Here is a 70135-nt window from a genome sequence, read left to right as displayed (position 1 = left end):
TCTGACCTCTAGCTCGGCATCGTCGTCGCTACCCAGTCGTCGCCAGCGGTTACCCCTGTCGCTGTCGATGTTACCCCAGTCGTCGCTGTCGCTGCTGGCGTTACCCCTGTCGCTTCTGACAGTCCCTGTAGGTCGCTGCCGACGATACCCCTGTCGTTGCTGGCGCTACCCCTGTCGCTTCTGACAAGCCGTGTAGGTCGCTGCCGACGTACTGTACTGGTGCCGACGGGCCGTGTCGGTACCGACAGACCATGTCGGCCGCTGATGAGGTGTCGTTCGTCCGCCTCCCTCCCCCGCTCGCCCCCCACCAGCGCCGGCCGGCGGGGCCATCACCAGCTCTTCATCGGACGGCGTTAATAAAGCGGACATCGGACACGCCCCGGGCCGGACGGCGTCCGGCCGTAAAGAGCGCATTTCAATTCGCCAATATCGGCCGGTACGAGCGTGCCACCATTCACGGTCAGCTGGTGCTGGCGACGATTGAGACGTACCGGCTTTATGAGGTCCTTACGACAGGGGCGGTGCCAGGGAGGGGTCAGGGTGAGGTCAACAGCGGAAAGGCGTCGGGCTCGGAGGTGTGGTTAATGGTAATAACCACCATGTTTGACTGAATGATCTTGTGCATGTTCAGACACCACAATAAACCTTCCTGCTGCACCTACTCTTCTCTGTCATACCAGTACCTATCTGTATGAAAGTTCGCACTAAACTCCACTCGTTCCTTCTTAGCCGCACTCTGACCCCGTTCGAGCCGCACCCCTCCACAGCGCGGTCCTCTCGGAGTCCCTCGGTCGGCTCGGCGCGCCGCTGTCGGGCCGACAGATAAATCTGACATATCGCGCTTACGTGTCGGCCTGGCGCCGGGAGATTGCCGCCGACGGCGATCCGCAGCCGGACGCGTCGACTACGACGTCCGACGGCAATTAACAGCTCATAGTCGAGAACGACGCGGCGGCAGGGATGGGCGGTGGGGAGGAGAGGGGTGGAAAGGGATTTGGAGAGGGTAGAGAGGTGGGGAGGAGGGGAGGAGAGGGGTGAAGAGGGATGGGGAGAGGGTAGAGAGGTTGGAAGGAGGGGAGGAGAGAGGTGAAGAGGGTAGATGGGCGGAGAGGCGAGTGTTAGCTGAGAGGCGAAGGGGATGGTGAAAAGGATAGAAATAGAGTGCGGAGCAAATAGGTATGAAGAAGATGATAGAAAGGTTAAAGATGAAGGAGTGGAAACTTTATAAACTGCACATATCAGCACATTATGAAGTACACAGGTCAGCTAGTGATAGCGTTATGGTGTGGGCTTTAAGCAATTTGTTTCACTTGGTTCTTCTTGGGGACACATTTCTGGTACCTGAGCTCTTCGCAACGAACCTGACTGGCTCGTCTCAACAACAGAACATTTCGTTTCTGGTCACGCTGCTCTTCATCATCGGTAGTGACAACTTCAACGCAGCGCTCTTATTGAATCGGTCACCCTCCCATTATTTTGCGATCCACGTACGTACGTTTCCGGCAAGAGAGAGGGATTCAGTTTGCGTTCGCGCACACTAAAACGTCTGTGTGTCTGTGTGTTGGGGGGGGGGGGTAGCAAGGAGTGTGAAACGACCCCAATAATATTCCTGCAACACAAAACACAGGGTGTTTCCTCCGTAGATAAAAATGTAGATGTACCTTTTTTAGTCTGGTAGGTTCAGACTGCTCAAACAAGATAGAAGACAATCGCAAATAAAACTGTTGAAGATTCTCGTGTGTCAACTGTCAAGTACAGTGCATGTCTATTTTAAAGGTAACTCGACTTGCAGAAGATATCGGATTCACGCTACCGTGTCAGTCCATCTTTCTCCGAAGCTCCCACCTTATCACGCAACAAAACGGATATCCGCCCTTCACGACTTAGCATGCTTTGAATATCAATGAACCCTTATCGGCTCGATATTTCAGCAAAACATTGAGCTATAAGTTTCGAAGGCATAATCGGCTCCAGATATATGGATCCGTCGCCGGGGTTTTACCAGGTCAAACAAATGCTGCGCTGGTTCCTAGACGGTTATCATTCTAGACATTTCCTTTTTATTCTGCTGGCTTCTTGGTCTCGAAGCTGAACTAATGCGACGTTTGAAAACATCGCACATTTTCCATGCATCATAAAAACCGGGAGGTCTCTGCGACACATTTCATATTCAGACTGGGGGAGAAGTGGCAGGGACTCCACACCCGGCGAGTTTTTTTCGTCATTAGCGAACGTGATGCTCATGCCAAGATTATGGCTCACGCTGAGGCACGCGGGAACAACCCCGCCGGTGATCGGCAATTGCTCTAACTGAATATCAGCACGTCGCCGCCTTGAAGTAATTGCAAAGTTACGACCTGGCAATGAACTGCCAGCCATACTTTCACCAAGAAATTTGAACAGTTAATTTCCGATTTAAATATGGCACTGGGATATCATCAGTTTGTCATAACGTCTCCGCAATGTGATATTTTTTTATAATACACTATTTCTTGCTTACGAAACCGGGCTGTGTGCAATGTTATGTCGAGAAGAGATGCAGGCCGCAGCACTTTTTCTCTCAAGTTTTTTTTTAGTTTAGGCCAGAGCCGTATTCAAAGATCCCCACATGCTCACCCCATTGTTGTAGTGACGTCACCGTCCGGCTGCATCGGTGACGTCTCGTTCCTCGGGCGGTGACGTCACGTGTCACGGGCAGTGACCGGTCGGGTTCGTCGGTACTGGTGTCAGTACCTCCGGCCCACCTCGGGCGATCGGTAGGTCGGTAATGATGTCGCTCCTGTCCCAGAAGTCATGTCCCTCGGGCGACCTGTCATGCTCATTATCTCTCCGATTGGATGGCGGAAGAATGGTGTAGGCAGAGTGTGTGTGTGTGTGTGGGGGGGGGGGTAATTATAGGACAAATCACGATCAGTGAGACTAGGAGCTAGTTAAGAGCAGGCACAGACTGCACTGCGCGCAGGTAACCGATTCATTTATGTGGTTTGATTCCTTGTCGGACTCGTCCGCTGTCGCTCTCTCTATTCCTCCTATAGTTAGCTGTGAATGTGCTGTTCAAAAACTTAAATCATGCCAACTTGCGAGGACACCATGGACCTGCTACATTACATGTCAGATTTGCCATAAGGTCTGATAAGCGTTTAGATAATAATTCGACCGATTTACATACATGAGCCCAGAATAACAACTGAAACTGGGTTCCAAGAAGTTCTTAAACTGGATTTCAAGAAGTATGCATATTTATGCAAAGCAAGCCATTCCCTTCATACGTTTCATCCGTTCTATTTCCCGCTATCATAAAGACAGACTTCAAAGCACCTTTATAACATCAGCAAGCCGACGCAATGAGATTGCCTCTCGGTGTCCCAAGTCGTGCACCTTTCTCTGAACCACCATTACGACACAAGTCTGTCTTGAGCCGCCCATCCTTATGATTCTCTTCAAAGCTCCGTGGCTCGCCATATAAGATCCGTGTGCCTCCCTCCCCGGCCCCCTCTCCGGGGCAGACGGCCGCCTTAATTTGGTCATCAAAGCACGCCGACAGGCAAACACTGAGATGAAACGGCTATCAAGTCGTGCCGGAGCGGGGCACGGCACCGAGCTCCGCCGAGCCCCGCTCCCAGCTCGGTAAAGTGCCCACCGCGCTCGTAAACTCCGCACGGTAAACAGATTTGCCTTGGCAGCAGCCAACACCGCGCAGCAAAAAGACGACAACTAAAATTTGGGCTAATTTGCAAGGTTACGACCGGTGTGCTTTGTGTTTCGGCGGCAGCGTGAAAGTATTGGCAGGCACACTGACGTTTTTGTTGTTGGTGTGATATTGATGATGTGGCGGCAACTCCGGATGGGAAATTCATTTATCCAGCGATGGCAGCCTTCATAGGGAAGCTGCGTAGGAAGATTAATATGAAAACTGTGCTCTAACTTCCTTCTCTGATATGTCTCTGTTAAAACAACACTCAGTATATCCCCATTACGAAAACAGGGCCGGCCGTATCTCATATTATCTTGATACAGACGAGGCTAAACGACATTCTGTGAGATATACGGACTGTTAGTGTCGACACAAGATAGCACTCCCGCCATTTGTTATAATTCCTCTGATTATTTATATCCGTGTAATAGATATACCGTCTGAAATGCGTGGCCGAGTCGTGATGTCTTTTGATTAAGTCCATATTCGACGATTCAGCGATTAATCAGACATTGATGAACCCATCACCAAAATCGCTAAATCACAAGTGAAAGCTTTATAGCCAGTAGCTTTGCGGCATCAGATCAGAATGTATTCACATCTAGATACCTCAGCCGATATCGATGGGGCTCCTTTCCTGTTGACGTTTTCCTTTTGGTAACGTCGTACATACATAACTAGTATGCTTAGCTCCTTGCAAAAAAGTATGATAAGACACTCTGTATGCGTAGCTCAGCTTGAGAGAGACTTAGGATTGCGTGCACCTCACCGGCATCCTTTGTCCACCGTGATCTATATTTATGACACCAGCACATTATCAACACACTCATTCGTTACGGCAATACCTAAATCACAGGCAAAATACTGTCGCGCCATTTCCAGCTTACCTACTAAAAATGAGCACAACGCAAAACTGGACGCTTCCCCGTTTGTGATAAATAGCAACATGAATTTCCATTATCGGTATAGAAGACACACACAAACACAGACCAGCGCGTGTCGTTGCATTGCAATGCGTTGGTGCTGTTTTTGATATCCCTTTTTATGGCGTGTTCTGTGCAAGTTGTTTTTCGCCTTTTTTTTGTTAATGCTGCAGTAACGCATGTGCTAAGTCCACCGGGACATAGCACATATATAAGGATATACAGACACCAGACAGGGCATGTGAAAGCATTACACCTGACATCAGCAAATTATTGATCCCACTCATGCCAAAAAAACGAATTTTATGGAAAACAATTCCATAAAATGGGCCAAATATGTTAGTAAGACATCGTTCTTGCTCTCCTTTTTCTGAGGGCAGAATGACTCGTTCATCATTCCTTCTAAATGATACACCATCCATCCGTTAGGACCATTCTCATGTTTCTCGTGTTTTTGTCTATGTAAAAATGTTTTCACCACGAGACCAAAACCTCTGACAGACTGCCATCACAGTAGAAATCGTCCTCAGACGGCCCACAGCCCTCGCTGCATTTCGCCTTCACTCATTTTTCTAAGCGGCTCAAGTTAGCTCGCCTGTAATGGCGTTAGCCAATCTGAGAAGCTGTTTTCCCTCGCTGCGAACACTGTCTAAGAGATGTCGCGAATCCCCGGGATGTGAGGTGACTGTGTCGCGTACATTACCGTCCCGTCGCCCTGGGACGCCGTAGCATAATGGAGAGGCAGTGAAGCCCGCATTTGGGCTTTATTTAAACGCCCAGGTGAGTGTACCCAAAGCGAGTGGACGTCTAAATGTGTCCCCGGACTGCTCATATCGAGAGAGCATCTGGACATGTGAGATTTACCCAAACAAGCTCGGCAATTTTGGGCCGGTATGTAAGTGATACATACCGTGTGTTATTGGGTGTCGTCTTTGACGACCAAAATAGGCACTAGCTTTACGCTATATTACATTGCTTGAATAATAGCTAAAAGCACATACAAGAATAATAACTACTCAACTTCTCACCTACTAATTACTGAGTGCTAAATGTCTAAAGCACTACAAAGAGCACACCTTCAGGTCACTGAACTGAGACAGACGGGCTGACCAATTACATTCGCTCCTGCTCTGACAGCTTCAGTGAGTGACCGGCGCGGTTCGGCGGTCGGTAAATAATTAACCCGCCCCGTATCGTGACGGAAGCACCCATCACCGCGAGCTCTCCCCCCCCCCCCCTCCCTCCCCGGCACGTCATGTATGTAAGTGGCACATATCCGCACCGGCCGGTCATTCGCAGAAGCTCGCCTGCCGATGGACCCACATCTAATTATGATGATGCATTTCGGGTGTGAAGCCCACCAGTGGCAGTGGGGTAGCTCCACGGCAGCACTCCGGTCTGGCTATTTTGGGATGTACGGGAAACGTCTGTAAGGTTTGGTCATTTCTTGGTAAGAAGCCCGCTCTCCGAAGGCATAGGTAACTACTGCTGAGTGGAGTCAGATTGGTTATTAAAATGGCCAACACACGGTGTCATTTTTTAAGGGCTGAACTAGCTTCAGTCGTTCAGAGGACACATTGGCATCGGTCAAAGCATAGACGTGATCATTATGCTTATATTGATAGCTTTTGTAGCTTTAAGTAGTTTTTCGGTTTCTTGATAGTTACTTTGATGCTCAAAGTCGAACAAAGGAGTTTTTATCGAATCATTCTTCCTGTTTGTTTTACGAACCAAATCAATTACGTTGTCTAGACATTGAAAACGTGGCAGGAACACAAAGCGCGAATCCAAACACAGCTCTCACGGACCACCACCAAATGGGTCATCATTTTCGTGGGCCGGCTTGTCTAGAGAGTATATATTAAACCACGAGCAGGAATAAAAATCATTTAAACGTCGAGCCGCAGGCGAGACGTTTAAATGATTTTTTTCCTGCGAGTGGTTTAATTGTTTTATCCCGTGGCGGTTGCGCGTTCTTCAATAAATATACAAGCTCACAAAGCCATCTGCAAAATATTTATCAGCTTCCATGATTACTTCCTTGGATTACTTTCTCGTTACTTTTTGATAGTAGGGGTCTGATTACTTTATTGTACTAATTAATTTCTACTTCTTCTTGGTCTAACTACTTTCTGGGTCGATATGAACCATGATAGGGAGTTTCCTAATTTTGACATGTTTCAAGGGTTCCTGGACTATGATGATGAACCAGATGAAAATGTGGAAGAAAGAATTGACAAGTTTATTCAAAATCAGGTGCCGGCGGCAACGACTAAGAAAACCAAGTCAGATAGCCGGAAGTTAGACGCTTTTCTACAAAGAAAGAATGAGACTAGACCGATAGAGACTATTCCGGCAAGGGAGCTGAACATAATTCTATGCGAATTTATCATGGAACTTAACAAGGACAATGGCGATCCATTTGAAATTTCTACTAACAACGGCGTTCGGTATTCGCTGGAGAGACATCTGAAGGCCGTGAAGCACCCGCAACCAGATCTGAGTGGGAAAGAATATGATAAGTTTCGGGCTTGTCTGTCGGCAAAGGTGACCATTGCGAAGGGAGCAGGAAAGGGAAATCGGCCGAATCGTGCAATGCCCCTCAGCGAAGATGATGAGAAGAAACTTTGGACTAGTGGAGCAATGGGGAAACACTCGCCTAAGTGTCTCTTGCGGGCACTCTGGTGGAAGTTTACCACTGGCTTCGGTCTTCGTGGTGTTCAAGAACACCGTGACATGCAATGGGGCGATGTGAAGCTCGGTGAATCGTCTGAAGGGACCTTCATCGAGTTTCAGGAGCGAGCTACTAAGACGAGAAAAGGTGCATGCCCGGGACGCCCATTCACCCCCAAGATATACCTACTGTACTTGTGAGGGTCAGTGTTCCGAAAGCTGTGCGGTGGCTCTTTTCAAGCTATATGAAGAAAAGAGACACAACAAAGAACACCCAGCGTTCTACCTAGCCATCAACTACCAGAGCAAAGAAGACTGGTATAAAAACCAGCCGCTCGGCAACGGCAGCCTCAGCAAGATGATGAAAGAGACAGCGATTGACGCGGGCTTAGAAGGAAACAGGTTTACCAACCACAGCGGCCGCAAGACCGGCGTTAAACGACTTCTTGACGCTCAAGTGGCGCCGCATTTCATTGCGCAGCTTACGGGACATAAGAGTGTTAGTTCTCTATCGAGCTACGCCGAAGCCGATGAAAAAATGCAGAAGAGATTGTCGGCTGTGGTCGCAGGAGAGAGCCATCCTGCTTGGCCAGTCAAGAGGACAGAGGTTGTGTCTCGCGCGGATGGGGGGCAAGATGTTCACGCGCAGAGCATGTCGACTGGTGCGAGCGGATTCAGTGGGAACTTCAATGGCTGTACATTCTATGTGTACAGTCGTAACTGATAAGTTACGAGGGCGCTAGACAACAAGGAGTGGAGTGATTTGAATAGTGATTTTGAAAACTGTCACCATTTAAACGTTATGCTTGTTCAGCCTGCAACTCGAATGTTTTGAATGTGATGCGATGTGATTGAAATACATATCGTCATATGATGGATCACCGATGTTTGTTTTGGTTATTCAAATGAATTAACACATTTAATTTCAATACCCCATCCCTATATGAAATGTGACGTCACAACAAGGGGTTTAACAATTTGTTAAACCCCTCCCGCATGTTTAACAACTCAGTTATCCATCGAGTGATAAACTTTTCAAGATAACACGTGAACCAATGTGTAACACATCCTTTCGCCATGGGATAACAGCAATTAAATAATGGCGGCTGGTGATTGGGAATACAAGACAGTCATTGAGTTGTTGCTGGCTGTTGGCAGTGGAAGAGGGATTTATTTAAATGCAGATGATACAACTATATAGTAAGCTTTTTACCCTGTTCTCTTCATTACCATACCCTTTTTCACATTTTTACAATTCATCGTTTTAACCACCACCATGAAGGGAATGGTTTTCTCTCGACGAATTAAAGCTCACACAATTTTAAAACGGCATTTTAAGCCGAATGTCAACTGTTACCTATATCTTTAGTCGTCCGATGGGTCATCAACCGTCTATTGATCCCCACCATCCAAGTGAGTACATGTGACGACCCTTTAATCATGAGCACCAGATCACGGCCCGTCCGCCGGCGGCAGCTCCAGCGAGCCTCTCTACCCGGTATCAGTTGGGCAGCACCTTTTGCCGCCTGCATCAGAAGCGCCCCGTCTGATGTCGGGAGCCGGCCGGGCGCGCATCTAATCTGCAGTCTGGGACGGACAGTTCTCCGAACCGAGCGCCGACCACCGCTGCAATCTCACTTCAGGCGCGGCGGCCGCCCGAAGCCGCCTGTAATCTACTCGTGCCGCGCCGTCCGACGGCAGCCCACTTGGCTGGACGGTGCGCCGGATGGACCCCGCAATGGTACCCCCTACCCACCCGCGGCGGAGGTCACATCTTCAGACACGTGCTGGGCGGCTGGACCACAGGTCTTCCGACTGGGCGGTTCACGGGACTGCACGTGTCATGTCAGACCACCCAGCACCTGGCACCTGCTGGATGAGAGGATTGGTGTTCAACAGGTTCAGCGTCTTTAATCGCCGAGCTTTCCTAATAGATACATCATAACCAGTTCATTTTAATCTCTGATGAACAAACAGCAGCTTGAGCCAAATAAAACTGTTTTGATCGATCCGCATATCTTACGCTATGAAATGGTAAATCAAAGCTGTAAATTTATTCATTGATTGTTTTACAAACCGCAGTAAAGCCTGTCACCACGACCCACGTAGTAACCGAGACGAATCTTCTGATGCAGATTGGCGTGATCAATATCGTAGCGTGGCATTTGTTGGCCATGGAAGCCACATTGACTTCCATTGGCAATTCTCAATAAGCAATTCAGGGGCCATTTTCGCAGTGCTCAGCTCTCTAAGATTGATGCCCTGTCACTTTAAGACTCCCCGGAGCAGGCTTCGGTCGGAAGAGAACAAATTTCGTATCAAAAGCTGAATGCCAAACCTCGGCGCGCCACCGAAATTGCCGTCTCCATTGAGAGACGCAGCGCTTCATTCAGTCGCCGCGGCGCCCCACCTGAATGCGGCGCTGAAATATCCGCGAAAATCATCGCCAACAAGCGTGCCACTCGAGTGCATCACCTTCGGCCGAGAGTGGGGTGGGTGGCGGGTGAATGAGAGACCACTCCCGCCCCGGCCCGGCTCCGGCTCGTCGGACTGACATTGTGTGGACCTACATTGGGCCGTGGCTTTCATCTGAGGAGCGGGCGAATCGGACCGCCCGCCCCCTGCACTCGAGCAGCCAGGGGCTGGGGGGACTACGACGTGCCCATCCTCCGCCTCTCCTAGCCACGGGTGGGGGTCTGCGCCGGGCCCATCCTCTACCTCTCCTAGCCAGGGGGCTGGGGGGTCTGCGCCGGGCCCATCAGGGCCCATTCGCTGGGCACATTTTCCGGCCTCTCCGAGTGCCCGCGCGGCGGAGCTCTCAGAGGCGAAGCGCGCAGTCTTTGTTCGAGCTCGGGCACCAATCTCTGCTGAAGACACGGTCAGAATGGGCCGGATTCGCGTATGTAAATACTCTGGGCTGCGGTATTGTCATACAGAGCTGGCTGTCCCGCCGCCTCGCTCCGCAGTTCGCTCGCGATGACAGCAACGGAAAGGACTCGACTGATGCTGGCTGCAGGATTTACCATCAGTACCGGTCTCTGTTTTGACGGGCAAACGAACACTGTGTAAATACTCCGCGAGTAATGCGTTCCGTTTTTCTTTTTCGTATTAACGTCGCTGTTTGCTCAGGGGAAATACGTCCAATGACGACGCGGCTGAAGGAAAGCCAACAGTCGCAGAAGGGGCAGCGCCAGCTCTCGGCCAGCTCCTTATGAAATGATACAAGGTATTGTATTTCCCTGCTTTATTGCTCCATGAATGGACGAGCACTAAATCCTTATTACCTCTTTTATAACATGGCCTTCTGAGAAGCACTCCTGCCAAGCGTGAGATACGGTTTGTATCATATATTACGTTTTGTAATATGTGTGGCGACATAGACGCAGACGAGACGGATACAGTCCCGGCACAGCGATAAGTGGAGCCGAGACGATCAGGAAATTGAGCTCATGGTTTTCAGGACCGCTCTTTTTTACTCAAAACATACACAACACGCTAAACGAAATGGCCATGCTATTTATTAGAGTAAAGATGGCTATGAGAATTTGATACCGATATCGAAATCGATTCCCATGTAAAGAAAAATTCCAGTGCTCCTGCAGATTATCTTGCACTTCTCAAAATCCTTAGAGCACATGTGACTTATATACTCATGTCACTTAACGTTAAAATAACGCAGCTGGGCGCACTTCGCGCCTATGTAGGGATTGGACGATCGCTGCTAATTAACGTTGTTTTGCATTTAACATAGTTTCAGCTCTTATCAATACACTCTCGTCACATGTTAGGCAGGCGCCCCTCTTCGTCTTTTCGCTTCACTTATTAAATTTTACTCCTAAAATTATTTCCAAAAGCACCAGTATTCTGACTATATCTACATACATACATGCATTTCCTTTTAAATGGATCATAAAATGTGTTTAGCCCGCAATTGAATCGGGCCGTCCGCCCCCAAAAATCCAGTTTTGAAAATCCAGTTTTCTATAGGAGACTGCAGCTGCACGGGGCGCACGCCACCATTTGTTTAGTCGGTCAATTTGTGTGCATAGCTGAACGGTTCGCTACGGCCGGCGTTTCCGATACCATTTATTTTGGAGGATCATCTCGGGCGGCCAGACAGACATGGGAGCTGCCATATGGCGGCACGGGAAACTCCAGATGGTCGCTTCGAGACGAATGCGGCGAGCAAACAAGGCGCGCGCCGCAACAAAAGCAGTCAGAACGCAAAAAGTGAAAGCTGGCTCCTCAGGAAGAAAGCCATTAGGTCGATGTCTTGGAATATTTCCAGCCAAACCGACCATTTACACATGACGCATGAAAAACTGCATTTCATGGACTTTGTAAGTGATGACAGTTTGGCGTGAGTTTTCTGGCCACTTTGATAGTATTTTTTTGAGGATTTTTTTTTTTTTCACGCTTCCCGTAAGCGCCCACATACAGCTGCTATGCTCGTTGAACACAAAGCCGACATTACTCTGTTCGAATAGCGTCAGTCTTCGCCCTGCATACATACGGCTGCCATTCTTATGCTGTAACCACCTTGTACACAGCGCTCCGGGGATTTCCGTTCAGAAGGATCGCCGTAATACCATCAGCAAAGCCTGTTGCAGAGCGGCCAAACAATGTCAAAGCTGGCTCTGAGCTGCCGGCTTTGAGGCCCGGCTGATGTTGTGTCGAAAAGCAGCTCGGCTTTTGGTTACCTCGCTCGGCAGAGATGGATCACACGCGCCGAGCTGCTCTTGAAGAAGTCTGACACAGGCATTTCACGGAAAAGACATTCTTGGGGTGTGGATGGACACGAGAACACTAAACACACTTCACGAGCTTAAACACACTCATGCACCAATAGTTTTCGCTTACATAACGTCCACCACCCGTAGGTTCTACCGAGTACCGACTACTGACAGCGAACAGCTTCGGTAGCAGTTGTGATCTTGGATGTGATGAATACAGTATGTTACAGACAGCTCACAGCAAGATAAATGCATCTGCAGGATAAGTAAAAACGAGGACGCCACATGGGTTGAATATGGAGGATATGGGCCCTTTCAAGATGATTTTAACATTAATTATAAAGCAGTGCATTGAAAGAAATAAACATACGGCAAATGGCTGCTTATCCCTTTGGCAATTGCGCCCCATATAAAATTTATGTAGTTGCATACATTTCATTTGTTATGCATCCAAGCAATAGTTAAAGGAAAAAGCTGTTGTGCTCAGAATGTTATGAAAGTGATAAAACATTCTAATACGCAGTAAAAAGACACATATTTCCTTATTTTCATATAAAGATAAAACAGGACGCGATTGTTGGACATGAATTGGCATTTCTCTCGTAGCTTTGAGTTTTATTTTCTAATAAGTGCTGGGCGCTATGATTTAGAGCGGCCATTGGAAAGCAGTGACCTGAACGAAGCACTAAAGTGGACGGTAGTTAACGGCTCCAGAGTGCCGAAAGAAGGCCGACGTGAAGGTCAAGCACAAACTACGAGCAATCGGACCAGTATTCATGACCGTGTCATGTGTCGTTGCCAGGTGAATTAACGTACTACGTAGTGACGTAAAAACCGCCAGTGAAATGAATCCACACGTCTTTGACACCAATAATGCACATGTGAAGGGGCATTTCACGGCTTATGAACCGCAATAAAGTCATCCAGGAGCGCTGCTCGATTGGGGAGTATAATGTCTTGATGGTAGCTGCAAGTGCCGCTTATAGCCGGGGTGCTGCACTAGACCGATGAAGTGAAGCTGCGATTACCCCCTTACCCTGCTGCCATTAGAACCGTAGGAGCTGTGTCTGCCGTCGCTGCAGCCCCCACTCTATCCTCGCTGTTGACCGCCCCGCCGTCGCCTGTGTGCGATCATCCCTCTGTCTGGCGTCGGGCGGCGACCGATGGCCGCTATATTGACCGAGCTCAGTCTGTTGACCGCTCTCTCGGCCGGTCCACAGGAGGTCCTCTCACCGTGCGATCCGCCGTCTGTCTGTTTACCGCTCCTGCCGGGGCTACTGGGGCGGGGGGGGGGGGGGGGGGTGGGAGGGGAGCGCTCGGCACTCTGCTCACGTTCCGGGCTGTCGATGGCTGCCGCACGCCGGCACCGATCAGGCAGAGGTGATGGTCTGCAGAGGCGCCGCCGCGCCGGCCGCAGATCGTAGGATGATTGCAGCCGCGCCGAATGGACGCGGCCGTAACTGGGGCAGCGGCGGCAGCTACGGCTGTGGCAGGAAATACTGGAGTAAACTACAGCCGCAACTGCTGCTGCTGAAGCAGGATATACCGTAGATATGTACCCAAGCCGTCATACCAGCTGCCGCAGTTAAAACAGGATATTTAGTATCTGGATACTGGATAGTAGATAAAGGTGAAGTTAGATAAATATAGTAGTCTGATAGTAGAGATAAACCTCCTCCGTAGGTGGAGCTGCAGCAGCAACAAATACGACTGTATCAGGATTACGACTGTGGTAATTAAAGTGCAACCGCAAGTTGGTCACACCCATGGGCGGCGCCACCGGGGGGGACGGGGGGGACAGGTCCCCCGCTATCGAAAGTTAGGGGGGTACAGTACCCCCCTATCGGCGAGGTCCGTTCAATAGTTGATAATAATGCATTGTAGAGTTATCCGTCGCATTTAATGCATCGTTGGTTAATCAAGACAGGTTCTGAATAAAGATTGCTGTTGGGATGTATCGCAGGGGGTCCTGGCCATCTGCAAAAGGTGTGGAGCTGTGATGCCTGTAGTCATAAGGTGATCGGCAGGGCCTCGGGGATCGTGCCCCCCCTTTTTGGGGCGCCAGACAGGGTTTATTACCTCCCCCACCCCACTGCCAGACCACATTGCCGACAAAACCAAGTTTACTGAAATTCCATAGATTTCCGTTACTATATGGATATTTTCCATTCCTAATTAGTCAAATTCAAGCATGGCAGCTCTACCACAGGAACCATTTGAAATATATGCCATTTAACCCAGCACTTGTGGGCAGAAGTGTTCGGATAGATCACAGGCAGGACCAAAAAAGCACGCCGTAGCCCAAGATCTTATAATTGGGTAGCATCGGCACCCTCTCGTCAAGGGGTTCGATAGCACTCGTTTTTTTTCTGCAAAACTAAGTTCGGTCGGCGGCCGAACGGCTGGGGGTCTAATCAAGCCCCCTTCCCTCCCCTTCTTACGTCAGCGGCTGTGAAAATGCCATTACCAGCTGTTGAAACATGGCAGTTGCTTTTGCATGAGTGCACGAAAGGGTTTTAGGTACGTGATACGTGAAAGGTTCTACATGAAATTGAGATACACCAGCTTATCAAATTGTGCTCACTGTGGTGCGCTCGGTTTTACCTTGACTAGTCTTTGAATTCTGGGGTGAAACAGACCAGTCAAGAAACCTGTTCCATAAGGAGAGCCACTGATGCTAAAGAGATGAGGGATGAGGTTTCAAGAGACCTTCATTACCTCCCAAAGGGGTGCCACGCCATTTGCCAATCCCTGCTGTAGTTGTTACGATTGGAGGGTGAATATGAGAACGATGCAGGTCGTGACAGCTCGATCATGACGAACACAATGGTGCCGACATCACAGCTCTATGTACCGCAATTTTTGACGAAGTTAATCAACAAGGACCGGAATCCTACCCTGGGGCACTTCACCTGCAGAGGTCGCCGGACCTGAGACCCTTTCACTCAATTTTTTCAACGGTGCATGCGGCATGCGCTCGTTTTTCCCTTGAAGCTCTTGGTAAGTAAAATCCATCAGAAAGTGTGATCAAATAACGGCTGGTGACCTTCCATGACCTAGCATGACCTTTTGAGTGACCACCGATGACATGACCACTGACGGCTAGCCATTAGCTGCACCCTGCCCGTTGCATATGGATCAGGTGGTGATGTCATGATTCTGAAATTATATTGCAGTTTTGGCGCACTTGTCAGAGCAGAAAACATTCCCACTTTTCCTCCATGACTATATGATGATGAAGCCATGAAGCTGACCAGACGCAAGATCGAAAATTTGAAAGTACGAAACGTAAGTAGTTGGCACTGCTACTCATACCTAAGCAATTCGCAGCTTGTAGGAAACCAGCTTTGAGTTGGCAAGACTGCAAATTTTGATTTAGAGGCAAGGATGCTTGAAAAGGTGATCGATCTTATAGTTGTCCTATGATAAGTTTGGAAACGGGATGCACCATTCGATGTGTTTTGGGCTTTGCCAAGTTTCGCGGCGTTACGTGCCTCGTTTTTTTTTTGCATACACGATCAGTATCTACTTTTGGGATTCTCAGTCAGGCAAGCCCCCGTCCCCGTCCCCCCCTATCGAAAACCCGTGGCGCCGCCCCTGGTCACACCTCAGTTAGATGAGCCACCACAACTAGAGCAGCTGGTGCAACCAAGAAAGTGTAACTCAGTAGCTCATACGAAGCCGCTGCCATTGTAGGGCCTGTGTAACACAATCACCCCGCTGTCGATACCGTAATGAGCTGTAGTAGCCGTAGCAATCATAACAGCCGTACTGCCAGCTGCAATCACCACCGCAGAGGGCCGTAGTCGCAGTATAAAGTCGTGGGTATTGAGTAAGGTAACTATCATTTATTGGTATCTGAGCGCTTTAATTTAACAGCCTTGTCCGCCCCGGTGACTCGATAGTCTATCCAATAAACCTTACGGATTGACCTACCCATTCAGTCTACTGTTTGTGTATTTGGCAGCGAGGTGTTGGCCCGGTCCGTGGCAGTGACATTGATCTCGGCGCGGGGGTGTCTCGTGTGTCCAATGCCACGCGAGTGGAGTTCAGTGCTTGTGAGAGCCATTCGGAGGCAGTGGGAATGCCGCGTGCGTCCCGCCGGGGTTCGCTATCACGCCTTTGGCAGAAGACCAGCGGCGCCGAGCGCGGTTCGGGAAGGGGCAGGGGTCGAATATGTGTAGAGATAGTGCGCTGTTTTATTTGGTTGGTAAATATATACAACCAACTGGAACCTAGGTAGCCTTTACCCTTATCTTTGTCGAAATTCTGACGATGATTTATAGTATACTACATGCATTCATTTTTCCATTGATACCGTAATTATCTTAGTGAAAAAGTGCAGAAATACTGCCGATTCGTGGGCTACAAAGTATGTTCCTATCCCTCAGTTTAACTCAGTAGAACCGCCCATCCCACCCTCTAGACCATCGCGTCTCCGCTGTCTCGAACAAAGCGCCGCCACCGTCTCAAACAATGCGTCTGCGGTGTCCCGGACAATGCCGCTATACGGTCCGACTGCAGTGTTCGATTCGACCAGCGCTGGTGCCCGGCCGCCGCCGGGCGGTCCGTTAAATCCCGCCGCTATTGAGTCAGCCGTTCGGCAACAGATGTGGCGGACAAAATCGCGCCGGTCTCTTCGAATTTATATCCGACGGCTGCCGGCTAAATTATCGGTGCGCCATTGAAAGTGTCTCACCAGCCACCGGGTGTTGTTTTAGAACGAGCTAAGCCTGTCCGATCTGCTCTCGAGGCGGGCTTCGAGCGGCCTTTCAGTTGAAGAGGCGCAGCCACGCCACCGCCCAGGGAAATGCCGTTTTGACAGTGAACTCGGCTTTTTCGACGAGCGCCGCTTCGTCGACCTTTGTCTGAGAGGAGCCCCGGAGTGGGCTGAATCGTTCCCGCGTTTAGGCGCGTGAAAATGCGCTGCGAGAATGGAATGTTCTGCCGGCAGCTGGAGTGCTGGCCTAAAGGCCGTCCGCACACGACCTGCATATTGAAGCGCAGCAACTTCGCAGGTAGTTATCCCCATGCATTAAGCTGCGGGGAAAATGGCGCTCAATGCGGACAGAGTCTTGAAATAATGGTCCTGCTAAGACATGAGCATTTACGGTCGGTATACGTGTTCCACCGAAAGGTTAGGTCTTCATTTCGTAACACATCTCCATACTACTTTCACACTAACTTTGTTGGCAACTGCCTAAGTTTGGAGATTCGGAATGCGATTTTAAGGGAGCCAGGCTGCACCCCGTGCATTTTCCGGATAGTTGCTGGCTAATAGTAGTCCATCGAGGCTAATGGTCTCATAACGCGATAACGGCCTTATAGTGTTAGCGTCATAATGGGAGCATCAGGTCTGCCCTATCAAAACGCCAGCGTGAAAAAAGACCAGGCTGGTTGTCTGGGAATCACTGGCATGAAATGAAGTGGCTAGAAGCCAAGAGATACCGTGTCTGCTTTTCTGAGTCGTGGTTTTATTGATAGCGCCTGTTGTGGCGTTTCATACCTATAAGCTGAAAACGAAGATAAGTAAAGCCTGAAGCCAGCCCGCTGATAAGCAAAAGCTCAAATATTGGTTAAGTAGATTGATATATGTAGATGAGTGGAAAGACGATGGATTCACAGCTTACCACGTTTGAAAGCGACAGCTAGGTCTGAAGTTTTGTATCCTCATAAGTAATCTCACATCGCTCTTTTAGCCGTAACATCATATACTTAAGCTAATTTCCCTTCCGATTCTGGAAAATCGTCTCGATCAAGATTTATTTGTCACTTTGGACGACTTTGGGCCATTTCTGCGTCTCAACTTCAAGTTAGCGTTTTTGGCAGCAGCCATTTTTATGCGGTAAGCCTGACGACACTCTTGGAGTTTTTGAAGTGCTATAAGCGTCTTATAACTTTCCATCAGGATGTCTCTATGAACAAACTTTGTGAACAGCCTAAAATTGAGACGGTAGAGCAGTTACACTAAATCAGATAGGTTGTGCTTATAACTGATCATTATGACCAAAACCAGTATCAACTAGAAATGTCACGGATCTATCCCAGCAGTGCACAATGACTTTCTCACTTATACCCACTCAGCACCGCAGCAATATATTGAATTCCTAGTGGTTATACGACAAATCTGCCCTAGCAGCGACATTATTGAGTCCGACCAATACGACTGCCTGGCACGCAGCGCGTCCACTCACTCAGTGAGCTTTCCGCTCTCACTCTATACTGTGAGAGGGAGGGTGAGAGCGGCCCGCACCGAGCCGGCGCCACCCTTTGTACGACCAAATTGAGCCCGACGCAAGGCGCAGCCCCAGACGGAAGCGGGCGCGACGCTGAAAGACCGCAAATCCAATACCGGCCATTTGCATCGGCCAAGCGGACGCTTGGGGAGAGGCTTAGAGCGGTCGGAGGAGAGCGGGATGAGAGGCGGGGAAGGGTGCGGGAGTGACAGGGACATGCGGGGACAGATAGTTAGGGAGAGAAGCGGGGTTAGTGGTGATCCGTGAAACAATAACTATAATACAGTCTAAAGAAAAGGGAATGAGATGATCTGGATGAACAGATGGGCACGCGAGGAAGATGAGTATTTAAATTTTGTTGTTGAATACTGGAATTGAGACAGCTCATCTTTTTCGGACCAATGTTAAATTAGTTCAACCAATGTTACCTAAACACGCATCAGCATCACCTACTGAAATAAGTGTTTCCCCGACGTAAGTGGTTTCTCAAGTGTAAGGCGGCTCTGCACGTGATGTTATTTAACTGGCCCGTTAACATGCTGAAATGATTTGTCAGGCTTTGCGTGACCTTTAGTTGGAAGATTGACGACAGCCAAACCCCAACTAATTAAAGCCTCGTGGGAGGCGCCCAGATGGTGCTGGGCCGTGCACGAGGCCGGCCAACTTGGCCCCTGAATCTGTCTCGGCCATCTATTGGTATATATTGCCGCGGGGAGTCGACGGGCGCGGCGGGTCGCCTGGACAGGGCCGCCGCGGGCCGGAGCCGGCCCCCAGCTCTCCGGAGAGGCCGGCCGGCCGCCCGATGGGCCCGGCGAAATATGGCCGAAGTTGGCCGCTGACGAGTGGCCCATTCACCAGGCGAAGTGGCCCATTCCCGACGACTTTTGAGGAAAGCCTGAGGAAGATGAGAGGAACAATAGAGAGGCCTGTGATTTCTGTTCTTCTGACGCACTTCTGGAGAGAAATACGGCCATCTATTTTGCACATAAATTGGAGGAATTGCGGTGTTAATTACGGGAAAGTGCTCTGAAAATGGCCTTGAATGACTCGGATATCTCAAAAGGAGAAGAGGCATGCCTTTTTCAACAGTCACATCCTACCACAGATATACTTTCATTCAGCATTTATCTGAATCAACGTAACGTGAGCCCTGCTTACTTGTTTCAGTTGTCTTTTCCCCTTCAGAAATAAGTAACCGAAATATGGATATAGTAATGTAGATAAGAATAGGATACCCGGGAAAGAATGCTACGTCACGACGCTACAACCATACCCGTCCCAAACAGTTTTCAGTGCTACACTCATACAATTAACGAAACATTCGACAGAGCCGTCCTCCAATTCATCCGTATCACTAACCAAGTCCCACTTTCCGACCCCACTATCACACAACTACGAGCCGCTATTCTCATGGCCATAACTGCGATGAGGGCTCATTAAAGGGACCCTCCCACCTTCAAAAAAGTTAATGAATTGGCATAAAAGTGATGTAGCGTGAATCACAAAGAGCGAAAATGAACATCTACCAAATTTTACCGGAAAATATTCACCCGTTTTCGAGATATAAGACTTTTATTTTTGTTTACTTTTTGGGAAATCCGCTGTTTCTATGACGTCACATAAAGGTTTTCTTTACGTCGGCATTTGGAAGCAATAGTTTGGTATCAAAGTGCGACAAATATTGCGCGAATGATGCGTTTATCTTATCAAGGTCAATATATGATGGCCAATAAAGGATTCCAGGACAATTCTTATGGCATTTCTTCGTATCGCAATTCTTCGTCTGCAAATCTTCGTCAGGGCATTTATTCGTACCTATCGCATTACTTTGTCTCGCACCAGGGTATATGAAAATCGGCTCGCATTTCTTCTTCAACGCAAATATATGCAAGAGTAAGCATTGAGGGACAAATAAATGCACCGACGAAGATTTGTAGACGAAGAAATGCGGACGAAAAATTGTGCTACGAAGAAATGTCATGCGAGGATTCGTTCGGGTACCATGACATTTATGTGATTTCAAAGTCAAGGTTCACAGCTGATCTGCTAAATCAAGCCAAGAATCCAAACTATCAAAAAACTATAAATATTTGTCTGTCACAGAGGTCTCAAGCAATATAAGGTTGACATATGTTGAATCAAAAATCTACTGTCACAACTCACATCTCCTGCCTTAGTTTATCATTGTTGTTTTAACTTGCTTTCAAGAGAAACAGAAGCCAGTATCTGATATCACTTCAGATGATTGTTTCAAGATCTGAGTTCAAATGGAAATAAAAGCAAGATCAAGATGAAACAGGGATTATTGCTGTTAAAGTATTTTGGCCATGATACAACAAGCACATAAATCATTAGCCAAATCAAATACTGGTTGGTTTGTCAAGATGTTTGTTGTCTGTCGTCTGTCGAGCTGCTATGAACACTGAAAGAGTGAGCTGCCCTCACTCTTACTTTAAAGAGAGTAGTTTAAGTTGAATGGTAGTGAGCTGTAATTAGACAAAGCAGCTATTCAGTGCTCACATCAAGCCAGGCTAGGAAATGGCATCAACTGTGGTGGGAGGAAGCAGGTTCGGCAGCCCTATGTTGTAAACTTCTGTTATGTCTTGTGTTTGATCAACTGATGTTTTCTGCTCTGTTTTGTGCAGTGATAGTAGCAGGTAACTGCATGCTTGTCAAATTATGTGAATAAACGAATTCATAACATTGCATTTTTCTCTCCATGCAAGGAACAAGTAAGATGTTGTAGAAAATGTAATAGAGGGCTGCATTGCTGATTTTGCACTTTATCAGAGCTTTATTTAGAATTGCTTTCCTGAAAGCTACACACAGGCCACAGTGCTGAAATTCACAATGTCATAGCTTTTGGCAGAAAAAAGAAAAGACTTACCGAGGTTAAATTGGCTGAAAGTATGGCAGAGCAGGTCTTGATGCGTATGCCCATCCGTGTGCTTGCCGAAGCCGAACTGACTGCAACACATTTAACTCTGACCCACCATGGTGGCTGGCATATCCAGAACTTTCACCACTCTAAACAAGACAACTTTCAGCCCTCAGCATTGTATTAAAACACTGTACAAAACACTCAAAATTTGTTTCAGTGCCATCCACGGACAACATCAGTCGCCATTCACCAGGCCAGTAAAAACAGAATAGATAATAGCTTCAAACCCATGTAGTCAGAGTTACTAGGTCTGCACCTCAAAACAAAATCCAGGTGACATTCACCACGCCAGTAAAAAACAGGTACTTAGGTAACGTAACAGCTTCAAATCTGGTAACATGTTGGTCGGACTTTACACTACCATATTTACATGGAATAATATGATACCAAACAATAGTGCAACCATTCTGGACAACAAAAGTGTATGATAAAATTAATTTAGAATACTCTGGCAGCATGATTTACGAGCACAGGCAGGTGTTACCTACCAGCCTTCTCAATGCTCGTAAAACCAACATTGTAGTTTTGATTTTACCTTACATGATAACACACTTGGCTGCAATGGCACATTTAATTTAATACTGTGAAAAGACCAGTTATAACCACTTCACAAGCACAATTGCACCTCATGCCGACATCCTTTTCCAAAGACAGTCAGCAGCGTCTTTCGTCAAAACTGGAAGATAAATCCCCTTTCAACTGTTAACATCAAAAATATTTCTTCATGGTGTGACTTTGATCTCCATATGGAAACCTTGCAGGAAAAGAATTAATGTCAATTGTCAGCTCTTCAAATTTCTTTGGACTTTAACTTGCAGTACCATATCCAGTTTGCTTTGATATTTTGTTTTTTATTCCATGTTGAAGTTGAACACCAAGCTCCAGATATAGCAGGCAGCTTGATCATCTTCGGCCTTGGTATAATATCAGTCCAAGTTCCAGTGGTGGGTATCTTCTAATATTCAAATTAAAATGAAAAGCAACATGCTTTCTCAGCGCCGACGACGGATTTCACGTTGATAAACAAGGGAGCTCAAGGTCAGCAAAACTCGGGTTCAAGGAATGGCGGGCGTTGAAATGACTGCTGACGTCATCAAAAAACCGCTAATGGTTAAGAGATAGGGACTAAGCTGGTCCCACCCTGCAAGTAAAGGGAAGAAATTTCTTGAACACCATAAAGCTGCGGGGGTTGCGACCAGGATAAATGGTGGTTTCTGAGCCTGGCCGCAAACTTGGCTATCTCAACTCAAAACTAATGTTAAGGTGGGATGGTCCCTTTAAATCCGTCAGCGCGGCCGGCAGTGGCGCAGCTGAGTCGAATTATGGCGCTCATGTGACAGTCCGTACGATAATGTATGCGACGAGCGACGCCGCCCTGCCGGTAGCCGTCGGCGGCGACGCGATGTCTTTGGGGGGCCTAGGGGAGGGGGAGATTCGGATACGTAGACTGGCCTGTCCAGATTTGAAACCTGAGAGACCTTTGAGCGATACAGGAGTTGAAGGCATGTAGATTGTTCATTGTTCATGTAAGTATCCGCAGGTTGAACATCTGAAACATCATGGTAACAAAAAGTAGCTTAACACAATTCCAACGAACATTCTGGCTTGAAACGTCTTGGAATATTTTGACGAAGACAATAAAGCCAACACTTTCCTAATGGAAGAGCTGATCGAACGCCCGTTCAGCCCACCCTGCCGCCGAGCAGAGAGGACAGCAGTGATTGTGAAACTCCTCCGGAGCGTCTCGCTTCAGACGAGGCCGCGCATCGGCTTTCGCAGAACGGTTGTCCGTGGCAGATTTCTGTTTTTCCTCGTCGAACGATATCTGGGTTCGACACTCGCAATACCCCCCGAATGGCGACTGACCGAAACTTGGCCGAAACTCTGGCGAAAAACATCCTAGCAATGTTGATTTTGCAGCATCGTTCGACTAAGTCAACCTCAGACGAGGTAGCCGAAGGAGAAATGGAAGAAGTAGTTTTCTGGTTCTGATGGCTGACACAAGTTTCAAAATCAGTTACAAACTTGGACTAAGTTAAATAAAAGTGGGCAAGAGTGGGGTAGGTTCAGAGAAAAAGAAGGAACATCAAACAACAAAATATGAAGCCTTCATTCGCACATCCGATAAATCGTTCAGCCTCTGGGCAATAAATCTTTTAGTCTCTAGGCAATCAACGCTTGCTTGAAGGTCTCTTTTGGCGAAGCTCCTCAGTTTTTGCTACGGGTACGCATATGAGACAAGACGTATATTTGTATTGCATAGAAGCATACAGCGAAAACGTTTCCATGATATCGCGCTCACCTGATCCCCGGTCAGAATCTCCGGCTCCACACGAAGCTGATATAGGCGTCCGTCGCTGCTGGCACTAAGAGTCATACTCAGCGCAGCAGAGGGGCTTTGATCTCTGCACTGGAGCTGCACCAGAATACCGGCAACGGTGCGGCTTTGAAAGTTGCCGGATTTAGGACTGTGACCGCGCTCAATGGGACTTACTAAGGGAGATGCTTCCTGCTGCTGAAATGAATGTGTCGCGGTGTTTAACTTTCAGGAAAGGCTTTTTGCACTTTGAATGTCTTCTTCAAAACAGGGGTAGAAGTTAACATGCGATTTTTAGAGCCATTTGGGCATAAGGCCCATTACAGATAATTTTCCCAGTGAAGGCATGTAATGCTTATAGCATAATCACGCGGCCTTTGAAAAAAAAACATAAGCCAGCCTCTAAAGCAATGATGGGCAATAGTAAGTCATAAATGGAATTGGTTATGTGGTTCAAGTACATTTTTTTGGAAATTAGGCATGGATTGTCCACGGCATGCTGTGCATTTTTTTACACGTTGTGCCATTCATACGTTGCCAACTGTAACAGGTATCTCTGAAACACGTGATGGATCGGTGAAAAGTCATTTCAGCTGGCCTCCATACTGTCTATATTTGTCAGGGTGTCCAGAAAAAAAAGATACTACGAAAATTAAGTCGCATTCATTAACGCACGTGCCGATTTTGTTCCAACTTCGTGTGCTCATAGTGCAAGATTTGGCAAAACTCATGAGCACTGTAATGCGTCGTTGGAAAGTTGTCTGTCTGCCCTCCGAGATGGTCAACATGACCATCAGTCACCTGCAGACTGTGCTAGTGCTGGAGCTGATCCGCTGGAAGGCCGCTCACATTGAGTATCTACTTTGAGGAGCTGCCGCGACTAACCAAAGAGTTAATATGCCATGTGGCGCCTGCTGTCTGTTTTGCCATGTTTTTGCGAATACAAGCATGTGCCATTTTAAAATGTAAGGTGTTTATTTTCGGAATTACAGCAAAAAATAATAGTATCCGTTTTTTCTGGACACCCTGTACCAAAATACACACCGATCGCCGACGTTTCCATGCGATGGCAACCGGCAATGAAACACGAGCGATTTTATTGAACGGAAAGCGTGCGTCTCTACGTATTCCGTCTATTTCAGATGATAGCATCGTCAACGTAAATGATACTTCACTTGGAATCCAGCCGGAATTGCTTTTAAATCGACTGTTCGGTCTGACCTTTAAAGTAAACGTTCGCTATACAGCGAACCCATGGCCCTCGCCAGTGATGGCTGTAAGTTCAGCACAATGTGCATTGTTGTGGCGATTGCATGCTTTCTCTGGGCATCCGTTTGCAGCGTGTGTGTTTTTTGCCCGTTGATTTTCATGGTCTGTTGAAATTTATTCTTCTTTTTTTTAATTTAGTCCGAATGGCTGAATGGGTGGATTTGAGGAATCAGAGCCCGCACTAAGCATAGCTTGTTGTGCTGACCCTGACCCCACCACCCGATCGCGCAATTCCAGTTGTATGGCAGAAAGTTGTCCGAACGTTTAACGTGCCCTCACGACTGGACACGGTCCCCTCCGCTCACTCACGTTACCTGGCTTCTGTGCGGCCCCTGCCACAGACACGCACGCCATTACACGTAGGAGCTAAATGTGGCCGCCCGCACCGGGGCTTGAACCGGGCTCTCACTTCCGGCTAAGCGTCGAATTCCGGCGCTTTTATCCACTCGGTCACGGAGAGGACAATCGTTGTATTAATCTAAATAAAGATGCCGTGCAGAACCAATATCTCAAACCGATCAGCCCACAACCGTGGGCGAGCTATCCCGTATCAGATGAGGATCAATGGTTATCAGATACCATGTCGGCAGGTAGCGAATAACCCAGTCGTTTCAAAAGGCGGACAGCGCTCTCTGTCTTCGTTCGGCCATCTGCGCACAAACACAATGAATATTAATGATCGAGACGAAAGGAAGATGAATATTCACCGACCACCTGAAATGAAATGTTTTCCGACTGTAGAGTTGGAGCATATGCAGTGATGTCTTTACAGATCAACCTGCAGACTTAAGTATGTACCTAGTACTTACCAAATACGGCTTTGAAATACGAGTTATCTTCTGCGGAAGTATTCAATGCAAGGCTAGATACATTTATTTTGGATTCTATTACGTTTCTAATCTTTCGGTTGACGTAAACATAAGTGACGTTACGTTTAAAGATTTGATCACTTCACCAAAGAAAATCAGATCAACACACCTATCTAGGCAGCCATAAAGTGTATGTAGCTTACACAAGCACTGCTGGTAAGAAACTCAAGTCCATCCAACTCCTATTAGACCATCATTTGGGCTGCTTGCTTAGCTTCTGAATAATCCGATTTTACCGGCTTCCCTAATATTCGCTGGAATGGCGGAGACGTGAGCAGACTGGGCAGAGAGTTGACGCTCCTGAGGGGTTCTACCGGGAGAAAAATGACTCGGCATTCTGAACGAGCCTCTAGTTATGAATCGTTCCAGATATGTAGCCTTTTATTTTAAAATATATCTGGGTGTACTTGCAACTACAAGACGCTACTTCTCTCTCTCTCTCGCTCTCGCTCTCTCTCTCTCTCTCTCTCTCTCTCTCTCTCTCTCTCTCTCTCTCTCTCTCTCTCTCTCTCTCTCTCTCTCTCTCTCTCTCTCTCTCTCAATCGTTCAGTATGCAACATAACCCTGTTGGCCTCCACCAATAGTTCTCTGAAATCGCTGCTCGAGTCTCCGCGTATTCCGGTGTCCTGCCATCTTGGGTGTTCATAGAATCTACCGTTGAGCTTGCCGTTGAACATGCCTGCGGGCGATGTGCTTCCAGCGATGAATTTGTCCCTCACCGTTCCCTCCACCCCCAACCCACACATCCTGAGGGGAGGGGTGCCAGAGCCTTGATGGGTGGGTTATTTAACGCGGAACTTGGCGCCGTACTTGGAGTGTAGCTCAGATTAGCAGCGTCGGGTGACATTGACGGCTGAATGGGAAGGAACTTTGAATCAACAACCAGTGGGTGATATTTTACCGGTGGTTGGAAAACGTTATCGAGGTGGGAATGTTTCGGTAGTCAGCTAAGCAGGTAAACAGTGTCTCGCGTGTATCTTTTCAAAGAGGTCGTTGTGATAAAATACCCCCACCATGGTGAATACATTTTGAACGTGTTGTTAGAGGCACCAGCTAACTATTTACGCATAAAAATGTTTCGAGCACGTTGCACGTCTGTGCTTTAAACATATCAGTCATTTAGTTACTTCTAAGGCTTTGTTATGTGGGTCAAGACTGAAGCCCTGACGACGACCGACAGCTAAACACCTGAGACCACCCATCATGTGACCGTGCCCTCGTTACTCCGCGTGATTTTGCTTTGTTTTGTCGTGTGTCCGTCCGCCTTCTAACGAGCCTGGTCTCCAGATGACCGTCCCAACTCGCCACTGACTGGTCGTCATTCGGCGCCGTCCCCGCCGTTCACTGACGAGGTATCACACTGTGCGGCGTCTCCAATCTGGTCCGCTCCAAACACAATCACCTGATGCGCTGACGAGTTGGAGAGGGGAGAGAGGAGGAGAGGAGGAGAGAGGAGGAGAGGAGGAGAGGAGGGAGAAGAAAGGAGGGAGAGAGTCAGGTGGGCGGCCCAGACGCCAGCTCCGCTCCCCTCAGCCGCATCCGCGTGGCTCCTCCCGTCCCTGTTTGTTTCCCGGCCCTGGATTGCATTGCCGTGAAATTACGTTAGAGCGGCTGAAATTTAGGCGCTGCCTAAATGAGAAGTTGCCGAAAGCGGGCGACACATTTGTAAACAGGGAAATGAAACTGCGTCGAGAGAGCGCGCGACTTAGCCGGTATTAAGAGAACGGCGTCTAAACTGTTTTGACAAAGCCCCTGATCGCCGTGCCACGCTGTCACAAAGCAGAAATAAGAAACACGTATATTTGCACATCTTGGAACACTGAGCGCATGCGTTACACTCTTTTCTCTTCGGCTTATCACAAGAAACGACCAGAATATCAAGCATTGAGCTCCATTCAGGATCTGCAGCCCGCGACTTTGACCTCGGCGGACTGCCACATTAACGAGGACATGTGCCGCACGGAACTGTCCGATTAACGGAGCACAAATACAGCGCACACTGCTAGCAGCGCCGAGACGGACGGCAAGAAACATAAGGGCTGACTTCCTCCTGAAACAGAATAGGGATAAGGGTCAGAGATGCAGTCAGTCGGGTACGGTTTGTTCACAGATTATACTAGCATGTGGCGAGAGTGGAATAAACGTTTCATGGAACGCGTCTTTTTATGTTGATTTCATCCGTACTGTCCATTCAGAGACGATCCATTTCTTAGCAAAACAAATCAAATAAATCAAGTGGCTAAAATCAAGGAAGCCTTTTTTACAGTCAGCACAACGCAGAAGGCCGCGCACTGTGCTCTCAGTCAGGGCGCAGCGGTAGGTTCGCATTATCGTCCATAGATGGCGCTAGTAGTCATCGCCTGAAAGGTTATGCTGTGCCGCTGAACATTAGTGGCCGAGCAACGCTCCAGCAGGAACGGGTGGAATTCGTTTGAGCTTGACGGCATTTGTTTGAGCTTCACTTGTGCGTTTCAACTTTGTCCATGTGTACGATTATGCTCGTGGTGCTCGATTCACCCATTATGAAACCTTGTTTATTAAATTGGTGAAAGATGACCGCTAATTGACTTATAATACCTACAGCTCGACGACGCATCATTTCCGTCATGTTTGAAAATGCCCCTCAACTCTTCCCCAAGGACCTCGCGCACTGAGCCTGGTTAAGGTGAGATAACTTTCCCAGTCTGCGACACCGCTTTGGTATTCAAATTTACACCCGGCGGCAATCCGCAGGATCTGCCGAGTTGGTGTCGTCAGCGGACAAAGTGCGTCGCCCTCGTCTGCCGGCAGAGTGCGCCGGTCACTCTGCGACAGATCGCCGCCAGCCGCCGCTGGCCGCTGAGCGATGCCCCCACATCAGTGGCCACCGCGCATTGGGCCGCGGTTTAATTTCACTAATGGTTCGGTCGCCAGACCGGCGGCAGTGGTGGCGGAGAGACCGACCTTCTCACTCCGGTCTCACAGTGCTCTCACAGTGCTCTCACAGTGGTCTCACAGTGTCGCAGCTCACAGGCAAACTCGTGTAACGGCATCCAAGTGTGTTCTGTAAGGTTTCCGTGCATAAAGATAGGTTTGGAATTTGTTACAATGCCCCTTTTCAATTCACTTTAGCCTCCATGCTATAATTGACAGGTCTGTCTCAGTCTCAGAGGCAGCAGATATGAATGAACGAGGGAGACATGAATAGGAACAGGTTTTTCCATTTCAATGCCACATGGCGTGCTGCTTAAACGTGAACGCCGAAGAGTGTCATCGCATTTAATGTATTCATGACTTAGTCGACAAATGTATAGCAGCTAAAGATCAAGGTCCAGCAAAGAGCCTCGCCAAGTTTCCGCTGTGACATTAACACCAGCCTGAATGTCCCTGTCATATAACCGTTTGGAGCTGAGTAGGTGCTCACTGCGCGGTATTTGAAATTGAGAATTAAGTCCGGATGCTGCAGTGCAGGTAACGTGTGACAATGACGGTGGCAGTTCTTTTCCCACCCAGCATGCTCAAAGCGACATTGTCAGTCCCAGACTGGTGCCAGTGTAAATGCAAGAGTCGTGTAAGTGTCAGCGCAGATGTTACCCTCCAGTGATAAACAGAAAGCCGCTCGAAAGGTTTCACGAAATAAAACATTCATGAAAGCGTCGGCCGTCGCACATATCGCGAAAATGCATGCAAATTTGACGACTTTGTGAAATGGATGCGCCTTCCGAAATGTGAGCATTACCCCGGCTGGTATGTCAGATTACCTAAGAGCCTCCCCTGGGCACAGCTCGGGCTCTCATGGCTCTCATCATTGTCACCCCTCCTCTCCACATCCCTACCCATCACACCATTACCAGGCTCCCCCCGGGCATCAGATCTCCCACCCCTCACCGCCTACCGCCCCGGGCAGGGGGAGTGGACCTACCACCACACCCCTCCAACCGCCCTAGGCTACCGACCACCGTTCACCGCCTGCCGCCCCAGGCAGGCGAGGTGGACCTACCACCACTCCCCGCCAACCGCCCTAGGCTACCGACCACCGACCACCGCTCACCGCCCACCGCTCACCGCCCGCCGCCCCGCGCCACCGCTCACCACTCACCGTTAGCAAAGAGGCCGTTGCTGCGCGCCCCGCGGGCTTGCTCTCCCCACTGCGGCAGGTCCACGTGCACACTCTTCCAGTAGACATCGTCCAGTGAGGCCACACACATCAGCTGCATGATGCCCGCCTTGAAATGATGCTGACGTACGGTCATGCGCAGGTTTCCGGTGGATGTGACCAGCCGGTCGGAGCTCGGTGTCCGCCAGTGGTGGATATTGTCTCGAGATACCTGACGATAGAGAGGGAGAGGGAGTGAGATTAGTGAGCGGTCGAATCGACAGGTGTAGAGAGGGGAGTACGGGCGGAAGGCGAGCTGATGGCTGGACGACCGATAGATAGACGACAGAGAGACGAACTATTGACGCCAGACGCACACTGGACCGGCGTGAAGACAGACGATAGATAGATAGACGGACATACGGACAGGTGCACATGCATGGACGGACAGATAGACGGACAGACGATAGACATACAGAAAGACAATATACAAACAGTAACAGACAGACAGGCAAACAGACAAACAGATAAGCACTCGCTACAAACAGCGACACTCGGCTTTTACGATATCGACTCCTCGCCTGCCGGATCTGCCGGCGGCAGCGAATCAGTTCGGCTCGTCGGCCCGTCGGCCGTCACCGCCAGCGACAGGCGGACCGTCGGGGCCGTCCAGCGACCATCGGTTTCGACGAACGACGACCCGCTGCGACACCGGGATTGCCGAGACCGACGGACACCTAATCGACCGTCATTCCTCGACAGACAAAGGGGAGCCGGCGGCCGCTGACTCGGTGAAAATGGTGTCATTTCGGCGGCCCGTTGGTGGCTGGAGAGACCTGGGTCGTCACAGACAGGTGGGGTTACTCGCGGCGGGGGACGACAACGACCAAAGGGACGGGAGAACCGTGACTTATGTGAGAGGTGCGGGAGAAAACTGGAGCAGTTCGCGAAATGTGAGCACATTGTTGAACAGCAAGTGTGGGAGGGAGAGAAGAAGTGCGTGATAAAACGCAGACGATGTGCAGATGGGGTGATAAAGTCCAAACAAAGAAACCGAGCTGTGAGATGAAGCGGGGAGCCAATGAAACAAAATATGTGCCCGCACAATTTGGAGGCATAAGAGATGACCTTAAACTGGTTGTGGAGGACTACGGTCCATTTGGTAATTGGTGATTCGGAGCTCAATGATGTGCGATTTGCTCTAACCTTGTAAGCTGATCAGCTATTGGTTATTGAGGCCTAGCTCATTTTGATTAATCAGTAATACGATCTGAATTTTACTTTTAAGTTTTTATTATATATTTATATGCATTACCGACACGCTGCCGTAAGGCTCGAATTCTCTCAGCTCTCATACCAAGCATCAGACGGTTATATTTCCCGGAACCTGGCGTACTTTGGCCATCTTCACTGCCCGTTACAGCTCACCACTTTTGCCGAGGTTTCCACTCTGCAGCTGCGTTCATCACCCCTCCGTGTCACCAGGACACCAAAGTTACCTCCATCTCTCGCGCCCCGGGCCGGCTCGCGGCGCAAGTTTGTCCCATGTGAGTCATACCGGGGGCCGGCAGGGCGAGTCGGAAGGGGAGCGAGCACTGAGGGGAGCGCTCCGCTCAGTGTGCCAACACAGCGCTTTAGAGTTCCTCCGTTATGAGAAGAGCGGGAGAGTTATATGGGGAGCCAGTGAGTCGCCAGGCGCCTTTGTTTGGTGCCGTGTCGAGAGCGCGCTGTGGTGTGTCAGATGGACCACTTTGGGCCACCTTTACGCTGATTTTATCCGACTGGCGTCCCGTAAATTAAAACTGTAGTGGGCGTAAGTGGAGCTTTGATGAATTGTTTTGTTCCTGTAGCTTTTCTAAAACAAGGAATGACACTCAATTGATGTCATCTGCATCACTTGCGACCATTTGCCCGACATTGACACTCAAGTAATTTATGTAGCTAATTAATATGTGGTTGAAACTGCTTGAAGTTCTCCCTTCAATCACGACTGCATCTGTCACATTTGCCGCCGATTTTCAATGAGCCCGTCTACAATCTCCCGCAAGATGTGTATCTCTGACGACATGACCAGTCCTCCACGACCGCGTGGCCCGCTATCTCTCTCGTAGGGCAGGGCAGGCTCGCTCGCAGCGATCGATACCTTCCCGTGTCAGCGGGGGACGAGCGACGCGAAATGATGACAGACAATGACGCGTCGGAGGCAGATCTGGCGCGGACGACGGATGGAGACGCCACGGATGGAGGCTGGATGGCGGGGCGGTGAATCGGGCGAGGCCGGGTGAGTTCGACTGTTGTGTGAGAGACGGGCAATGCGATGAAGGCGAATGTTGAGAAGACAGATGAAGTTATGACGACAAATGAAGTTTGAACATAGATCAACCGATAAAGATAGTGTTAACACAGCGATAAGATTGGTGGTTCCAGGTCGTAGTATAGTGTTGTGTAAAATAAAAGTGTTGTTTGTTTTTTGGGTCGATGAACAGCGGTTTTGGCTTTTTATTTTAGCTGTTATGTGTGTGTGCAACATACAATTTGATCTTGATTAAATATACGCGAAAAATAGGCTTTTCATGCATATTTCAATCGATTTCATAAATGTGTAAATATGTAAACCACATAAGTCCCGATCCGCAATGCACATCGTAATTGCAGATGACGGCCCAAATGACGCTCCGCTACGCTAACTGACCGATGACGGTTTAATGACGGTATGATGACGGCCTGATGACGGTCTGATGACGGCCTGAAGATGACAGTCTGATGAGTTGACGATCTTCTGTTGTCAGACTGATGACACGGTAATGACGCTTTGATGAGAGTCTTAACGACCTAATAATAGAGCGATGAAGACCGATGGATCTCAGCGTGTCAGGTCCCGACTAGCTTTGCGCGTAACTTTGTAGTCCCCGCAGACGACCTTAATTTTAGACCGAGCCCGATTCCTTGGCAATCGCTCATACTTCAAGGGATGTGATTCGGAACTTCTTCATTGCTGGCGTCTTTTAGTTTACATAAATACGCTTTTGGAGCTCTATACGAGCTTGTCAGGAAGTTATCTGTCAGTTCTGCCTTCGATCCGTAGAAAGCAAATACTCCGAGAGCGACCAAATCAATATCCATCACAACATTTCCTAAGGCAAAAAGCAGGGAAAGGCTCATCACAAAATCGGATGGTTTCAAACAAAAATCCTGCTCGTCTCTGTATAGGTGACAGCTCCCTTCAAAAGACAAAGGAACATATCGGTCGATCACTCGAATGTAGTTTAAACTCTCAGAAAACACCTGCTCCGTCCGGCTGGCCGACCGTCTATCCAACTGTCCATCTGTCTGTCTGTCTGTTTGTCTCTGCCAGGGTTTAGTCCGTCTATATATGTGCCCGTTTGTTCATCTCTCTGGCTGTTCCATCTGTCTGCCCGTCCGTTGTCGGTTGTCACTCCCAGTTCCCGTCGGAGCGATGCCGAGGTCAGAGCAGTGTCAGCGAACACGCCTGCTGTCTCTCGGGTCTGACACTGACACCGCCGACACTGACACGACCGAGGCCTCTCGGGCCTGACACTGACACCGACGCAGTCAGAGCGGATATAGTGGGCGACTCCTGGTGATTAGCCCCCGCTCAGGTCACAGTCATACCCTCAGTCAAAGTCAGTCAGACTCAGATGGGCCACAGGACTGAGATTGAATTCTATATGATGGCCTAGACATGGCTGTGGTAGCTGACCAATTAACTGGTCTCCTGAATAGATGCTGGTAACTGATATAGTGGTGGGAAAACTTTACTAAGCCAAATATAGCGCTAGCGCACGAGTATGCTGTAGTAGTGCCGGTAAAGCGTGATTGCATTTCACCACTAACTTTTCTACGGTACGTCATATCTTGGCACGCTTTGTTTTCAAACTTTTGTTTGGACAATCCAGTTACACTAAAAATACCTTGCATCTTGCATCTTCATTACTTCCCTATAGATATCCAGAATTGGTATAAGCAGAGCGCATGTGACACATTTCTAATCCGCTGCGCTGCAAGCAAACAGTTACTGCAAACCAACGTCGAGTTAATCCCATCAAACTACGCACGTCATAGGATTCCCGATCGCTGGGCCGACCGCGATCGCCGATCAATGACTATATCCGCGTCACATGCCGTGTTTCGCCTCCATCCATCGCGCGACGGCTGGTGATGACATGCGTAAAACGGCAGCGGTGCTCCGCCTGACACTGGTCAACGTCACGATTAGAACAAACGTGGCACTGGCTCCTTCATGACAGGCGGCGATTCGTGCAGTGATTACGAGCCGATATCTGTCGGCGGCGCGGCGCGGCGCGGCGCGGCGAGGAATGGCGCGGCGAGGCGAGAGGCGGCGCGGCGCGTCAGTTGAGGCGCGGTTAAGCTGATCCTCGTTGGGATTGGTTTTCCCACGACGGGCAATAGCAGGGGAGAGGCGGCGGGGCACAGTGAAGCGCGAGGACGCGCGAGCCCGATCAATACCCGCGTGGTACTCTCACAGCGGGCAAAAATCGAGCCAAGATGGCCCCTGCCGACAGGGGAGCCGCACCGACGGAGGGGGGAGGGGGTGACAGGGAGCTGAAGTCCGGACAAAGAACGAGATCCAAAGGAAACACGCCTACATAGATGAAGATTGAATGAGGTTCTGAGGTTTAATTTGCGCAAAATAATTAAAATGATACATAAGCCAAAAACGAAATGTAGGACCCACATTTTATATGCCTTTGAGAAGCGAAAATGGTAGAAATGGTTAGGCATTCTCCCAATGCAGCACATACATAATATCTGTAATTCTCGGGTACCTTCCTATACGAAACTTTTATCCTGACTATATAGGTATACATATGCGAACACTATCCATCTCACTCTGTGACCCCTAATGTCTCGCTCAGAGCTCCCCATCTCCTTCTCACCCTTACCTGTTCGCCGTTGACGAACCAGTTGATGTGTACGGCCGGTCGGGCGTTGGGCGATGTGCAGTTGACGGAGATATTATCGCCGGGGCGATACACGTGCTGGTGGCCCCAGATCTCCGGCTGTCGGTCTGGCAACGCTGCGGGAGGGGGGAGATTGGTCAGCGGGGCGACAGGTGGTCAGAGAAGTCAAAGATTCATCAGTTATGGGTCAACGTGATCAGTGATTTGGGATGTACCGTTTTTGATAGGGGACTGAGATTTAAGCAAACATGTGTTCGGTGATTTGAGTTGTACCGTTTTTGATAGCGGGATCTTCTTCTTCTTCTGGGATCTGAACAAGCTTGTCTCACAGGCTTTCAGACTGAGACAGAAGCCCGTGCTTGGTCTCTGGTAGGGAGCAGTTGAGGAAATATTCACCGCTCGGACCCTGGCAGTAAAATAGAGCCGCCGGGTTCCTCAGGGGGACGGATATCGAGCAAGGTGCTCTGTCTTTGTCGGGACGGTCTCCTCCCCGTCCGGAGGGCGCCGAACCCTCGCCTCTCCCGACGGCGTGGTTGTGACAGCGACAGTTATAGAGAGAGGTAGATATAGAGGTGGAGAGGGAGGGAGAGAGAGGGAGGGAGAGAGAGGGAGGGAGAGTGGAGATGATCGGCGATCAGCCTTACAGTGACAGAGACAGCTGTGGTGACGGAGGAGCGGAGGGAAACCTTGATAGGGGAAAGAGATAGAAACGGGAGAGAGAGAGAGAGAGAGAGAGAGAGAGAGAGAGAGAGAGAGAGAGAGAGAGAGAGAGAGAGAGAGAGAGAGAGAGAGAGAGAGAGAGAGAGAGAGACAGAGACAGAGAGAGAGAGAGAGAGAGAGAAAAAAAAAGAGAGAGAGGGAGAGAGAGACAGAGAGAGAGATAGATAGATAGAGAGAGAGAGAGAGAGAGAGAGAGAGAGAGAGAGAGAGAGAGAGAGAGAGAGAGAGAGAGAGACAGAGACAGAGACAGAGACAGATGAGACAGAAAGACAGGCAAACCGACAGATAGGATGGACAGGGCCCACTAATGGTAGAGCAGAGGTCCCTACCACATCACCGCCCTTTGCTCGACCCTCGGACCACACCGCTCGGTCCTCCCGCCCGTCTCAGGGGACGATACAGAAGGAGACGCCAAGGTAATGCCGTTATGAGAGATTGAGAGGACGCCCGTGGGAGTTCCCGCCGTAAAATGATTGATCTAAGCAAAATTGGGAAGGGGAAATACATGATAGACGCTCCTAATATGATCATTACGGCGTGCTATTGACACCGTTCTCATTAACTGAGCATAGCTCACATTTAATGTAATAATCGACGGGGCTGCAACTGACTAGCTGAATAAGCTGATACGACGCACGGCCTTAGTTCAAAATGAAAAGTTATTTGATCTGTCTGTGTCAAATCATTAAATATCCAATGTCTGCAAAAAACATTGTCAAATTGTTTTAACTACTTTCCAGTTTAAAAAAGAAAGAAAATATTACCAAAAAGTAAAAATGAAAATAATGCTCATCAGTGTTGCAAAACACCTCGGCTATAATCGTTATCTGTCGCTGCGGAATGGTGTCTGCCCGGACAGTTTGCCGCCGCGGCTGAGCTCGCTCAGTCGACTGCAAACGGTCGCCACCGGTCACTGAGCACAGAGACGTGTCCCAACGGCCACCGAAACCGACATTCTAATCACGATATATCCCACTAACACTGCGGCCACGGCCGTTTTATGATAATCCTCGCCATCCAATTCGAAACGGGTCCGCGAGATTTAAAGCTGGCAACGGATACGCCGCCTTTATGACTTCGGCCGAGGCATAATGGGGGCATAATTTCCCGGCGATTAACCCGCGGCAATTTTGAGGCACAGCTGTAGCGTCGAATATTTTCGTTGTCAATTTTCCGCTACCGGGAAGACGCAGCCGATGTCATTCGAATTCGCATAAGTGAATGATAATCAGGTGATTTGCATTCGGAGCCCGCCTCGGCGAAATCGTCGTCCGAATGCAGGCGCAATGCGATGAGACCTAGAACCTCACAATCATGGCCCTATGGGCCGGCGTAGGGTCTTCAAATACAACCATCCCTGCTTAATGACGAGGAAGGGAATCGATTGAAGGCGAGGTGAAAGGGAGATTTGACGGTGATTGTTCGGCGGAGTCGGCTGCTCGACCGGACGATCTGATAGGATACTCAAGGAGGCTACAAGTGCTGGTGTAATTTTCATGAGAAATAGCCCGGCGTGGGCTGACGTGTTTAACGAAAACGGTTTCACACACTGGTGAGCTTATGGTCTCATTATTCTTCAAATCTTTAGGTTATTTCAGAGCCAACAAGGAGTTCCATCACCAGAGCGATTACTGAGAAGCAGTACCGTCTCCAAACGAACCAGCCTCGCCCGGTTGTCAACGGCCCAACTTACTGACTACGGAGACATTGCGTTCGGCGAAGCTGGTCCAGAACTCGGGCCCCTCTCCGGAGACCTCACATTTGTATGTGCCGGCGGCGCGGTCAGAGCTGACCCGCACCGTCACCTCCGAGTCCGACGACCTCTCCAGCTGAAACCGAACAGGGGCGGTGGTAAGTCAGTGTCTCTTCTAACGGATCTACTAACTGAGTATTGTGAGACGTGAGAGGCAAGATAAGGCAAACGAATTACTTACTACACGTGCGTCGCTGCAGCAAGTCGTTAAAAAGCATGAAAACAATAAAGAACTCGTGGGAATATTCATTATACAATATGCATGTGATGATGATCGTAAATGGCCATCGCGCTCGTAAATACGCCAAGAATGTGCGCTGCTGGCTGCGAGCTGCGACCGATAGTGCGTCCGTGTCCGACAGCGCCAGTGTTCACGGCTCGGCGCAGCCTTCAGTCCGGTCCGGCGGCCGCCAGAGCCGGGCACTGAGCCTCTGTTAGGTGTCATTGAGAGCGACACATGGCTGCTAGAGCAGCTCGCCGATAAAATGTCTGCCAACGACGGTCACAGCCGCTCCGTGGCGTCTTGGCCAGCGGGATACGCCGCAATGGCACTGGCGGCAGACGACGCTGAGTGGTGGGGTTCTAAACGAAACAATGACTTGGGGATGACATAAATAATTTTCATTCATGTTTAGTGTTGGTTTAGTTGAGAAAAAAAAACGGTACTTTATCATTTTTCACATTCAACTGCTAGAAATAGTATCAAAGCATCGCAGCGCAGCCCGGCCAGGCCATGGCGGCTGTAAAGCCGGCGCGACTGGCTAGGTAGACTGACCCGGCCTACACGCGTGTGATGCGGCACAGCATCCCTCGCACCCACCGCCACGGTTCGCGGCGCTCCGGCGCGGCGTGACCGACCCGTATGGTGCAACGGATAATGGTTTTCTTTCCGTGGCCGTTATAAAGAAGAGGATCACCAAGGTCATACAGTTATACTAATACCAATACCAGACCAAAGTTATACAGTGCCAATATTTCACACAATTAAGACTAATGCTGCCATTTATTTAATGCTCACAGAAACTTGACCCCTGTCCATGTGAAGCTGTTATGGTCATTAGTTTTTTTTTTCTCTACCAAATTAAAAGCGCTGAATATCAGCAAATCCTGTTCAGTTGCGCTTTATCAATATCACGCATTTTCTAGCAGGGGTGCATCAGTAACTGTAGTACACTTCCGGTCGCAGTGATGGCCTCCCTCGGGAAAATGACGCAGAAAACACCGTTATCGGGCACCATCGCCGGGCCGCGCGGGGAGCCGGCACCGATCTCAGTCGTCTGCCGGCCAACGATGCACTCAGCGCACGCCATCAGCAACAAAGGCTACCCCCAGTGACGTCACCGCGCCACGTGACCGGCAGCGGGGCGCGACAGGGCGGCCATGTGACCGGACTGCCCCGTCGGGGTCCGGCGGGCGCGTCAGTCCGGCCACTTAGTGGCTGGGCCGCGCCGCGCTGAGCTGGACGGAGGAGGCGGAAGACAAACGAGCCGGCGGCTGCATCTGACTGGGCCGCCGCCGGCGGATTACCGGGTTTAGCGCCCCGGCCGTGGCGGCTGCATTTGGATTCGGCTCGCGACCTGGGCGGCCGGCGCTGATGGAGCGATGTGCGCCGCCGGCCGACACCGGCCAGTTCGAGACGTCAGCGCCGCAGACGAGCGGTGCAGTGGGTTCGGGGATTGTGGAACCATCAATCATGATTGATGGTTCCACATTCCCCGAACACATGCATGTGTTCGGAGAGGAATTGAGATGCCTGTGCTGATCATTGCAAGGAGTCAAGTAAGCCTGTGACTTGAACATTGCACGATAAGTCCATCAAATGTTCTTTCAGAATAATAGTTTCATCAATTTGCAGTGCATCATACCTGAACTTTCCTGTCACAAAAGAGTAGATTTATAAAAAGTTCAGCTGTTTCGAAAGGCTCTCATTCCTATCTCTTTAGCGTATTCAACGCACCTTCACTATTTGATGAATAAATCCCTGCGAATGAGGGCCCTCCTCTCTGAGCTCCAAAGAAAAATCGTCAGTCTATTGTGAGCGAAGAGGGTGGTCTGCGTGCGGTACAAGACTAAGACCAACGCGAGCTGCTAATGCTGTCACCATTTTCATAAGACCAGCCGCAAATTTGTCTTCCGGTGAGCTCGCAGAAAACTACCTCGACCAAGATGACAAAGTCTTTGCCGACGTGATCGGGGCTCAGCATTCAAAGAAACCGCCGGATGTGTGCCGCATTTAGAAGTTCGATTCGAGCCATTCTCCGGCAAGTTTCGTATGCCGCCACCCTGTCTGTGAAAGCTTCCGCTGGGTAGGTACTCTCTCTGCACGCTCGCTCAAAGGCGAAACCTCTTAAAATTCGCGTCGTCTGCGGGCTGTCTACCTGTGTTCCCGGCGCGTCAGATAGCGTCTCCGGGGCGCCGGAGACTCATACGGCGCAGATTGATCAGTATCCATCGACCGGGGTGGGAGAGCGGCGCCCTTCGCGCCCCCAGGGACCGGCTGACGCACACGGCACGCGTCTCAGTGATGAACGGATCGGGGGCCCCCAGCGGCAGCCCTTCCGCAGGGACCGGGTGATGGCTGGTTTGTTACAGACACTGTACGGTGTCGCGCTGTGAGCCAGGCAGGAGTTACGGCCTCAGATCTGGAGGAAATTTGATGGAATTTGTTTGTCTTTATGTGTTTAATCCATCAAGTAAATGAGCCGTCCCGATTCAAAGACATTGGGAAGGGATATTTGTGATTGATTGGATCCTACATTAGTTCGTCGATATCACAGTTGAAATTTAATCTGTTGAAATAATAACAAATTTAATGCCATTTCACCGTTGCCTCTACCGTTCGTTGCAGCCGCTTCAGCCTGCACAGACCAGCAATGGTCCTTTCCAGCTTTAACCTATCTTACCTTGAATACCTGGGTCCGACTACAGGAAGATATAAATAACTGACCGCACCCGAACACTGGTGCATTATGTAGAAATGTACGTTACGGAGCCGCGAGCAGAGGTAAGTCGTGACCAGCGAATTCTAACTCCCGAGACGTGCCACGTCGGACCAGAGGTACTAGGGCAACATTTTCAAAGGTGAGCCGTGCACGAGAGAACCACAACTGGGAATACTAACTGGACCGCGAACGGAAAATTTAGAACAATGTTCGATATAATTACGTTTGGGTTGAAGGGAGCTTGTTTTAGTAAAATTGTAAAAAGGATATTCACGGCTATGGGCATTCTTATACCGACTACATTTGTAACACCACCGATTCCATGAATTCCTGGATATGCCGGAGGCGAGGTTTTAATATTGGCACGCTTGCGTGATATTCAGTCGTCACTTGGATAAAGAATAGCGAAATTTGATAATAAGCATTCATTACGATGATAAATTGCATTCGGTAACGTATGAGAATATCGTGCATGGTTTAACCGGACTTCTGCGGCTGGGCATTAAGAGGCCTTTGTACGGCCATTAAAATCATTTAACCTTTTTTACACTTGCCTTCCTTCTAGACGGGCTGTCTTATTTCTTCGTTTGTTTCATCTCACCCAAAGTTTGTTATGAAGTTGAGCCGTAATCGTATTCACCAGTGGTGACATTAGCAGTGCCATCCACTTTGAACGCTTTTTGTTGACATTTAGTTCGTAGCCGCTGCTTAGTTTTTGCCTTTTTCAATTAGGGCTCTAAAGTGCATTTGTGTTTTGCGCGCCTAACTTTTGTCCCCCGTATCTTCCTTCCATTCTTTAAATGCATCAAGCCATCAAGCTGTGTTGGCTCAGGGTGTTGGCTTGGTCATGGCTTGGTGTTGGCTTATAGTTTTTACCCGTTACTTTAGTTGCACGTGGGGTACTTTCAGTTACGCTATCCATCATCGCATTGTTCTGCTAATTAAATGCAGACGATAGAATACAGCGTAAAATGTAGCGGATACAATATGATTAACATCAAGAATGAAACGAAGCATTATATTAGAAAATGCACTGTTTAGAAAAAAAAACTCACTAACTCATATATAGCACAAATAATAGCACAAATAATGTGTTCATAAAGCTTCAACTTGCTATGGCTTCTCCATAAGAATGAAGCTCCAGGCTCTAATATTACTCACGTACCACTATTGGATAAACCGAGTGTCTTCTGTTCAAGCATAAACGACACCATTTGTTTCGTTGCAAACCCGTTGGTACTCACCACGACGTCGAGACCGGTGGCATTGTATTTGCCCTTCTGCTGTCTGCTCTTCGGCAGAAAGTGGTAGAACTCGAACGAGTCTTTGTACCACTTGACGGCGTATATATCTTGTCCCTCGGGGTCGTACTTGCATTCGAGTGTCACTGCTTTTCCCAGCACTACAGATTGCGGGATCTGTACTTGTGTGATGCGGATACATAGAACAACTGTAACAGAAGAAAACGAATATGTAGTTCAGAGACGCTATCCACCGACCGGCCTTCCAGCGGCAACTGATCGCAACGACCGATCCCACAGACTCAAACCAGCCGGAAAATAGAGCGGACATCAAAGTCAAGAGATCGATCCATCGTCCGACTCTACTCACTTAGGCTTTGGGTTAGTGCATAAACGGAAATGTAGTTGACGTTAAAGCTGAGAGAACCAGCGGCTAGCTTGGCTGGCGCAAGGACGGGTTACAGTTGCCTGAACTGCAATGCATATCACATCATATACTCGTGTGACTTGAAAGCTTGAGCCAACTATGGATCCATCGTCCCGTGCATGAATAATTCATCGGTCGGGGCAATAGGCGTGCGTTTGAAGGGCGCCGCCATTTGATGTGTTCTGGCGTCTGGAGAGGTTTGGCTACTTTGGGGGGGGGGGGGGGGCGACTTACCGGGCAGGATCCACGCCAGCAGCCCCCCGCTCCTAGTGGACCAGTGGTATATACTCGCACTCATCTGAAACAGGCCGGAACACGCACATTAATGTACGCTCGCATGGTATATTTGTGCAAGTATTCACTGGCCGGTAAAACATATAATCATACAAGTTATACTAATGTACATAATATTCCACCCATTGAAAAGGATGCACCTAAGCTCTAATTGGCAAATACAGCATAAGATGTTTTCAAATATTTGTCAGCATTGTTTGGCAAGTAACGAAATAACGTCCACCACTAACACATCATAAGAACTTAATCAACATAGTGATAATAAGCACTAGCTTATAGCTAAAAATGTTCCATTGTATCGCAATGACCTGTCCCATTTCGTTTCGTAAGGTCGGAGTCGTATAACCTCTGCACAATGATTATGGAAATACCCTGATGGGGGGAAATTTAAATGTTATGGGAGAACTGAGATCGATCCCACACAGCCTTCTCATTGCGTAAGCAGCCCATGAAAACACATAAATATAGGTACGTCTACAATTACACCGTACGCAATCGCATGCAGATGCAGAGCGGTGTGAATCATGAAATTGAGATTATTTCTCAGATAAAAAAAACTTTTAACGGGCTCTTGCACAAGGCCCACGTAAACATTCAATAAAACGTCATTGTGACATGCACGCACCAAACGGCTGACCATGAGAGGATAAGCAGCCGGACGACAGAGGGAAATCCCGAAAACAAGCTGTGAGTGTGGAGAGACTGTGAGGGGACACGGCTGTCTTGTCACATCGCGCTGAACGACCACCATTATAGCATTACGCAAACGAGGACAAGCCAAAGTGTAGCAATAAGAGTGCAGCAAAGTGCAAGAGCGTACCATAAGTTAGCATTAGCATCAAGCAGCAAAGGTCATCAGATAACATTGCATGCATTGCGATTCCTCAAGCATGCACGAAATCTTCAGGACTATCTAAAATGGTCCTGATATTTGGAGACAAATTGCACATACATCCCCACCCCATCCACGCCCCTGTAAAACGAGTCCGCGGCCCTCCCTCACCTCTGTGTGCCGGAGACAGTGGCCGGGCAGGGCAGCGCCGTGGGCCCGCTCTGCGCTCCGCCAGACCGCACCGTCCGCCGCCCCATCGCCAACGACACTGCTCGTCGGCAGCGACGGCCGCCGGTCGTCGGCAGCGACGGCGCGCCGGCGTCCTCCCAGTGTCGCGAGGTGTGAGCCGACGAGCGACCAAACTCCCGCCAACGGACCGACGACGACGGGACACGCACCAGAGCGAATGTCCGCACACCCCTCCGCCCGCCCCGCCCCCGTGTCTTCGTATTCATGGTCGGGAAATTGAAACAGCGCTGGGTGCTGGTCGAACAGCGTGTGAATGGGACGGCCTCGCGCGCGGCGGTGGACGGTGGGGGTGGGTGAGGGGAGAGAGGAGGGAGGGGGAGAGGTTTCTGACGAGAACGCTCACCGCTCTCGGGACTCAGGTCTTGACTTCCGTTTGATGGGGTCCCTATATTGACAGAAAGTGAGGGAGGTAGAGAAAGAGAGGGAGGAAGAGAGCGAGGGAGGGATAGAGGAATAAAAGAAAATGGCGGTGCTCCATAAACGGGAAACGTTTCCAATTAACGTGAGGTGCTCGTAACAGTCATGAAGAAGCAAACAAATTTATGAAAAGCATATATACGTTCAGAGGCGTTACTAACGGGTAAATGTGTGAGAAAAATGAATGATGATGTATTTTAGGGATATCGTAGGTGTTAATTCCTAATTCATGCAATTTAAGCTTTGCCGTTCAGTTTCACAGAGTTAATGCATAATTTCTCGCTCACTTAGGTGCACCCACGGCTCTAGAAAGTCGGTAAACGTTTGATAATCATTGTTAGAGCCGCACCAAGATTGAGCCGATAGGATATTCGATAATCATACCCAAATAATCCTGTAATTACACCTCTCAATTCTACCTTGGAAAAAATATTTGGAACGACTCGCTTCAAAGAGCGTTTGATAATCGAATGCATAAGTAGACAAACGGAAACATCGTGCACTGATAAAGCCGATTCCACAAACTAAACACGCTTTTTGTGAACACTTGTCCCTGTCGCCTGACCTCAGTTAGCACCTAAATATTATGTCTATTACCTATGCTTCTCGTCAGTGGTCGTTCCTATGGAAAGTGTGCAGGCTATCAGCACAGTTTGTGTGCAGGCTACAGTTTGTGTGCAGGCTATAAGCACAGTTTGTGTGCAGGCTATAAGCACAGTTTGTGTTCAGGCTTACCTAAGCACAGCTTATGTGTAGGCTATATGCACAGTTTAAGTGCTAATTGATTTAAATCTATTAGTTTTTAACAGTGCTTCACTACCAATATTTATTACAATGCCCTATATTCAGACTCTGCAGTATAGTGTTATGCTGACGGAGGCACATGCCCCTCCCCCCCCCCTCTCACTCGTCCCCGCTGTCCGCTCCAGACTGCTCCCTCTCACCCCATTGGTCTCGGAGTGCGGTCTGTCCGAGCCACTGACTCCCTGGATTTGTATCTGAACCACAAACCCAGCTGTCCGTGCACTTTATGGACTGTGTGGATTCTCGGGGCCAGGAATTCTCTATTTTTATTCTCTATTCTCTTTCTCTATTTCTATTTTTTTCTCAATTCTCTATTTTAATTCTTATATTTTTATTTTTTATAGGAATTCTCTATATTTTATTCTCCATGCTCACGATAGACGGACATTTTTACTGTGCGTTAATATTTTCGGTAACGTTCTCTTTTGGGATAGTCTCGTGAACACTCCATTATTGTCGTATGCTCTATTTTCTTGCTCACTTAATCTCACTCTCTCTCTCTCTCTCTCTCTCTCTCTCTCTCTCTCTCTCTCTCTCTCTCTCTCTCTCTCTCTCTCTCTCTCTCTCTCTCTCTCTCTCCCTCTCCTCTGGCAGCGAATACGTCTGTTTTTGGACCACTGACAACCCCTCTCCGCCCTCTTCCCATGCTAACAGCAGCTGCGGCGGGGGTTATCCTCGCCTATCGCTCAGTCCGCACTCGGACCATTGCACCCCGGTGACAGTAAAATAAGGCCACTCCGGAGACAGCCAGCTCGCATTATGATGACGTCATTGGCTCTCAACGGGTCGGCTCAGAAACTGGAACGGCGTGGTCGACTGGTATCGGGAGAAACCGGGCTGAGCTTGGGTTGCATGGGTTGGGCAGTGGGCACTGGGCATTTGTAAGAGGCATTTGTGTTAGGAATGAGTTTGGACAGAAGAGTGCTTTTACGGGCTGGGCCTCTGTATAAAGGCAGTGTGGGTTGGGTCATAGGTATGAACACTGAACAGTTCCCATGCCTCTTTATTTTTATTTTGTCGGATAAAAATCGGTTATGCATTAGGTAAAGCCGTAACTTCACTTAAAAATTAGGTCCAGTTTGGGTCATAGCCTGGATTGGTCTGGTGTGCTATAGGACTCAAATCCATCGTCCGGGCGGACCTGGGTCTGATCTGGTCTGTGACTCCCATGTGGTTCGGGAAGGGTAGGTCTGGGGCACTGATCCGGAATTAGTCTGTGGTCTGGGCTTGGAGCATATCTTTCTGGATGTGCAGCGCAGCGCCAATTGCTGTCGACTGTCGTCGAGTCTGGGTCGCGTCGAGCCGGGTATGGGTCAAGCCTGAGGGCTGAGCAGAAGAGCGCTGGCCCCCCGTCCCACGTGGAGCTCCCGCTACCCCACGGCCTGCAGTCATTATTCAATATTCATCGTCCCCGTGACCTGCTCCCCGGGGTGTATTTGAATACGGCCGCTGGGCCCGCGGGGACGGACCACGGCTCGCCGGCTCGGCCCGCTCTCCGGGCCGCCATGCGTCTTTGTTTCAGCTTCCCTAACAGAAGTCCATCCCTGAGGCCGAGCCGAGCCGCCGTCAAATGTGACGTATGGTGCTCGGTAATATGCTAAAAATATAGGCTAAAACAGTCCTTTTCGGGAGAATCTCGACTAGAATTGAAGACATGTGTCAGATATTTCCAGCTAGGCGGATAATGGATGAAAAAGGTCGCCTTATGACAGCGTTTCGTTTATGAATAGCGAGTCTGCCTGGAAACAAAGAAGTCGAGTCGACCATTAGGCAAATGTATGAGACATCTGCCGACGGACCCATCGCTCTTTTCATCCCGCCGTTAGCCTTCAGACTATGGCTAGGGCTATTGGGATCAGCTTCGGTACCTTTTTTGAATGCTTGATAATGCGGTTCCCGTTGCCATGCGTGATCAACCCCTTGTGCACAGGACAGGCTAGGCTACGTGATACCTTAAATTCCTTTTGGTGGCGAAATTTTTCATTTTCAACTCATCAGGTCCGGACTCCGGATCGACTGATGACCTATGTGCGGCAAATCTAGCTGATATTAAGGTGGCCGTTTTATTTAAAACTGGATCACCTAAAAATATCGCTTTTTCATAAAAAGAGACGCAGGTAAAAGGGATCCGTTTAGGCAGCGCTCAACGCTGATTGGTGGGGGAAGCAGGCTAAGCCGGAAGCCCTCAATCATCAATCCGAATTCAAGCGGGCCACCATTCCACATTCGAAGCAAAGCGTATAAATTAAGAGGTATCAACCTCCCCAATTATATCGATCCGGCTTAAATAACAAGCATTCAATTGGTAAACGGTAGTCGGCAGGGCTGCGGAGTCGGAGTCGGAGTCGGAGTCGGAGTCGGTCGGAGTCGACAGTTGTGACCGGAGTCGGAGTCGGAGTCGGAGTCGATTTTAGAAACCCGAGCCGGAGTCGGAGTCGGAGTCACCGAAAATCTGTCGACTCCGCAGCCCTGCTAGGTCTGCGGAGTCGGAGTCGGGAGTTGGAGTCGGTCGGAGTCGACAATTCTGCCCGGAGTCGGAGTCGGAGTCGGAGTCGGAGTCGCCGAAAATCCATCGACTCAGCAGCCCTGGTAGTCGGTACAGCTCCTATTGCGCCGAGCCCCGAGCCCGGTCTTCCCTCCTTGGCAGGATGCCTACACACTACACAGTGCCTATATATAAGTTGGGCGATATAGTGTAATTCCTCACAAAGCACATGGCTATGCAAAAGCTCAGGTATGTCCTAGCTAGGGGTTTGGGTATGTCCTTGGGTATGTTGAAAGTGAAGCCCCAGGAGGCCGCAGGAGGCATGCAGGACCGTAAAAGGTGCGTGAAGACCACACCCCTGATTTTGTCACGATATTCGATTTTTATACATTTTTTGCATTTTTTCAAACAAAAAACTTTCGCAATGCTATTCAACTATTTGGTGCTTTTTATATACCTACCTATCTTGAATTACACCTATATCCTCTCAAGTTATGAGCTAAGCTCAAGCATCTCTCTTGCATCTTCAACTAGGTCTTATAATATAGTGCTCTTATTCCACTAATTTTCCAATCTATTTTGTCGTACTTGCGCTGCATATGTCTAAGAAATTTGGAATGAGTTTCCTGTTCAGTAGCCCGCTGATCGCTAGGCAACCTGCTTTTATGACGTAAGAGAATGCCTATCTGTAGCTTGTTGCCAAACAACTCACAAAAAAAGTTGGGTGTGGTTGAAACGAGTATGTAATAGAACACAGCTAACAAGTATTCCTTGTTGATGGCGGAAACATTATGTCCTCTTCTTGCTGCTGTGTTGTGGGGTTTTAGGTGTGTATTGGTATTATTGGAATATTTATCAATTATTTTCGCACATTCATCAGTTCTCAAGCTCTAGCTTATGTCATGTCTTATCTCGGCAAATCCCTCTTTTGCACCCTGGGCTCAAAATTGAGTAAAAACCACACCATATCGTCACAAACCATGCATCATAAATTTTCAAGACCGATGTCCTTACTGTATTTTTTAACGAGGCCGAAGGCTGAGTTAAAAAATAAGTAAGGACTGAGGTCTTGAAAAATTATCACCAGACGAGTTTGGTATGTATTTTACTGTATGCTAACGATAAATGTATGTTCTGGACCGAAGGTCATAGCCAACTTAGGAACAAGACCAGCCCAAAATGTTGGCTTAAGTGCAAACTGGTAATGCATTTTTGACCATGGTCAATTTGCTTACACCAGTCATTACCAGGCATACAGAACATTGACATATTGACACAGTTTGTGGGTTAAATAGGATTCTTCATTGCTGCATAATGCATTGAATTCTGTGTTCCTGACTTCACTTATTACTCGGGAATGTCTCAGTAAATAGGTTATCAAAGTTTGAATATTGAAAGATAGCAGCATGTTTTCACTCTTGCTGTATTGCTCAGCCTCCACTAAGTTTCACAATGTGTATACAAGCTAAATAAGTGCCTCATTGCCCCAGTTACAGTTATTTTGATTGTATCTACTCTTGAATCTTGATGTTAAATGCCAGTAAACAATGGTGTCAACTTTGTGCACACTTGCAATATATTTTGAATACCTAAAGCCACAGATAACAGTAGTACTACTGTTATCTGTGCTAAAGCTTTAATGAAATGTTTGTTGCTATCTTTCCTCCAGTTTTTTTTTCACACAGCATTTTAATCCAGCCATCCTTACTTAGCAAGGTCCTGCAGAATGCCAAAAAAATAGAGCTCAGGATGATAAGCCTTTGCTTTTTCAAAATCTCATACCATTACACTGCCAATTTTGCCTTTGTTTCTTTATTATATTGCCAATTTATTTGGGAATGTTGATGGAACATGAACTGTTGCCACGCCTATGGTCTCAAAGTCTTTCTCTGTCCCTATCTTTGTATACCCTTGACTCCAATCATTTTGATATTTGTTTCGCATACCCACCAGATGCATAGATACTTTCCTTATTCACCTTATATGCATGATGATCACCTATTGGTCTTTTTTTTGTTCTGAATGATGGCCTCTGCTTTGTACTTTATATTTTTATTTCATTTTCATTTACATTGCATCTGCTTCTTTTGACCTATGTTCAAACTTAATTTTAATTCTTATTGCTTTTTGAGGTAGGTAAGACACGAATTTCTGTGCCATGCTAACCAGCGTCATTCATATTTGGCCATATGCTAAGTCGGGACATTATTTAAGTCACAGAACCACTGCATCGTCAGACAGCCCTGGTGCCTCACCTAATGCTGCCGTGTGCGCCAGTGTGACCTGCCCGGCGGCCCGATGGGCTCCAGTGAGGTGCTGTACCAGCCGCTGCTGGGCGAACCTCCCACCGAGACGCTGCTCTCCGGCAGCGGGCGGCTCCGGCTCCGGTTCCGGCACGTGCTCCTGGTCGCCGTGGCGCTGCCGCTGTTCGGCTTCCTCTTCTGCGTCGGCTGGTCGCTGCTCTTCCACTTCGAGTCAGCGACATCAACCCACTGCAAGGTGGCCAACTACCTCCCCTCCCTGTCAGCAGCCATAGGAAACTTCACCGTGCAGAGGCGCGTCTGGAAGGCAGTGATCGCGCTGCACGCGCTGCCGCGCTTCCTGATCGGGTACCTCTACTACGGCTACTGGCGGCGGACGCTGGCGCCGCTCCACTCAGCTCGACTGCTGCTTCTCACAGCACAGGTTTTCTACGTCAGCGAGAATTTCGGCCTGCTCGGTCTGTCGTTTGTGACGTCAGCGGAGAATTTCCCCGTGCACAAGTCGGGGTTTATTTTGTTCCTGACGTCGGCCGGCTTCTATATGCTGCTGACGATCTGGCTAAGTGGCCTGCCCCGCGCGAGAGTCACAACACGCCGCGAGAGAGTCTCCAGCCGGAGGAAACGCCTCCTGTTTGGAGTCTATTGCACGTGTCTCACGTTGTCTATGTACTTTTACGCGAGGCATAACGAGAGCTGCGAGGCTGGTATCTACACGCTCTTTGCGCTCAGTGAATACCTGGTGGTGTTGTCTAATATAGCGTTCCACGGCACCGCTTATTGGGATATGTATGAGAGGGTGTTCGATTTCGGTACATGCAAGTGGTCGTAGCCGCAAGAGTCTGTTGGGCCTTGGTGATCTAGGGCATGAGCTAGACGGAATCTGAGCATTTCAATCTCGGTTGTTTTGCTTTGGAAATCATCTATTTTTTACCACTTTCTACATTGTTTGTTATTTTGCCTTTATAAGTGCATCCTGAGTGCATGTACAGCCGCATCGTGCGCGTACATTATGGTGCCGAGTACCACGACGTATACTCGTAGTAATACACCTGCGCGGATGTGGCCGTGATTTCCAATGGGCTCAAAGATTTGGGTCTTAGTTGCATGTCTTGGCTCCCTCCTGTGGTTCGGTGATGAGAGTTGGTCATGTTTGTCTTTTTCGCAGTGTTTGGTTTCTTCATGGTCAAACTCACAGTTCAGATATACCGATTTTTTGTGTGTATTTATCTCAGCCTGTGTTGTTTATTACACCAATCTTCTGTAGCATACCGCTGGAGTCCGTCATGCCTTCTGTTTAGATGGATTCCTAAGGTTCATTCATTCCTGTGCTGATGTTGGGTGTATTAATTGTGGTGCGATCTTGATTGTGATATTTTTGGAAGACGTTCGTCTCATTATTGATCGTTCATGGCCGCGGAAGTGCGTTTTGACCTTATTCGTGGATGTGCCTTGTATTTGGACACTGGACGTGGTTGTTATTTATAATACATGCTTTACATACATCCTCATTATCGTTTTCTTACGCTAGACATACATTGGGGCTTGGGCACATTATATCAGAAAGACACTAAAAGATCTGCAAATATTGACAGACATTTTGTTAGGCTGCATGCTGCATCACAATCATGAAAGCTACGAAAGAAACACCTTTAGTTCAGTGCACCGATAGTTTTATTTACGTCCTGCCACAAACCCCTCACCCCAATCCCCGATAGCACGTCCCACCCACCCCAGTTTGCCCGGACGGCACGTTCACTGACTGGTTTCGTCCGTCCGGCGACAGAGAGCGGCGGCGGCGGCGGCCGGGCGGGCGGCTCGGCTGAGGGGCGTGCCAGCCTGCTGAGGGGTCGACATGGTCCTCCCGGGCCGGCGCCAGTACCGGTACACCCCTCTGAGCACCGACCGGTCTCCGGCGGAGCGCGGCCCGCGGCTCCGCTTCAGACACCTGGCTCTGAGCACCGTATCGCTACCTCTCTTCGGCTTTCTCTTCTGCGTCGGCTGGTCGCTCAAGTACAACTTCGAGTCGGCGACGTCCACCCACTGCAAGGTGGCCAACTACCTGCCCTCACTGTCGGCGGCTATCGGTGGATTTACCGTCCAGAGGCGCGTCTGGAAGACAGTGATCGCGCTGCACGCGCTGCCCCGCTTCCTGGTCGGCTGGTTCTACCTCACCTTCTGGCAGGAGACGCTGGCGCTGACGCTCAGCGCTCGCGCTCTGGTGCAGGCCGCCAATGCGCTCTACATCTGCGAGAACCTCGGCCTGCTCGGTCTCTCCTTCGTCACATCCTCAGAGAACTTTCCCTTCCACAAGGCGTCGTTCATCGTGTTTCTGTTCTGCTCAGAGTTGTACATGCTGATCACATGCTGGCTGAGCTGGTTACCTCGTCTCTATCCCGTCAAGAGACTCGACGCTCGCTCTCGGCGCCACAAGCTGCTATTCTTCATGTTGAACTTTATCAGCCTGGTGTTCGCCATGTTCTTCTATGCGCGCCACAACGCCCGCTGCGAGCCGGGGGTGTACACGCTGTTTGCGCTCAGCGAGTACGTCGTCGTGTTGTCCAACATCGCCTTCCACATGACGGCCTACTGGGACTTCCACGATAAGGTGCTGGACCTGGGAGAGGGCTTGGTGTGAATGATGCCAGTCAGTCGGCGTGTGGGTGGCGGTAAACCGATGTGCCAGCAATGCCAGCTAGTCAGCTCATCAGCAAAACGTCCAACGAAGCCATACAGAGTGATTTCATGTGTAGCGTGCTTAGTTTTTTTTTTTTTTTAACGCACAGCGTTTAAAGCGAGTATTTATTTTGGGCGTTCGTTCAACGTTCGGCGAGAGTTTATGAATAGTAGCACATTTATTTCACATCTGAACTTGGCTCACCAGGCATGCTAGAGGTGAAGTTACGTGTTTGCGCGGTAGATAGATAGTGCCAGATTTTTAATTGTCTTGTGTCGAATAGCTTGTATCGCTTGATACTAACTACTAAGCTTGCCAGTTGCCAGTAATGTTGAAATCACACTACCCCAGTCAATGTAGTCGTGAATTTAAGTGTTTTATGCCGACTTGCGGTTAGTACGGTAGTACCTCGAGGCTTTTTACAGGTAACGCGGCTAAGTAATGCATTGCATTTTGTCAAGCAGCGGCCACTGTGGTGATTCGCTCAATGTTCCGAAGGTCCGTGCTAGCCTGACTTACAGCCTGTGAGTCTGATGTTTGTGTTAAGTCATCTCATGGCCATATTTGCTTGAATAAGTCATCTTTGTCCCTCTTGTTTAGTTAAGCTTGTTTCAAGTGCAATTTGACTGAAATGGAATCAATTACGGACATCTATCTCAGTTGCCATTCATGGGTCTGCGAATACATGTGACAATTTGCTTGTGAATGTCCCTGCCCATTCTTCAACAAAGATATTCTGATAGGCCCAGCAGTAACGTGGAGCGAAACAAATGTCTGGAGAGGACTAACTTTGCTGGTGCGCACGCATCGCACAAGACCAAAAAGAACTAATTGGTCACACGATCACTTCTTACACACTAGTTAGCAGAGGCCTGATAATTCACACGTGTATTTGCTCACAACCGTAAGTCTGGGATATCACTGCACATATGGTTCACGCACTTGTGACATAATGGGGCGCGACTGAACGCTGAACCGCATCAAAGTTCCAGCGTTTCAGATACAGCCACATCGCTGCCTCACCAAGTGCGAAATCGGCTACCTGCCCAACTCTGGAGACATTGTGCTTAAAGTTCGCACAAATAACGTTAATAGAGAAAACTTACCGGACTAAAACAACAAAGAGCACCAAACATGCCAACAAAACGACTTTCTCTGAGCTTGCAAAAGCGTTATCGGGTAGACGCCCGATAATCGCTGGCATATGGAAACAACACCCGTCTCGACGCAGTTGAACCCGCCTCCCCCCCCCCCCCCGACCCTGGCGCTCAGCTCGGTTCAGTTCGGTCCAGGGCACCGCCGACTGCGTGAGGCCGCTGGCGTCCCGCACCTCTCACCGCTCCGCTCCGCCGAACAGCGCCATGTAGTCACACTGTCCGCACATGTCGGGCAGGTAGCGCTCCAGGAAGTTGTGGCAGTTCTTACCCGCCTTGGCCGTCTCACCCTCGTACAGACACGCGCGCAGCTGCTGGTCCTCCTCCAGAAGCACCAGGTAGCAGGAGAAGCTCGCCAGCGGCTGGGAAGACGGCGCCGGACTGCCGATCGCCCGCAGAGCCCGCTCAGTGATCTCCGTCTCGTAGCTGAGCGTCCGTTTCCGACCCACCAGCTGACTGGCCACCGTCTTGCGGAACTCCCAGGTGGGAAGGTGCGCCACGCATGTATATCCCCGCACGACATTCATCGGCAGGTCGAGGCCGTCGAATTTCATCGTGTTGCACTGGAAACGGAACACGACGCTGAATATCTCCTCGATGAAGCGCGCGCACGCTTCGGCGTACCGAGCGCGCTCCTCGGGGGAGCGAGGAGAGCGCCGGCCGTCGGGGGACTCCATCGGGAGGGAGACGATCCGGTTCGGCTGGCGGTCAAAATCGGCCAGCACTCGGCGGAGCAGCGCCGGGTCTGAGGTGACGTTTCCTTCCCGACGGTCGCTGCCAGTCGGGGCTGAAGCTGGGGCTGTCGAGGTCACAGCCGAGTCGCCGGCGCTGGCACCGCTGCTGGTGACCTCATGTGACTGCTCGCCACTGTTGTGTTTTGCTTTTCTGGACGCAGGCTCTCCGTTCGAGACGTCAGCCGCGTCCAGTGATCTCTTGGAGACGCCGGCGGCCGCGCGGCCGTCAGAGCTCGTCTGGGCTGCCGCCCCGGACGCCGCCTTGACCACGGCCGCCGCAGCCGCCGCCGCCTGAGCCGCCTTGATCTTCTTGACTTTGGGCATCGCCTCCTCGTCAAACAGCCGTTCCAGCGGCATGTCCACCGCCTGCCGACTGCACAGACGGAACCGGTCCAGGCCCGCCTGGTCAAAACTCCGCGCCACGTTAAAGCTGAGCTCCATCGGGTCCTGGATGATGAGCGGTTTGTCGGCGAGCGGTTCCACCCGTCCGGAGGCCACCAGGTCACAGAACCCGGCCCAGACGCCGGGCCGGGCCATCCCCTGGCCGGCCGTCGGATCCTTGAGCGCGGCGCGCGGCAGTATCCGTCCCATCAGCGGGCACACCACCACAGTCTCGGCTGGCAGATCCGCGCAGAACTGGAAGAACTGGCGCAGCAGCCGGCTGACCGGAGTGGCGTTCTCCGTGTGCCAGACGGAGGCCGGAGCGAACGCAGCATTCCACGGTCCGATCAGCATCGGCTCCACGGGCGCCTGACACCTGACGGGACAGGGGGGGGGGGGGGGCACTGTAAGACGCGGTCGGACAGGTGCAGAGTGGAACAGCATTGGCGGCGGGTCATTGGGGTCTTTAGCCCCAATGCTACAAACGAACCACAAAGTGCGTGGCAAATACCACACACCGCCCCAGTTCAAATGTGTGAATGTGAAGGGGCGTGAAAGTAAATTGAGTAGAGCTCTAAGTACACCGAACGATCGACGTCAAACTTATATCCCTCAGCTCCAAACAAATCCTCATTTGAATACATTCCTCAAAGACCCCGTACCGCCTCCCTCCCAGCCCAGCCCTCTCTGCGTCTCACCAGTCGACGGTTGGCAGCACGGGCGGCCGCAGCTGCTGCAGAAAGGTGACCACCAGCAGTGTCAGGCAGTAGCTGGACATGCGACGCGGGTGGTGCTCGCCGCCGGCCAGGTTCCGCCGCTTGGCCCAGAACCGGATCGCCACCGTCAGCGGACGCACGCGCGGGTCTGAGGGACGGGGGGGGGGGTGTTAGACTGCGGCGCGGGGATGAAGCCTCGTTACGAAAATTTCAGCTAGTTTCACTGTCAGAATAACACATAAATGTGCGTCCAACAGGCGACAAAATCCCAAAATCTCGCATCATTCCTTTTAGTTCTTGAAAATATGAAACCCCGCCCGTTGAAACACTTATTTGCAGCCGGCTCCCATTATTACCCAGACAAAGCCGGAGTGGTTTAATCATAAAAAAGTCCACAAAATCCTCTTTCCTTTTTTCCACCTCCCACCATTCCCTTCTACTTTCCATCGATCCCTCCCCTATCATATCCCTGGTTCCTAAACCACTCACCACACTGCATCAGCCACCCAATCAGACGCGAGTTCTGGCACGACATCGGGTCCTTGAAGCTCATATCACAGTCGATGTCCCCCAGCCGAGGCGAGCGGAACTTGACGATGGGCACGCGCGCCTCTGGGATGCGCACCACGCTGGTACAGAGGTGCGTCAGCCGGAACAGCACCTTCCCCACGGCGCGGACCTTGTGCCTGTCGGTGGCGTCCGGCGGCAGGGTGCTGCCGTGACTGTGTGCGTCGATGAACGCGTAGATGTCGAGGTCGCAGCCGCGGAAGCCGAGCCCGCTGACGGACGAGCCGAACGCCTGCACGAGGCACGTGCGGAAATGGGCACGCAGCTCATTCTGTGGAGAGACGACGGGGGCGTCAGAGGCGGATCCGGTCAGGTCACAAATGACAGGGCCAGGCATATGGTAATTTAGAGTGCGAGGCCAGGTGAGGTCGCCGTGTCTTTCACTAGACAGAAATAAGAGATTCAACAGGATGCATATCGCATATGGGGTCGGTCTCCTGCCCAGATTGTGCTTCACAAACCCTCAGCGACTTATATCCTCTTCCGACCTGCAAGAACACCCCACCGCAACCACGCACACTCTCCCCTAGCGCTGACAAGCAGGGACGGACACCTGCCCCCCCCCCCCCCAATTGTGACCCATGGAACCTGCAGTACCCAGCATTCTGACCTGCAGCTCCTGACAGAAGCGGACCCGCTGCTGGTGCTGAGCGGGTGTCAGCAGCAGCTGCCCGCTCAGCCAGCTCAGCACCTCGTCCTCGGTTCGGGTCCGCACCAGGTGGGCCAGTGTGGTCAGAGTCACCGTGAGGTCCAGGTCACCCAGCGTGGTCTGGACGGGAGCGGCGGCGGCCTCTTTCTTCGTGGGGGAGGCGGCCTCTTTCTTGGTGGGGGAGGCGGCGGCTTTCTTGGGGGAGTCGGTGGCTTTCTTGGTGGGGACAGCGGGGGCATTCTTGGTAGGAGCATTTGTCGAGCCATTGGCCTTGGTGGGGGCCGGTGCGGAAGCGGCTGGAAGCAGATAGAAGCACAGGTGGTTAATGCAGTGTGTATAATACCTAGAGATCGAGCAGATGCACACCGGGGAACGCAATGGACACAATCCGTATCACAGGGCACCGCACGCTTCCACAACACACCATGCTTGCACTCACGTGATTTACGGGTAACACAAATATGCACCGAATATCCCAGCAATCGAAGAAAAAAAGACGAAGGAAAAATGAAAGTCAATATGATTGAAGAGTGTTCTGAATAAATTCACGCAAGAAACCGAAATACGATTTAAAAGGATGGATATGAGTGAGCTCACCCATAGTATCGAAAGGAAAGCACGACAAGGCGGATGGTTGCTGCTCACCAAGCTTTTTCAGCTGCTTCTTGTTCAGGGTGGTGCATTTGACCCGCGCTGCTCTGACTTGTGCCGATTCGATGGCCAGTTTGTTTCCCTCGGACAGCGCTAGGACCTCCTCGGCCGGGTTCCTTCGGCAGAGAGTGGGAGGGATGGTAAGAGAGCGCTGCACCGACACTCAGAGGCCGGCCGAGTCAGCATTCGGTAACGTCCGGATTTAAGGTACATGTGGTCATCGGCGCCTAGTATTCAGTAATGGCATGGTTAAGGAACAAACTGAACTGAACTTTTCAATTTTCATTGTTCATTGTAAAGGTAGAATTAGGGCAACGTGGTCAAGATAATAAATATTCTACGAAGAAAATGAGCGATGACATGTCGCAGAGAAAACAAACCACAGTCGATATTATTTATATTGCAACAGTTCAAAGGTATCCTTACTTTTCCCGGAACTGGATGTACACAATTGAGCCCTTCTTGAACTTAGATTTTTCCTTTTCATCGAAAGTACATCTAATATCGGCAATGTTTCCGAATGCATCCAGCGCTCCAAGTACCTGCTGATGTTGAATTTTACTGAGCTTGTCACTCACTGAAACAAAAGACAACGATCACTAACAAGCACAGGGGGTGGGGTGGGGTGGGGGTAAACACGTCCTAAGCATGACACACCAAGTTCGGCTAGTTGAATCAATCCGATATTGATTTTTTGAAGATTCAATGCATTTTGAATGTCTCGCTCATTATTGATACCCAACGTACTGGTAAATATGCTATAATAAAGAACAAACGCCACCGGGCACGTCCACTGGCGGCCCTGAGACTGCCCCAGCCCACACTTGGCTCACCAGAAATGGACAGATAAGTGCTGAGCTCTCCGGTCTGCGCGAACGGCGCTGTGCGGGCCTTTTTCTGGTGCTGCTTTCCCAGCAGGTGGCTCTTCAGACTGCAGTACGACGTCGCTGTTACGTTACAGATGTGGCAGACGGGGTGGCCGCTGCTGCCGCCACCGGCCACCATCGTCTGGGGGGGGGGGGGGGGGAAGGGGCGGTCAGAACAGCTGAACGACGATCGAGAACGACGGCCACGATCTTCTCGACATTAGTTTTGTAAAATGGGTAGGTAATCCGTGTTCAGACGAACGCCTCAGAGCAGTTAGTCAACGATTCATTAGACGGTAGACTGGCTGATTCCAACTAGCAGGATTTTGGGCCTATCCATGACGCACGGTTAAAGAGAATGTTCAGGCCGACAGTCGCAGACTTATAACACAGGCTAAAACGAGTTAGCTGGAGGTCGCATGGTCGCTGACCAGTCATCATTATTTCATGTTGGATGTCGGCCTAACCTAATGCTCTCCCAACCCAACACAACCTCTCATAACCGCGTCAAGCAGCAACGACGAAACTGACCATTCCATTCCCTTCACTAGCTGATAACTGCTCCTCGATAGACTTCATACTCACGATAGGCGGCTATGACTCGCGATATGGTTACTCACTCGCTCATCACTCACTCATTCACGATAAACATCTACTCACGTTGCGGCGTGAAGCCACTGACGCCGCCGATACGGACCCAACCCGCTGCAACTGCTTTACTGAAGACTGCGGCCTGCAAAAGGCAACACGAGGCGATAAGAGAGGAGGACGGCGGCACAACTAGTGCACAGATCGGGACCTGTGATACTGATCGCACGATAAGGTGAATACACATGATAAGCGGTCTGCTCGCTCAACGCGAGGACAGCCTCTGACGTGTCGGCCGTCCTTTCAGAACTTCGACGAATGGACAGAACTGAAGTGAAACATTGACAGAAACTGCCGATGCGACTGCGACTCGAGAGGGATTATCCGTAATATCATATGAGGAGAGCCAGACAACAGCACAAACTATGATCGAGCCACTTAAAGTCGGGCCGAAGGAACGGACACGCACCTGTTTTGGCGTCCACAATCTTCTTGAAGTACTTGGGTTTCAGGAAACCCTGCTCGTCGCCCGGAGTGAGAATTACGCCGTTGGATGACTTGAAAAACTTGATCCCATCTGAAAAAGACAAACACCAAATTAGTAACTAGCTAGCGACAGAGCACACAACTAACACTGATTTTTTTGGCCTGCTATGCCCGAATAACTTATCACCTACCTATCTTAGCAGTTGCATCATCCATAACGGCAGGCATCCGTTTCCGTTGCTGGAGCGGGCTCTGAATCAGACATGACGCCCACCTACGATATTGTAGCAGTTAGCCTGCGATGGCGATGCAACTGTCCTGCGATATCACTTTAACTGATCTGCGATGACCGGAACTGACCTACCATGTCGCATAGACGACCTGTGATGACTCAGCCCATCACCGACCTGCGACAGGATGATACAACTGACCTGCGATGGCGCTGTCAATGTCGACGTGGATGTGCAGCTGACAGCTTGATCTCATGCCGCTGATGACCCCCTGACTGCCCGACACGCCTGAAGCCAGGTGGACATGCTGGCGGCTCATACGACTGGGGGCAGACGGGCAGAGGGTTAGATAGGGAGGAGAGGAGGGAGGAACGCCCGCCGGGATACTGTTAGAAGACAGAACCTATGGGGGTGGGGGTACCCAACTTAACATGAAATATGCTAAGAATGTTGACCAACTGAAGCACTGACAGCTTACAAATGTTGGGGATCCCTAAGTGAGTTTTGTTAGAAGCTGCGACGATGAATTCATAATTCGAATCCCCGATAATTCTCATGAGCTGTAACCGATCGACTAGGTCACCGGCGGCAAACATATAACTATAACTGAAGATACTAACCTCAGCCCCTGCCGCTTGATGCTATCTAGGCACTTGAAGTAGGTGCCATGCACAACTGTGGGGAAATCTTTACCAGACAGGATTGGCTCCAACTCCAAATCTAAAACCTGAGAAACAAACCGCAAACAATGTCAATCAGCTAACAACATACTCAATCCAATGGAGGCATGTCAGCCTACCCCCTCACTTCTCGTTAACTTTCTAATTCATCGACATCTTATCATTCGTTCAGGTGCTTTATCGGCTAGCATTGTTAACGGGAAATGGACTGAACTTTGCAGGCGACGTCTACGTTCTTTCTTTAAACTGACAGACGCTGTGTGGGCCAGCACTCTGCTGGTTATCTGCCGCATCCTGCCCCGTTAAGAACATTCAGAATCACCGTACTCGAGGTCCTTGGGCGCCGACTAGGCTTCCTTTCGATCAGCGGGATTTGTACATAGCAGTCTTCAGTGTTCAGGAGCCCCCCCCCCCCGTCACCCAAATGACGTCATGGGCTCAGCCTGATTGCCGGGTCGGTAGTACTCCGGATATCTCCCACGATAACAGGCCAAATCATGGTCGTAGTCGTTTATTACAATTACTTCACACAGTGGTTATTAACCCGCGCCGTGCTGGTGGCCTGAACTTTCCGCCGAGTGCTGGGGGGGGGCGTTTTCACGCCCCCCCCGTCTAACTCGGCTCCTGGGCCACGTAGCGACACGCGGTAAGCGGCAATCGAAAGAGCGTCAAAAATAAGGACGAAAACACTTCGGTCATTTTTTGGGTCAGGTCAAAGGTCAGGTCACCAGAGGTCACCAAAGGTAAAATGTTGACTATTTCAACATTTTGAAAACTGCCAACGGCTATCTCGGGAACCGATAGAGCTACAGCGCCGCGGAAAAGCGCATTCGATAGCCCTTTTACAGAACTTTCTGAGTAATGTTCTCAGATTTGACCTCAGGTCAACGGTTTAGCCTCCAGAGGGCAAAAACTCCAAAAATAGCCGTTTTTACGAAAAACGTTTTTTCGTCAATAACTTTTGACTCATAAGCGCCATGACATTACTTTTGCCAGCATCGTGTTCCTCTCGTCGAGACGCGTCGAATGAACTATTGGTTGACCTTGAAAGGTCATTTTGAAAATTTGACCTCAGGTCAAGGTCATGACCTGACCGAAAAGGGTCATGTTGCATATCAGTCGATCCGTATCGTCGAGCTGAACACATCTGACGTGTTTTCACCGCTCTAGCACGTCTCTATCAAAAGTTATAGCCAAAAAACTGCTGGCGACCGTTCATGACCTGAGATGACCTCAGGGGCACACAGAGGGGTCACAGGTGCATTTTTCCTATTCAGTGTGTCATGTTTACCTATGAACCGATGTTTGAGAGCGTTTTGAACGATATTCGTCCAAAAGAGGCGCATTTCAATTTTCTCCCATTGACTTATAATGGAGAGGTCGCAAAATTGACCTGACCTTAGGTCACAGATATCAAAAATCCGAGATATACATTTTATACATACTGTTACTCATATCAATCGCTGAAAGTTTCAAAGTGATCGTTCAGTCGGTGTAGCTATAGCGAGCCTTTGAACTTTTTCTGAGGTAAGGTCACTTGACGTGACCTGGTGACCTGACCTTGAACGGCCTAGGTCTGAAATTTTCACAACATGTGCGGAAATGATGTAGGAACACGTGTACCAAAAACGGCGGCGCTGCGCGCCGCCGTTTTTGAGATATTCGCGAAAAACCTGAGGGGGGGGGGCGTAAAAACGCCCCCCCCCCAGCACGGCGCGGGTTAATAATTCGATTGAGTGGTTAGCATATTCTGCGAGATCCACATAAGCATTTTGTGGTGCATGAGCAAGTGGGTCTGCAAGTGGCTGCATATTGCGTAATTAACAATGCACATCAAACCGCTCATATTGCATACATTATCATCACACATTATCTTTTGTGATCAACAGGCAATACACAGCGCTACATTCATTCGTGCGTGAGAACGCATCGCAAGGCACCGAGTTCAGATACCGCCCGCTCGCAGACCGATACAAACTGAACACTACTGCTGGGTGACGCCACCGGCGGCGCGCTACATCTATAGTTCGGCAGTCGTCACACCGTCCGCGGTGGACTCAAGCCACTCGGACGCTGCCACGGAGCCGGGCGTCACACTGGGGTGGTCGGGATCGGGTTCGGGGTCGGGACTAGAGTCCGGGGAGCTCGCCGAGCGGCGGCCGCGGCGCTCGAGCGGAGTGTGTTTCAGATCGGCCGAGTTGGTGCGTCGGTCAGCCGGCGCCACTTGGAGCCGCTCCAGCGAATTAATGAACACATACCGCGAGAACAGCATGTAGAGCACGCGGAACCAGACGATCTGCGAGCGGTGCTGCCCCATAGCGTGCTGTATCCGCGACCACTCGTCCAGCGAGACCAGTGACACCACCTCGCTGGTCAGCAGCGTCAGCGGCACGTCCAGGAAGCTGCTGAACTTGCGCAGCAGGTTGACGGTGGGCACGCAGTAGACGGCGCACTCCGTCGGCAGCCGCCCCTCGCGCAGCAGGTGCAGCAGCCCGTAGAAGCAGCTGCGGTGGTTGCGGTGGTAGCTGACGCCGTGGGGGTCGAAAGAAACCACAGTGTCGATGTCCAGGCTCATCACGTGTTGGAGAATCAGCTCCGAGACGAGTGCGTCGTTCCACGAGCGGCCCGGGTGGTCCGGCAGCCGAGAGTGCCTCAGGAGGATGACATTCTCCCGTTTAATGCCCAGCACCTGACAGCTCCGGTAGAGCTCCTCCTTCCGCACCTTACCCCTTCCGTCGTAATCCCCCGTGCTCAGGCAGAGCAGGTAGACCAGACAGCCCGGCTGTCGCAGCAGACCGACCACCGTCGGCCCGAAGAACATACACTCGTCGTCCGGGTGGGCGGTGACGATTAGCGCGCGCCGGGCGGCCCCCAGCGGACCCCAGTGTCGCCGGCGGCGGCACCACTCGGCCGATAACAAGTACACGGTGAAACCGAGGGCGATCAACGCCATGGACAGTGACGTGAGGTCTAGCATTTTGGCCGTGCGTCTGAGTACGTTGTGTAAATAACAGAGGGTGCACAAAGAGGTTTAACACTCTAAACACTCCCTAGTTTACACCAGAGCAGTGAGGAAAGCCCCTCCCCTGGCACGGTCTAGGCGCGGGTCCGATAGCAGCGGGGGACGGACTGCGGCTCAGCCTCAGCGGTATGGGAGTGCGGGCTCCTGCGGCGGGGGGCGGACTGCGGCACTGAGGGCGGGCTCCCCGGGGCCGTCGGGCCGGCTCTCACCGGCAGAGAGTGGCCCTGGTTGGCGCGGATCAGCAGACCCTCGGCGGCGTCCTCTCGCAGTGTGAACCGTTGCTTGTCGTTCCGCTCCACCACCCGACGGATGTCCGACTCGGTGTACTGGCGCAGCGCGGGTCGCGCGAGCACAGCGCGCACTGGCAGAAACCCTCCCGGCAGCAGACGGAGCCCCTCGCGCTCGGCGCCGTGCCGCAGCAGCCACGACAGCCGCTTACTCAGCGTCTTGTCGTGACCAGCCTGGGCGCCCTGACAGTGGCAGAGAGGAGGGGGAGTCATATTGGAACCTTCACTGTTGGAACATCTGATGAAAACATGCCGATAAATAATTTGGAACATTTTTTTTTCTCCCAGACAACAGCTGGCATCAACAGTCAAAAGTAAAAAGTCAGATTCAATTGAACAAGTGATTCTGTGACAACTTCGATTGCACATCTTACACCACTTATTCATCAGATTAATAATTTTGTTTCCTCTTATTGGCCTAGTGACTGATATGTCTGGCCTACAAACCTATAATATTGGAATTCAAACTAATTAGAATACCTATTGTCTAGCTATTACAGCCACAACCTAGTTCCAATTTCCATGAAGTACTAAGATGGGGTTCAATCCAGAGGATATTACAACAGAAAGTAGAAACTCATCTGCCATATTCACAGGCCACAGCTCATTTAACTTCAGAAGCAAACTCAAACAAACCAGTTAAATAGGTACTGGCAGATTGATGCAAAAAAAAGGCAAGGAAAATACATGCTACCAGGGATTTTCTTTGAGGTCCTGAAGAAGCTTTGTACAATTGCCAACACCCAAATAAACATTGGTGTGTAAATATTAAAAAAAGTACCTACATAATAAGACAAACTTACTGGTATTTTGGTGAAAGTTAAGAAATGCTAGTTAGCTTACCACAATGTCATATAATCTTACCTGCATTGGACAGCAGATAAGATGTGAGTCCTGCCCACTTGAACATCAGATGACAAGAGTGAGTTCTTTACCCGTCTGGAACATCAAAATAGCAATAAATACCCAAACCAGTGGCAATACCAATAGCTTGAAATTTAAATACTTATCAGTACCATGTAACCAGTCTGTGATGCTTCAAAGAAACAGGTCAATAAAATCAAAACTTTAATGATACTCTCGATTGGCAGCACAAAACAAAATTCACGCAATGCTCTTCGCCTGCAGACAGCAAACGCACCTTGCACCAATAATGTGCCTGCAATTCCTGCCACCCCGACTGTTAAAGAAATTAACCCAACCCACTGCCATAGCAAGTACACTGACTGTAGAAAAAAAACTTGAGCAGCAGAAGGCATTCATGCTCAGTTTCAAAGAAATGTAAGCAGAATTGTTTCTCATTCCGATTCATTACCATGGAAACTGACAAAAGCTGGCAGTATCGGGTAGCAACTAGCAAGATGACGATGTATTACAACACGATCAGGTGAATGACACGTTTTATGTCACATTCGTGACTTAAATTCATTTAACTTATAATTATTTGATATACCAAATGAGTTAAATTGAAATTAAAATCAAAGTCAGATCAATCAAAGGACAATCTGAATCTATCAGTCAAACTAAAGCCATGGCAATGTCACATTCACAGAGAAAATGAAGGTAGTGTTTACTTCGATACCCATGTTTTATGTATCCAACAAACCAGAAAAAAGTGAATAAATAGTAAATACAATAAATTACCTACTAACCTATCCACGTCTCTGACGCCGAAAGTGATCCTCAATCAAGGATCATGAAATTCTAAAAAACTGCATCACCTCCCATTGGTAAATGACGTCAAATAAAAATTTACCATTTTGCCACCTATCACTTATATCTGACTCTATAATATGAACAAAACATAATATCTTCTTAAATTTATATACCAGTAACATTTGAAAATAATAATCATGTTTAGTTGTACTAACTTGAGCATTGGCGTCACTTGTCTCCCTTGCAGTCTTGAAGCAGGCAGTCTAGCGACTTTTCTCAAAATCCCTAGTTTGTAACTCGATTCCGCAAGACGAAAAACCGACTGCCGCCAGAAGAATCTTGCCTAGAAGCTCGCTGCCAGCGCCAGCGCTACAGGCCTATCACCGGTAATGACACTAGAAAATGAATACACCTTCCGGAAGCGGAACGATGGTGGAACCTTCAAGAGCCAATCGACCTCATCGGTCCCGATCGCACGGAACTCATCGTGAACTTCGGCGGCCCGCTTCCTTCCCAGGCGCACCGATGGCGTTTATGACGTCCCAGCTCCACTTTTCAACTCATACTCCAATTCTGACTAGCATGATCTCTATATTTTTGTACATCAACAATGAACAATTCGTACAAAATGAGCACCATTCAGGCCCCCCGACTGCCCCCGGGGCCGGGGCAGCGGTCTCGGCCCCGTCAGCTCCGCCGCCGCCGCTGCTGCTGACTGGTCGCCTCCTTCCGCATCATCCGCTTGGCGATGATGTCCTTGATGTTGGCGTCGACGTTCCACAGCGGCTCGCCAGTGCGCGCCGCCCTCTGCCGGGAGAGACATACATCAGTACATATGAAACCGGGCGGGCAGGGGAGGGAGATGTGTCAAACGCAGAGTGGAGTGGGAAGATCGGGCTGCGGGTAACTTAGCACCGCCTCGAGAGCCTACTAAATATAAGGCGAAGCATCAATGTGTGACTGACGTAAAGGTTCCTGAACACAACACTCAGCAATGAGCATTTTAATGAGGCAATTAAGACCATTAACAAGGCATCATCCTTGAGTAAAGAGCACATATTTATTTAGTCCCGACACGAACATTAGTATCAAACCGATATCGCAAGTGGAGCGGGGAGCTTGAACGGACGCATGTGCGAGTGTGTGGGAGGAAAGTTAACATTTTGGTGGGGGAAGTCTCATAAGAGCACCACAGTGTTCCCGCACCTCGATCCGCTGCGCGATGGCGACGTCGAGCGGTCGGCTGACGAAGCTGGTGACGGTGCCGGCCCGCTCGCTGCCCGCGCGGCCCACGCGGCCCGCCCGGTGGATGTAGTCGGACGTATTCCACGGAAAGTCAAAGTTGATGACGTGCTCCACCTGACGGGGATAGCGGACGACGAGTCAGTCAAGGTTCACACTGTCAGCAGTCAGCGACGGTTTATTGGGGTCAAATAAAATATATTTAGTAGCTAAAGAGGAAAACTCGTAACACGAAATCACCGAGCAGTGATGGCAATGTATTCAAAATCGGCTAACGTCTTGGCTTCAAGCTTTTATACGTATAACGCCACGGCGACGCTCGAGCCTCCCAGAAGTTTGGAGTGTAATGTGTATCCTAGTGCTTCCTACTCGGGAAGTGAGCTATTCGACCCTATCCAATAGCCATGCAGCATCTCTATCATATTACGCACTCCCCTAACACTCTCCCCGCCCACTCACCCGGCAGCTGTCCAGTCCGCGACTGACCAGGTCCGTGCAGGACAGCACGGCCGGCTCCCCGGCCAGGAACGCCGCCCACCGGCCCTGGCGCAGCTTGTAGTGCAGCCGGCCGCTGACGTTCAGACAGTCCACGCCACTCTCGTTCAGGTGCAGACTCACCCAGTCGCACGTCGGAGCGTTGTTGCTGGGGGGCCGGGAGGGGTAGGCGTTAGTGAGCGTCATAAATCGTGTAGCAGTAGGCCAGCTACAGATTAACATTCGAGGTTCAAGGTACAGATTATTAAGTTTTTTTTTGAGCTCATGAACACCCGGGAGAACACCCGGAACATCTGAAACAGACTCTTTCCGCATTCAGGAAATCGCATGCGGGAGGTCCGTGCGATTGAGCGAGCGTGCTTCCATGTATTTGAATAGGGTCTCGCATACAATTTCCTTACTGCGGAAAGAGTCTTTCAGGCTTTAGCTAGACGACAGCTGCCGTACTCAGATCCTGGTAGATCAACGCAATTGGACCGTCATGGCTGTAGGTTTCTCATCTAAAACATAAGTCATATTGCCAAAATAAGATCTATTCTTCTCTTATCCACCACAAGTTACGGTTTCTGAACCAAACCTCAGCGTGCCACCATTCGAGCCCAACTGCTCACCTGAACACGATGACGGGCTCGCGTCTCTCCGTCGCCTCTCGACAGAGTCGCACCAGCGCGTCGGCCCGCTGCGCCGGGCCCAGTCGCAGGAAACTCTGCTGCACGTGCGGCAGGAGGTGGTGGAGCCGCGCGGACGTCACCCGGCTCACCTGACCCTGCGGGGGGGGGGGGGCGGGGGAGTCAGACAATTGGTTGTTGTTTTTTGACGACGCGTAGACAACTGTAGGGGAAATGCCTCAGTTGTGGTATCAATATTTAGGAAAAAGCCGATATTGATGATAAAAATTAAACACAAAAGAAAACTGAGCTACCTACGTTGTCACTCGTCATCCTAGCTGATTACAAAATAATCGAAGCAATCGATCGATCTAATCAGCAATCGATCAGCAATCGATCTAACCATAGCCGGCCGTTCATAACCGAACACAGTCACACTCACCCCACCATTCCCAAGCGCTACCCTCCACCGGACACACATCCATCGTCCACCCACCGTCACCAGTCCCTCCAGCAGCGAGTCCAGGTTACGGGGCAGAGTGGCCGCCAGTAGTGTGAGTGCCGTGGCCGGACCGCCGCCATCCCCCGGCCGCTGCAGATCCCCAGACAGAGCAGACAGAGGCAAACGGGAGAGCAGGCGACGGACGTCCTCTCGGAACGAGTCGTCCAGGAGGGTGTCAGCCTCGTCCAGGATGACCTGGGAGACCCGGGAGAGGTCCAGGATACCTGCCAGGCACGGACCGAACGGACCATAATTAACCGGGGACGATGGCAGGGGATAATGCGTTATAACAACGGGACAGACAAGTGATTCACAACAGCCAGGAAACGATAACTGAGGCAGGTTCACGATATAAGATAGGCACGGATCAGTGAGACCAATATCACAATATCAACGATAAGAGCTGCCGAAATCGAGACAATTTCCCACGTAATATTTAATATTACGTGGGAACGTAATATTAGATATTACACGTAATATTTAATATCACGTCACGTAATATTTAAACTGGAGTGGCCAAGTAACAACTCGAGGAAAACTGCATTGAACTGAGTACAAATAGGATACTTCAGTTGTGGACGACGTGTCACAGCGGCCGCGGCGTTGCCACGCGCGCACGCCCAACGTACCGACGCTGTGCAGTTTGCTGAGGGCCCCGAACGAGGCAACCAGCACGTCCATGGGCAGCACCGTGGGTCGCTCCATCTTCCGCTTGGTCCGGCCGCCGAGCAGCATCCTGACGTGGAGCGGCAGGTCGGCCGTCATGGCCAACAGCACGTCCTGGAAGAAGGGAATACGTGTGGACAGTCAGTGAGGGACATCCGCGCCAAACAGTCAACAGAAAACGTAACGGTTAGATACAGCATCCGAAACAGGATGACAGTAGAGGGCATCTGTTTCAGAAGTCATACATCGGCAGAACCTGAGTGCTGCAGCTGGGCGAGGCCGGTGAGGCTAGCTGACTTGTTGGACAATATAAGCATAACAATCGGACAAAGCAAGACGTAAGCACCTATCTGTATTTTACATAAGAAATTTATTCAAATAGGTAGTCCCACCCAGGTGTAGTCTCCCTGTAATCACCCCATACGTTATATGACCCATGAACAATATCCCACTATACGCTCTATGAGCTATCATGAACCATCTCCATGAAATCCGAGCACCCTCTCGATCCCCACCTACCCTGATCTGCACTGCCAGTTCTCTACCGGGCGTCACTATGAGCGCCCGCGGTCGGTTGGTGTCCTCGCGCGGTCCGCTCGCGGAGGGAGGCGTCTCCGCCAGCAGCCTGTGCAGCATCGGCGCCGCGGCTGCCACCGTCTTACCGCAGCCCGTCTCCGCAGCCACCAGGGTGTCGGAGCCGGACAGCAGGCGGGGGATGGCGCGGCGCTGCGGGGAGAGAGAGAACGATAGTCAGAGGATGGAATAGGACGGTTACAAGGTACAATATGGTCACTGGTTACTGGTGAGTGTGTGGTTAGAAAAACGACAGAGTTAGGACTTACATACGATAAAGTTCGCATCGATAAAGTTCGCTGATACGGTCATAGTACGGTCAAAGTAATGCCAAAGTTCGATCGGAGTGCAATGCTGCCGTATAAAGGCAAAACCCATTATGTTCGGTTGACCAGAGGAAGGAATGGCCTCTGACCCGACATAATAGTTTTTGCCTTTGCACAGCAGAACGAGAGTATCGGCTTTCTTTCATTCCTTCGCACGACGAAATTATCGCTAATAATGTGGCAACAGGCAAAGCAACACTTGGACCGTCCTACAGCGTCCAAGAAGCGTACCTGGATTTCCGTCGGTGTTACAATGTCCATCTTTTGTAGGTTGGCCACGATATCGGCATTCAGACCTAGCTCAGCAAAAGACGACACCGTAGTGTGGCGCTGATCACTGCTGTCCAGTGCAGAATCGGAATCCTGAAACAGCATCATAACGTCATCAAGACGGGCACACGGGAGTAAGCAGTGAGCTCAAACCAACACAGTGCCAGTGGTAGTTGAGCACTGGCGCCGGTGAAGAAAACGAATAGCTGAATTTATGCTCACATAATTTTTCGTCAGTGAGACAGACGGCCCATATTTTGCATCAACATCTCAATAATGCACAGTTCCAGAAAGGAGTAACAGACCACAAACCAAATCTCTTGAGCTGTTCCCTAACCCACCAGGCATCCTCCCCGTCACTCACTACCCCTCCCCACCCCTCCCCTCTCTCCCTGTCCCCGCTCACCAGATCGGTCCGTGCACAGACGGTGAAGTGATCACCCCGGGACCGGGTGTGGTGCCATCCTCTCGAGGCCAGCTGCACGCCCGTGGCACGAGGGTAACTCTGGCCCAGGTAGTGGTTCAAATGGGTGTCCTTGCAGCGGACGACGCATACCTGGATACGGGAGGGAGATCGTATGAACCGAAAATACTGAGAAAATATGACGGCAGTGTGGGTGTGAAGTGACACTTGACAGCTTCAACTGGCATCTCTTTATTCTCTAATGGCGCAGACTTACTTCACAGTGCATTGCAATGTCACTGAAATAAATGATATTTGAAAATCGGTACAACAGACAGCAATGATTGATTTCCATTACCTACCTCTTTATTGCCCTTCCGTGATTCAGTACGGATTGCTTCGAGACGTTTTATTGCATGCCTTTTTTCTTCCTTTCTCTTCCTTTTCTCCAAATTTTGCTGCATAAACTTAGGAACTGTGATGACTGGGAAGTCACTCTGAAATCTTACTGGTACCACCCTGAAAAGAAAGAAAACTTGAGAATCAACATCTCTAATAATAGGAATAATACATAATTATTGTCAAGTTGAATGCCAAGCTTATAAAAAATT

General features: G+C 50.0%; 5 protein-coding genes across 13 annotated transcripts; 2 read left to right on the top strand and 3 right to left on the bottom strand.

The window, feature by feature from the left end:
- Positions 1-27439: 27439 nt before the first annotated feature.
- Positions 27440-43253, bottom strand: LOC122364397. Its single transcript, XM_043334721.1, has 7 exons — positions 43054-43253; positions 41991-42054; positions 41333-41538; positions 37087-37222; positions 34656-34789; positions 29734-29962; positions 27440-27705 (listed from the first exon to the last, which is right to left on the bottom strand). The coding sequence occupies exons 2-7, from the start codon at positions 42052-42054 to the stop codon at positions 27629-27631; spliced, it is 846 nt and encodes a 281-aa protein (XP_043190656.1). The 5' UTR covers positions 43054-43253; the 3' UTR covers positions 27440-27628.
- A 4317-nt stretch (positions 43254-47570) lies between these two features.
- Positions 47571-52478, top strand: LOC122364401 (post-GPI attachment to proteins factor 2-like). The gene is made up of 2 exons (XM_043334725.1): positions 47571-47664; positions 50882-52478. Exon 2 carries the CDS (start codon positions 50951-50953, stop codon positions 51731-51733), a length of 783 nt encoding a protein of 260 aa, XP_043190660.1. The 5' UTR covers positions 47571-47664; positions 50882-50950; the 3' UTR covers positions 51734-52478.
- LOC122364400 (post-GPI attachment to proteins factor 2-like) lies at positions 48513-50606 on the top strand. Its single transcript, XM_043334724.1, has one exon. It carries the CDS (start codon positions 49136-49138, stop codon positions 49925-49927), a length of 792 nt encoding a protein of 263 aa, XP_043190659.1. The 5' UTR covers positions 48513-49135; the 3' UTR covers positions 49928-50606.
- Positions 52479-52648: 170 nt separating the features above from the next.
- LOC122364395 lies at positions 52649-64498 on the bottom strand. Of its 9 annotated transcripts, none has more exons than XM_043334708.1 (14): positions 64436-64498; positions 63648-63722; positions 62706-62966; positions 59415-59521; positions 58996-59117; positions 58548-58655; positions 58151-58223; positions 57458-57632; positions 57051-57201; positions 56619-56740; positions 55935-56269; positions 55247-55595; positions 54740-54905; positions 52649-54417 (listed from the first exon to the last, which is right to left on the bottom strand). In XM_043334708.1, the coding sequence occupies exons 8-14, from the start codon at positions 57627-57629 to the stop codon at positions 53106-53108; spliced, it is 2607 nt and encodes an 868-aa protein (XP_043190643.1). In that variant the 5' UTR covers positions 57630-57632; positions 58151-58223; positions 58548-58655; positions 58996-59117; positions 59415-59521; positions 62706-62966; positions 63648-63722; positions 64436-64498; the 3' UTR covers positions 52649-53105. The 9 variants fall into 9 exon arrangements, with proteins under 9 accessions (XP_043190643.1, XP_043190646.1, XP_043190647.1 ...); XM_043334711.1 differs by having other exon boundaries at positions 64428-64481; XM_043334712.1 differs by having other exon boundaries at positions 64418-64437.
- A 512-nt stretch (positions 64499-65010) lies between these two features.
- Positions 65011-70037, bottom strand: LOC122364398 (probable ATP-dependent RNA helicase DDX28). Its single transcript, XM_043334722.1, has 10 exons — positions 69887-70037; positions 69528-69677; positions 69083-69214; positions 68472-68678; positions 67916-68066; positions 67281-67510; positions 66788-66942; positions 66141-66324; positions 65646-65798; positions 65011-65246 (listed from the first exon to the last, which is right to left on the bottom strand). The coding sequence occupies exons 1-10, from the start codon at positions 69986-69988 to the stop codon at positions 65127-65129; spliced, it is 1584 nt and encodes a 527-aa protein (XP_043190657.1). The 5' UTR covers positions 69989-70037; the 3' UTR covers positions 65011-65126.
- Between the last annotated feature and the right edge of the window lie 98 nt (positions 70038-70135).

Source organism: Amphibalanus amphitrite, unplaced genomic scaffold (genome assembly GCF_019059575.1).
Source record: "Amphibalanus amphitrite isolate SeventyFive unplaced genomic scaffold, NRLGWU_Aamphi_draft 000674F_arrow, whole genome shotgun sequence".
Taxonomy (NCBI): Eukaryota; Metazoa; Arthropoda; class Thecostraca; order Balanomorpha; family Balanidae; genus Amphibalanus; species Amphibalanus amphitrite.
Note: the sequence above shows the minus strand (reverse complement) of the source record. Positions and strands in the feature narration are given on the sequence as shown.

Bases quoted from the DNA above. Each gene is read 5' to 3' on its own strand.
- LOC122364401 (XM_043334725.1), top strand. From the start codon at position 50,951: ATGGTCCTCCCGGGCCGGCGCCAGTACCGGTACACCCCTCTGAGCACC.
- LOC122364398 (XM_043334722.1), bottom strand. From the start codon at position 69,988: ATGCAGCAAAATTTGGAGAAAAGGAAGAGAAAGGAAGAAAAAAGGCAT. The intron at 68,679-69,082 runs GTACGCTTCTTG...CTCTCCCCGCAG, and splicing joins TAACACCGACGGAAATCCAG to CGCCGCGCCATCCCCCGCCT. The intron at 65,799-66,140 runs GTGAGTGGGCGG...TATCCCCGTCAG, and splicing joins GCGGACTGGACAGCTGCCGG to GTGGAGCACGTCATCAACTT.
- LOC122364395 (XM_043334708.1), bottom strand. From the start codon at position 57,629: ATGGTGGCCGGTGGCGGCAGCAGCGGCCACCCCGTCTGCCACATCTGT. The intron at 56,270-56,618 runs GTGAGCAGCAAC...ATCTGCTTCCAG, and splicing joins GAAGCAGCTGAAAAAGCTTG to CCGCTTCCGCACCGGCCCCC. The intron at 54,906-55,246 runs GTGAGTGGTTTA...CCCGTCCCTCAG, and splicing joins TGGGTGGCTGATGCAGTGTG to ACCCGCGCGTGCGTCCGCTG.
- LOC122364397 (XM_043334721.1), bottom strand. From the start codon at position 42,054: ATGAGTGCGAGTATATACCACTGGTCCACTAGGAGCGGGGGGCTGCTG. The intron at 41,539-41,990 runs GTAAGTCGCCCC...CTTCTGTTACAG, and splicing joins GCTGGCGTGGATCCTGCCCG to TTGTTCTATGTATCCGCATC. The intron at 29,963-34,655 runs GTAAGGGTGAGA...CTCTATCGTCAG, and splicing joins GGTTCGTCAACGGCGAACAG to GTATCTCGAGACAATATCCA.
- LOC122364400 (XM_043334724.1), top strand. From the start codon at position 49,136: ATGGGCTCCAGTGAGGTGCTGTACCAGCCGCTGCTGGGCGAACCTCCC.